Source organism: Malaclemys terrapin, chromosome 1 (assembly GCF_027887155.1).
Source record: "Malaclemys terrapin pileata isolate rMalTer1 chromosome 1, rMalTer1.hap1, whole genome shotgun sequence".
In the NCBI taxonomy this organism is placed as follows: Eukaryota; Metazoa; Chordata; order Testudines; family Emydidae; genus Malaclemys; species Malaclemys terrapin.
Genome location: NC_071505.1, coordinates 21,888,638 through 21,960,726, shown reverse-complemented (window position 1 = coordinate 21,960,726; position 72,089 = coordinate 21,888,638). Strand labels below are relative to the sequence as shown.

Sequence of the window (72,089 nt, the reverse complement as noted above, 5' to 3'; positions counted from 1 at the left end):
TTGTGGACATTGCTCCACCCATCAAGACTCAGGTTAACAATTTCACCCTCTAGATCTTTTGAACTCTGCTCAATTTCTCTTTCATACACTTTATCCAGCAATTTGCCTGCGACATCTGCTCTGTTGGGTGGACTGTATCCTGGTCTTAATGACTAAACTGTGTTAATGAAGTGTGGGTTCTCAATCATATGGAAAGGAGAGTTTGTTGCATAAATAAACCGGGTAATTTTTTCATCAATTACCTCTTTTTGTAATCTGCTGTTTCTTACCACAAACGTATCTATTGTTGTTTCTGGATGATGGAGTTTTTTTCTCTTTTTGCTACAGGTGATATATTGTGGCTATGTGACATATATGATGTGACTGAAACACTATCATTGGGAGATATCTCTGAAACTATAGAAAATGATGGTGATCTTGAAGGTGGATAGTCTTCAGAATCCTGTATATTGAGGATGGATTCTCCTAAACAAAATAAGTTAATGCAGTTATTTAATTATTATTACCATACTGCTCATTTAGTATTACTCATTGCATTCACTGACACTCAGTACTACTTTAAAGGTGAGATTGTAAAAGGAAGATCTGCCTATTTCAGTTATTTATTTTTTATCACAACTGCATCTATAGAGTACTTACCATAGAGTAACAACTATATTTTGCTCAAACATGAGAATTCAAGAATAGTCCAGAAGAAAGACAGGCAGTCCTTAAGAAAGAAGCATGAAATAAAAAAGTTTACAAACCTGAAGATCCTGCACGTTTACACATGTTCCTTTCATCATCTTCAACGCAGCTTCCCCCTGAGAAGGATCACGTCTCATGATGATGTTTCATTCAGGCAGCCAGGCCTTGCATTTCTTTGTTGCACTGTTTGCATTTTGCACACATGCCTGTCTTACCCACAGGTAGAGGAACTTCATTAAAATATTCCCAAACTAGGTCTCTTTTATGGCCTGCTGCAATTATAGGTTTTCCCTTCTAGTGAGAAAATGGTATGGTAGATCCAGGGCCGGCTCCAGGTTTTCTGCCGCTCCAAGCGGGGGGGAAAAAAAAAAAGCCAATCAGTGGCACTTCAGCGGCAGCTCAATCGCGCCGCTCCATTCTTCGGTGACAGTTTGGCAGCAGGTCCTTCACTCCCTCTCTTCCTCTTCAGCGGTGGCACTTTGGTGGCAGCTCAAAGAGGAAGAGAGGGACTGAGGGACTTCCTGCCGAAGACCCAGACGTGCCGCCCCAGTAACGGACAGAGTGTCGCCCCACTAACGTACAGAGTGCCGCCCCTTTGTATTGGCCACCCCAGGCACCTGCTTCCTTCGCTGGTGCCTGGAGCCAGCCCTGCGTAGATCTCAAATCAATGAAGGCTACATTCAGAAAGACCTCAAGACTTCTGGAATATGCTGCTCAAACAATTTCAGTTTTGTTTCTACTGCCTGTCCCTCCCTTCTCACATTTATCTCCAGACTTCTTCTCCTTGTCCAGATCTATTCCACCCCCAACAATCTTCTAATCATTGAACTTTTTGAAACTTTGCACTTTAAGAGAGAGGTAAGGGATTGATTCTGTACACAAATTTGCAGAGGGACAATAGGGCTGAGGTCTGTTATTTCTCACCTCTATATATTATTTGTTTATTTTAAAACATTTTTGCTGTTAACAAGCATGTTATCTCTGGAGACACAAATCCACAGTCTGAGAACTGCAAAGCTAAGCATCTCTGATGGTATCTTCTAAACTGAGCACTGAGTCCCATTGGGTAGATAGAAAGATTAACCTAAATAACCTATACTGAAGCCCCGGGAACCCCATAAGATTGGGTCCCTAATCCATTTACAAACCTTCTCTGAAACATGACATGAATATATTGTCTCATACTGTAGAATTACAATGTATAATCCCTATTCCATGATGAGATATATTTGAGCTATAATGTATCTTAATTAAAACTATCTTTAGATAGGATTTTTCCTCAAAAAGCATTTTATCAAAAAAATCTGATTTAAATAAAATAAATCTGATTTTTTTTATTGTTGTTTTTTTTAATCATTATATTTTAGCCACCCCGTTTTCCAGGATATGTTGTAGATCATTGATGATGCGCTGGTGAGGTTTTAGCTGGGGGCTGTACGTGATGGCTAGTGGTGTTCTGTTATTTTCCTTGTTGGGCCTATCCTGTAGTACGTGACTTCTGGGTACCTGTCTCGCTCTGTCAATCTGTTTCCTCACTTCCCCAGCTGGGTATTGTAGTTTTAAGAATGCTTGATAGAGATGTTGTAGGTGTTTGTCTCTGTCTGAGGGATTGGAGGAAATGCAGTTGTATCTTAGGGCTTGGCTGTAGACAATGGATCTCGTGATGCGTCCTGGATGGAAGCTGGAGGCATGTAGGTAAGTATAGTGGTCTGTAGGTTTCCTGTTTAGGATGGTGTTTCTGTGACCATCACTTATTTGGACTGTAGTGTCCAGGAAATGGATCTCTTGTGTGGACTGGTCCAGGCTGAGGTTGATGGTAGGGTGGAAATTGTTGAAATCCAGGTGGAATTCTTCCAGGGCCTCCTTCCCATGGGTCCATATGATGAAGATGTCATCAATGTAGTGTAAGTAGTGGAGGGACACTAGGGGACGAGAGCTGAGGAAGGATTGTTCTAAGTCAGCCATAAAAATGTTGGCATACTGTGGGGCCATGTGGGTACCCATAGCAGTGCCGCTGACTTGAAGATATAAGTTGTCCCCAAATCTGAAATGGTTGTGGGTGAGGACAAAGTCACAAAGCTCAGCCACCAGGTGTGCCATGGCCTCATCGGGGATACTGTTCCTGACAGCTTGTAGTCCATCTTCGTGTGGAATATTGGTATAAAGAGCTTCTACATCCATGGTGGCCAGGATGGTGTTTTCAGGAAGATCACCAATGCATTGTAGTTTCCTCAGGAAGTCGGTGGTGTCTTGAAGATAGCTGGGAGTGTTGGTAGCATAGGGTGTGAGGAGAGAGTCCAAATAGCCAGATAATCCTGCTGTAAGAGTGCCAATGCCTGAGATGATGGGGCATCCAGGATTTCCAGGTTTATGGATCTTGGGTAGCAGATAGAGCATCAACCAGGGGTATTCTAGGGGTGTGTCTGTGTAGATTTGTTCCCATGCTGTAGCAGGGAGTTTCTTGAGCAGATGGTGTAGTTTATTTTGGTATTCCTCAGTGGGATCAGAGGATAGTGGCCTGTGGAATGTGGTGTTGGAGAGTTGCCTGGCAGCCTCCTGTTCATAATCTGACCTGTTCATGATGACTACAGCACCTCCCTTGTCAGCCCCTTTCATTATAATGTCAGAGTTGTTTCTGAGGCTGTGGATGGCATTGAGTTCTGTACAGCTGAGGTTGTGGGGCAAGTGATGCTGTTTGTTCACAATTTCAGCCTGTTCACGTCTGCAGAAGCACTCTATGTAGAAGTCCAGTTTGTCATTTCGACCACCAGAAGGAGACCATGCAGAATTCTTCTTCTTGTAGTGTTGGTAGGAGGGTTCCTGTGGGTCAGTGCACTATCCAGTGGTGTGTTGAAAATATTCCATGAGTCGGAGATGGTGAAAGTAGGCTTCCAGATCACCACAGAACTGTATCATGTGCATGGGGGTGGTGGGGCAGAAAGAGAGTCCCCGAGATAGGACAGACTCTTCTGCCAGGCTAAGTGTGTGGTTGGATAGATCAACGATATTGTTGGGTGAGTTAAGGGTGTAACGATGCTGCCTTTGGTGGGACACAACTGAGAGTATCAATTCAGGACAAATTGCTTAAAGCAGGGCAGTCACAGCCCCAGGCTGATGGTTCTCCACCTCTAAGGCACACCAAATCAGCCAAACGGAGAGGACTTCGGTCTCACCCACTGGCTAACCATAAGTCATACAAGCAATTCTCTTAGACATGCCAGTTTCCCAGTATCACCACCAGTGCCGCTTGTTATGGGGATGAATGGTTATGAAAACCAATGCCCCAGTAAAAAATAATAATAATAAAAAAATGGAACTATACCTATCACATAGAACTGGAAGGGACCCAAAATGGTCATTGAGTCTAGCCCCCTGCCTTCACTAGGAGGGCCAAGTACTGATTTTGCCCCAGACCCTTAAGTGGCCCCCTCAAGGACTGAACTCAAAGTCCTGGGTTTAGCAGGCCAACGCTCAAACCACTGAGCTATCCCTCCCCCCAGTGAAAGAAAAAAGGTTCTTCCAATCCTAAAGCACCAAGCCCCAGACCCAAGCCAATATACAAGTCATCAAGTCATCAATGACTTAGATATTGGCATAGAAAGTACGCTTGTTATTAACGGTTCCCAATCCTGCTGGAAAGGCATAACGAGTGGAGTACCACAGGGGTCTGTTTTGGGACCGGCTCTGTTCAATATCTTCATCAACGTCTTAGATATTGGCATAGAAAGTACGCTTATTAAGATTGCGGATGATACCAAACTGGGAGGGATTGCAACTGCTTTGGAGGACAGGGTCATAATTCAAAATGATCTGGACAAATTGGAGAAATGGTCTGAGTTAAACAGGATGAAGTTTAACAAAGACAAATGCAAAGTGCTCCACTTGGGAAGGAAAAATCAATTTCACACATACAGAATGGGAAAAGACTGTCTAGGAAGGAGTACGGCAGAAAGGGATCTAGGGGTTATAGTGGACCACAAGCTAAATATGAGTCAACAGTGTGATGCTGTTGCAAAAAAAGCAAACATGATTCTGGGGTGCATTAACAGGTGTGTTGTGAGCAAGACACAAGAAGTCATTCTTCCGCTCTACTCTGCTCTGGTTAGGCCTCAGCTGGAGTATTGTGTCCAGTTCTGGGCACCGCATTTTAAAAAAGATGTGGAGAAATTGGAAAGGGTCCAAAGAAGAGCGACAAGAATGATTAAAGGTCTTGAGAACATGACCTATGAAGGAAGGCTGAAAGAACTGGGTTTGTTTAGTTTGGAAAAGAGAAGACTGAGAGGGGACATGATAGCAGTTTTCAGGTATCTAAAAGGGTGTCATAAGGAGGAGGGAGAGAACTTGTTCACCTTAGCCTCTAAGGATAGAACCAGAAACAATGGGTTTAAACTGCAGCAAGGGAGGTCTAGGTTGGACATTAGGAAAGAGTTCCTAACTGTCAGGGTGGTTAAACACTGGAACAAATTGCCTAGGGAGGTTGTGGAATCTCCGTCTCTGGAGATATTTAAGAGTAGGTTAGATAAATGTCTATTAGGGATGGTCTAGGCAGTATTTGGTCCTGCCATGCGGGCAGGGGACTGGACTCGATGACCTCTCGAGGTCCCTTCCAGTCCTATAATCTATGAATCTATGAAAGTCAGAACTTACCCACAAGTCACGCTGTTGCCAGTCCTCTAGAATCTAAAATCTTAGTCATCTTAGTTTAGTCATGAAAGAAAGAAATATAGATGAGACCTAAAATTGGTTAAATGGAATCAATTACATACAGTAATGGCAAAATTCTTGGTTCAGGTTTGTAGCAGTGATGGAATAAACTGCAGGTTCAAATCAAGTCTCTGGAGTAAATCCACAGCTGGGATGGGCCATTCAGTCCTTTGTTCAGAGCTTCTGTTTCAAACCTATTTCCTCCAGAAGACAGAAGCAGGATTGAAGACAAAATGGAGGGGTTTCCAGGGCCTTTTATATTCTTTGCCTTGTGGAAGGACACCTCGTGGTTCTTACTGTGGAAAATCCCAGCAGCAAGATGGAGTTTGGAGTCACATGGGCAAGTCACATGTCCACGCATGACTCAGTTTGCAGGCGGCAGCCATTGCTCATATGCTATCTTGAACGTTCCCAGGAAGACTTCTTATGTGGATTGGAATCTCCCAAGGTCCATTGTCAGTTAAGTGTTTCTTGATTGGGCACTCAACTTGCAAATTCCTTTCTCAAGAAGCTGACCAAATGCTTCACTATTTAGAATCAAACACATTGACATACAAGTACATAGCCCTATTCATAACTTCAACTACAAAAATGGTACACACATACAGATAGCATAATTATAACCAGCAAATCATAAGCTCTTTATAGACACCTCACACGACAACCTTTGCACAATATTTGCTGCAAATATATAACAGTGGTTGCAACAATGAACTATACGGTCACAGTTCATGTCAACAACATCACAAAGGATACCACTGTTGTAGCCCCCTGTGGCATGTAGGAGTTTAGATAGTTTACTGTCCTTTTTCCTCTGTAGAGAAGTAAAGTGTGCATTGTAAATTGCTTGTCTCATTTTTGTAAAGTCCAGCCACGTGGAAGTTTGTGTGGCAGGTTGGCTTTGTATGAGAGTCTCCAGTTTTAAGAGCTCATTCTTGATCTTCTCCTGTTTGCTGTACAGGATGCTGATCAGGTGGTTCCTCAGTTTCTTTGAGAGTGTGTGGCACAGTCTCTCACCACAGTCAGTGTAGTATGTCGACTGCAATGGATTTTTTACCTTCAGTCCATTTGGTATGATGGCCATCTGTTTGCACTTGGAGAGGAAGATGTCTGTCTGTATCTGTGTGAGTTTTTTCATGAAGTTGATGGATTTCCACTTCATACAGCTAAATTCAGTGCCTTCCATGGTACCAAGTATCAGAGGGGTAGCCATGTTAGTCTGTAGCCACAAAAAATATAAAACACTTGTTTCACCTGTGGGGAACCAGGACATGTGAGGAAGTAGTCACAACAGAACAGTATCCCAGGGAAGAGCAGAGTCCCAATGGGAGACAAGAGAAAAAAGAGACAAGCCCGGAGAAGGGGCAAGGGATCCAGAAAGGACCAAGAGGAAGTGCCAGATACACTAAGGTGGGGGTAGACTAAAGTGGTGTAGATGAAAGGGCTGAAAGGGAGAAGAGAAAAGAGAGATCGGAGAGAAGGAAGAGTCCTTCATAGGTCCAGTTGAAGGATATGGGGACTAATACAAAGATTAATTGAGGCAAGCTGGGAACTCAGACTCTGTGAGAAGAGCCTCCAGAGTACGAGCCAGGTCTATAGGAGAAACTGGAAGCCACCAAGCTGACCTTGTGAGTATTGCATGAAGACTCAGAGTTCCAGAGAGAGACATTCAGGGATCCCATAGAGGAGAATGACAAGTTGCTCCTCCTGGTGAGAGACCTGGAGCATGAGCAAGATGAGCTGTGGGCCCAGCTGTGATAGCTCCAGGGGAGAAGGTACCTGCCCACCTGAGGGTTGCAGTCTTGAGGAAGAGAGTATGTGATGGAGTGTTCACCCCACATTTGCCCTGAAAGGGTTAATGAAGATTAAGAAGGGGGCTAATTAACTCAACAGGCCACAGCTGAGAAGAATCAGGTGGCTAAGGAATCCTGGGACTCAGGGAGCCACCCAGCTGTGGAGGAATGAGGTGTGCTGCACTTATAATGACAGGAAGTTGGCAGTAGAAAGGCAGCTGCTGGGAAAGGCTGCAGTCACTCCCTGGGAGGCAGGAGGAGGAGGAGGAGTGTTTGGAGTCTGCAGAGACATGTAGCCTACAGTTGCTCCCTGGGAGGAGGGACCGGTGAAGCTGGCAGACCCAGAGAAGGAAGAGAGCCAAAAGGTTAGGAAAGGGTTCTGGGAAATGCAGCAATGTTTGGGGTAGAACCGAGCTTGACTGTTGACTAGAGGGTCCTTGAACCGGAATCTGGAGTAGGAGGTGGGCCCTGGTTACCCAACCAGCCACTGGGGAAGTGGTACTAGTGGGGCAATGAATAGGAAGACTGCCTGAACCTGTTTGTGGGAAGGGACTTTTAACGTTTGCTGAGCTGGCGAGAAGGCCAAGTCACAAAGAGGCAGCAGCAGGTTGTGGAGTGGGAGAGGGGCCACAGACCCAGAGGTGGAGGATGGCGTGCAACCATGGGAAGGGGCGCTGACCCTGTGAGCTATTTCCCAGAGTGGCCAGGAGGAGGTGCCATCCTAGTGGTGAGTGGACCTCCCTGTCACAGGTATCTATTTAAGCTCTTCTCCACAACCATGATGGCTAGAAACTTACCTTTTTTCAAAAGAAAGCTGAGATTCTCACTTGAGTGTGTAAGATGGGGCCTTTAGGAAACAAACCAAATATTTCAAGACTTGCAATAAAACCATGAGGCGGTAGTGGCAACGCTGATTATTAGAGAAATGCTTCTATTAACTTTATTTTTTAATTGGTTTTACTGTAGATTTGGCAAATTCCACATGTTTACAATGTCTACATTTTGGGCCACATTTGATCTGATGACTTTAATATCTCCCTTTCCTCCTTCTCCTTTCTTAATTTTGTTTGCCATTTTTAGTGTCTGTTTGGACTTGTGTCTTTACTTTTCTTATTTTTCTCTGTCACTTCAGTGCTTCAGAGCTTTCCCTTTGCTTACTACCCAATCCACTGATGATATTCAGATAGTGGTTTTTTATAAGGCTGATTCTTTAACATTTTCCTTTGCCCTTTCACACACTGTTTTGGAATTCAATACAAAAAAGTGCTTCCCAATTTTTCCCAATTAATATTCTTTGTACATGCTCAGAACAAGACGGTTAAAACATGATGACAAAAGCCAAATAACGTTGGCCCACTTTCTTGGCGTTCTTCTGAGGATGGCTTGTGCAACTGCAAAAAATAGCCCAGTATCTTTAATACTTCTTGCTCTGCAGAATCTGCGCAGCTGCTATTTCCTCCCACAACAATGGCCAGTTACATTAAAGAATCCTAGAGCTGTTAGTATCAGAGTTAGACATCCGCTCCAAAGGTCAGATTCAGATCTGGGTCTAGGCCTTCACAAAATTCAAGGGGTATTCTTGTGATACATGGCTCAGTGTCTGTATGATCTACAGAGGATGCGAGTCTGGTACAATTGCAAGCTAGGGGATGTAGTTTATATTCTTGAACCTAGAGTTTGTGGGTGAATTCATATTTTGAACTCAGGATTTAATTAGGATAGTCTACTTATTCCATAAAGGGGAAATTCATCCCTTTCCAGAGAGACAGCATAAGAACTGTGAACCAAATCAAGGCTTCAGGGCTGGCTCCAGGCACCAGCAAAGGAAGCTTGTGCTTGGGGCGGCCAATGGAAAGAGGTGGTACGACCAGGTCTTCAGCAGCAATTTGGCGGTGGGTCCCTCGGTCCTCTCGGAGCGAAGGTCCTGCCACTGAATTGCTGCCAAAGAATGAAGTGGTGTGGTAGGACTGGTGCCGATCGCGGCTTTCCCCCGCCCCCACTTCGCCACTTGGGACGGCAAAAAAGCTGGAGCCAGCCCTGCAAGGCTTAACTTGGATTTAAGTGTCCAGAGGACACTTTCTACAATAAATAAAATGTGTGCAATCTTGGTGTCTACCAGGTTGCCTTTATAGATGTTTCTTCCTCTATTGTGAGCACTGAGCAATACTTGGGAATATGAATATAACAAATACCTGTTATTTGGGGAAAATGCAATAACCACACCTATCTGGAAATAAAAATGAGCCAAACCATACAGTTTGAGGCCCAACTATTATTCACAAGTTAATCCCCACTCACCTAAAACCTCCTTCATTAATCCAGAGAGATTCAGTGATGGCCAGATGAGCTCTCCTGTGTCTGCTGGCTCCAGTCCAGCAAAGCCAAAACCACCAGGGCTGCTCCAATCTGTGGCTCCCCAGTCCAATTTCATTGTCTGCTCCTCTTGCTTAGCTCCTGCCCCGTGCAGTCCCTCAAAGTCAGCTCTGCTGTCTCCAGTCTGACGACACAAAGGTCCAAGACAGATCCACAAGGTCAGCTGTATACGGGGTTCTGTACTTCTAGGTAGGAAACCCAGAGCAAAACAGAGGCCCTGCTCCCTCAGACACTGCCCCTCAGACTCCTTTGTAGTTTGGTTCTTTACCCTACAGCATTGTCCTTCTGGGGCTCTTCAGAGATTAACTCTGTGTTTAATAAGAAAGTGTCTCTTCACCAACTCCCTCTACAAAACAGAGAAGTCTGGACACACTAACCTATCCCTCTCCCATTCTCTGACTTGGCATAGGACTTTGGGGCAAGCCATATAATGGTTTTTGAGTCTTACAGCTGTGGAATCCAACCAAATACCTTCTCAAATGACCCCACATTTGTTTGAACCAGCTGGGGTTTAGTGGTGCAGATGACATTGCATAGAGTCTGCACACTGGAGGGTAGAATTGTCCCCTGTGCAGAAGACTATCACATGGCCAATGCATAACTAGAGTCCCACAAAAGATATCAAAATAGTATCTAAATGGTGCAGAGGCCTAGTAGTGGCTTTTTTCACCCTGAGAAGGGCAGGGTTAAGTAGAAATACCATAGTCATCACTTATCTAGCTGTTTACATTTACCAAGTGCTATGCAAGCATAAATTAAGTCTCTCACCACACCTAGAAAAGTAGGTAAATATTAATACCTTTATTTTACAGGGAGAGAAATGAGACCTAGAGGATAAGGACCTGCCTATGACTCACTAGTTACGACTAAATTTTCAAAAGCTTGTGTGGGCACAAATCCCTGTGTGTGTATTTCAGGATGCAAAAGATGGAGGGAGGAGTTTCTAAAGGGGGTGGCTGTGCATGCTCAGGGTGTTTGTGCAATGGAAGATGAAAATGATACAAATAGCTGGGACAGGCACTGTGTGTATGACTATCCATGCATATCTGCATATTTGCTTATTTGCTTGTTTGGATTAAAGCCAGAGTGTCAGTACCTTGCAGAATACAGCCCCAAACTTTGTTTTGTTCTTGACTTGGGCACAGGAAAGTAAAATATACACAAAAACATCTGTTTATTTTACCTTAAACACAGAAATCTTTGTCATAAACAGGACCAATACATTAGCAACACATTTAGATTAAGTTCTCTTAACTGGGAATGTTTATAACATGCTCATGAATTATAAATATACTGTAGCATAGTGCCCATATGTAGACCTGTGCAAGTAATGGATTTTTTGGTTCTCTGGCAATTAAAACATTGTCGTTTGGGATCAACCTAACAATTTGTTTTATTTTAAATTTTTGGCAAATCAAAAAAGTCAAAATAACTTCATTTGGGGTTGAACTAAACATTTTGTTTCAGCCAGAACGAAATGTTTCATTTCAATTTTGACCATTTTAATATACTGGGATTTTTAAAGGAAATTTAAAAATAAAAATAATTCTGAACTGAAAAATTAAAACATTTTTATTCTGAAAATGTCAAACCAATTTGACACTTCTGGAATTTGGTTTGTTTGTTTTTAACCAAACAACTTGGTGAAATTGACACAAATTGACAATGTTTCAGTGTCCCTGAATCTACATTTTTGTTTGCTGAAAAGAGTTTTGTTGAAAATTTTTTTCTCAGTTCTACCCACATATGCAACCAGAAGGCAGGTGGTGATAAAAGTCTGGACCTCCTATCAGACATGACCTGTCACTTACTGCTATCTTAAGGAGCATTCCAGAGGCAAACAACATGCTCCTTAGTAGTAATTTCATGACCCTCCTGGAGGAGGCCTCTCTTCCAGGAGCCATTTACTAGTCTCCATCATGGGCAGGGATATCATTCAAACACTTACATCAGTTAAGTGGCAGAACTTTAAGAGAATGTGCCTAAGAATCATCTCCAGCACATTTGTACCCATCTACTTCTAAGGAGACTTTTAGGTGTATATATATCTTGAGACATGAAATACTGGCAGGCCAGAGATAGATAGATTTAGATGTTCATGCTGAGCAAATGAGACTTTAGCATCTTCAGATGGGCACATGTACCTTTGCATGTCTGTGCACATTTGTGTTTTCAAGAACTCATCCAGACAAACCATATGCACTTAAAGTAGAACCATCGAATCACAGAAGTGTAGGACTGGAAGGGACCTCAATAGATCATCTAGTCCAGTCATCTGTACTCAAGGCAGAGCTGTGTAATAACTAGACTATTCCTGACAGGTGTGGTTTAACCTTGTTCTTAAAAACCTCCAATGATGGAGATTTCAGTGTTTAACTACCCTAACAGTTAGGAAGTTTCTCCTAATGTCCAACCTAAACCTCCCTTAATGCAATTTAAGCCCATTACTTCTTGTCCTATCCTCAGAAGTTAAGGAGAACAATTTTTCATCCTCCTACTTGTAACAAATGTGTATGTAATTGAAAACTGTTATCATGTCCCTCTCTCATTCTTCTCTCCTTGAGACTAAACAAACCCAATTTCTTCAATCTTCCCTCGTATGTCATGTTTTCTAGACCTTTAATCATTTCTGTTGCTCTCTTCTGGACTTTCTCCAGTGTGTCCACATCTTTCCTAAAATGTGCCTCCCAGAACAGGACACAATACTGATAAGGCCTCAGCTGGAGTAGAGTGGAAGAATGACTTCTCGTGTCTTGCTTATAACACTGCTGATCATACATCCCAGAATTATGTTCACTTTTTTTGCAACAGCATTACTCTGACTCATATTTAGCTTGTGATCCACTACAAGCCCCACATCCCTTTCTGTATTACTCCTTCCAGGGCAGTCATTTCCCATTTTGTATGTGTGCAATTGATTGTTTCTTCCTAAGTGGAGTACTTTAAATTTGTCCTTATTGAATAGCATGCAATGTCTCTCTGTGAGGTGAAGGGCTGAGTTGACAATCTGAACCTTCAATTCCAGATATTTCAAACTTGATGCTCAGACAGAGTTGAGACTTCTCCTGTGGGAGAAGGCAGATGGTCCGGCTGCAATGCTGCAGAGAGTGGCGAGGAACTTTGTGTTAGCATGTGGCAGCTGAAGGGAACTACAGTGAAAGAAAGAAAAACTGGCATATGGCTGGCTGGCAACATCAGACTGGAATGCACAGTATAAGAAGCTGTTCCCAGAAGCTGTGGGGAACTGGCTTTTGCATAGTTGTTGCCCTGTGGTATGTGATCCTGCTGTTGTCCCTGTCCAAGGCGGCTTGGGATTGTCCTGCTGCAGCTTTTCCAATATCCTCTTGAAAGCCTAAGTGCCTATTTGTACAGAAAGGAGAGGCATGTGTTGAATGCATGGGTGTAATTACAGGGGGTGATGCAGGCAGCACCACAAGCAGGACACACCCCCTCCATGTCTGGAATGGGATGTTTATAATTCTGCAATCTCTTCCCTATACACTTTTATTATTTGTAAACACTAAACTTAAAAGAAAACCTTGTTAAGTTTTCTATTGAAAACACGGTGGGTGGGGGGGATGCTTCCAGCTATACCAAGGGAAGAGGGGACAGAAGTGTCTTGGTCATTCCAAAGGCTGCAAAACACCCCTGTGTGTCTTTCTCCGTCTCATTGCTATTCCCACATCTGGTGGAGTTTGAGCTACTTCACACTTTCTCCCCTGCTCAATCCCATAAACTACTAGAGTCTGCCCTCTCCTGGCAGCTCAGCAGGTGAGTGGTCAGGAAGTGACTGGCTCTCTACCTGGCAGATCCAGACTTCCTTGTCTGGGCAGATCTGTCTCACAGTCTTTCCGGTGAAGCTGACTGCAAGGACAGTGCTGAACTACCATCGGGGCAGAAAAAAAATCAGTGGATAGGGGAGCAGCAGCAGCCTCTCCTCTCCTTACGGGGGTTAGGGAGGGAAGACCAGGGTTGGGGAGGGATATTAGAAATGGGAAAGGGTTAGACAGCCTGATTTGAGAGACAGGGAGAAGGAGTAGGGAAGGGAGTTAAGGCTGGGTGGAGAAAGAAGGAAGCTGTGGAGGTATATTTGGGGGAAGGGCAGTGACTGGGACAGGGAGCAGAGTGAATGAGGGGAGGGCTGTGAGGCTGTGGATCTGGGGGAAGGAGAGGATAGGCTACAGGATATGGTGGTGAGGGAGGGGACCAGTGGGAAGGGGAGACACTGAATGAAGGAGTGACTAGGAAGATTTCAGGGTGGGAAGGGGAACTGGAGGGACTTGAGGCTGGGAATCTGGAGGACTCTGCTGGGTGGGAAGAGAGTGAGCTGGAGTGCTTCGGGGAAGGAAGAGGAGAAGCATGGCAAGAAGTTGAAGGAAGCTGCTGGGAGCCCAGCTGAGGCTCAGGCAGGGAGCTGGCCCCCAGGATCCCAAGGAGGCCAGACAATGAGCAACAGCATTAAAGTAAGTAGAGCTGGTTGGAGAATTTCAACACCAGTGAAAATCTCTAGGCAAATGGAAACCAAATTCTGTGAATATTTTTTGGCTCTTTCCTTGCCCCTATCTTCTGACTAGCTCTAAAAGTCAGTGATGCGGGGGAAAGGTCATAGGAAGTGGAATCGGGAGCTCATCATGCTCCTGGGAACTTCCTGGGGAAGTAGAAGTTTCCTAGAATAGCTGGGAAGCAGTTTTATGTCCCCCATTCTCTCGGTGCCCTGGGGCTATGATTATCTCTCCAAACAAGTTTTATCCTAATGCCAAAAGGCTTGGAGTTTAGGAGCTGCTCAGTCTGCTTGCCATCACTGTCCTGAGGGAGTGGAGTGAGGCAGGTGCCCTAGATCTGGAATGCCAGTTTGAGACTGGCCGAATGCTGGAGAAGCTCAGTGCTTGTGGTAGAGAGGCCTAGCCAGTGAGTTGGGCCCAAAGAGACAGAATGGATAGCACTGATATGTTGGCCTACATTTTCTTCTTCTAGCCAATAGGGTCCCCATCCAAAGCCCGCTGAAGACTTCCATTAGCCTGAGTGGGTTTTGGATCAACCCCTAAGTGTAACCCTCCTCTACGTCCACATGCATGAGCCCACATTCTCCTAGGGGACCCCTGGCCTGTCACTGTATTTTATACATAGCTATAAGAATTCTTGTGGCTCTGTAGAGATTTAATAATGATACCTCTCCCCCTAACACCAGTGGGTGTTGGGAGGATTAGTTAGGATTAGTTTTTGTTTGCAAAGAGCTTTGGAGAGGAAGCACGACATAAGTGCTAAGTATCATTACCAAGGTTCCTTTCTCAATTAAACCTGTTATCCTGGATAGTCCTGATACATTGCTTCTGAGCTCAGTTATTGTACTGGGGAAAGAGATCAGATGCAGGGGCTGGTGTGGAAAGGGTTTCTCTAGGCTGGTGCTTTATGTGAAGGGAAGTGGGAAAACGGGTTCACTTTGGCCACAAGGGTTCTTATGTTTCTATCTCTCACGAGACAGCTTCGTCACCAGAGGATTTAAAAGTTCTCTGCAACTTGCTTTTCTTTCTTTGTGGCTGATGGAAGATCAACTGACTCTTAGAGGACTGGCCAGCCTGGGTTGTTGTAGGGTTGCTACAGTAACCAGATTTCTCTGTGAATAAGGAGCTAACTTTGCAGGCTCTTTTGCAACAATCCCTTTCTGCTGACGGGGGTATTGAGAGCAGCTGTCTCACCATACAGGTATGTCTGTACCTTGATATGTTAAGTACAGTTTCAGAGCATGCCACTTGTTGGTGTGTCAGTTCTTTTGGGAATAGCTGTCAATGGACCGTGTTGCCAGAAATTGCACTTCTATATTTAATGGCGTCTTCAGCAAAAGTTATTCACCTCATGTTTCTTGTCTGTTTAGCTCTCTATGAATTGCACATTTGCTAAGCCAAAGTTTAGGAAATAATAAAACACATTTGTATGTAGTGCTACTTAAATGAGTTACTATACATGTTAATGAATAATATTTTTCTATATGTTATAATTACTAAAGTTATATATGTATTTATGTACAGTATATATAATATACTATACATACATCCCAGTGTACCTAAATTATTTTGCCACACTTCATAAGTGTGTGGGCATGTATACTGTAGTTAGGATTGTGAATAGTCCCATATTACAAGGGATGTCCCTTATTTAAATATAAAATTGCCTGTCCCATACTAAATCAGTATGGGACACCTTTATTCTGTATTTCAACAGCAAGGGGCCAGTACTCACTGGTGCATCTTTCCACTCCCCTGCTAACCCTGGCCCATGAGTGCGGTCCCATCTGCTTTCCCTGCACAGCACTGAGGGGCCAGGGTCAGAGGGGGAATGGAAAGATGCACCTGTGAGTACAGTTTCCCTGCTGGACGGGGCCCTCTGCTGACACCAGCCCTTGAGTGAAGCCCTGTCTGCTTTCCCTGCACAGGCTCTGTCTGGCAGGATGAGTGGACAAGGCTCTGTGGCCTAGGCTGTGCTGAAGGGCCAGGGTCAGAGCTCTGTCTGTCGGGGGTCTGTACTCCCAGGGTGTAGCCTTTCTGCTCACAGATTCTCTGCCAATGTCCCCAGCAGAGGAGCATAAATACTGGTTGGTGGAAGCTACAGCAATGGGAGCAAGAAGGGTAGGGAGCCTGGTCCTGGCAACTGAGACCACCTGCGCAGAGCCCTGTCCACTTCTCCTGCCACACAGACCCCCTCCTGACTCTATCCTGCAAAGATTTCTTCATCTCTGTACAACAAGATTGGGAGTTGCTGAGTGCTGCAAAAGCAGCAAGAAATACCTCTGGCAAATGTAGATGAGTATTAATTATTAAGTGCTAAGCGGAGGTGCTAAAAAAAAAATACAATGTTGGCAACCCTAACTGTAGTGTATACTATATCTACACCTATATGTATTCATATATGGGTGTACACTACATATAGTGTGTGTGTGTGTGTGTGTGCAAAACTTAAGTAATTATGATCTACTGCCAATAGTATAAATACTGGGTTGTACATTACATACATTATTATATTTTAGTTTATTCGTATATTTGATAAAGATGCTTATGTAAACAATGAGTGTTTTTTTTTTGATGTACAGGTCCCAGGTTCAACCTAGAAAACACAACTAAAAGTGTAATTAGAGTTAGCACAATAGGTACCTTAAACTGTGGACAGATAGCTAGATATTAGTTTTCTTCTTTTGTCTCCCTAATTCATTGAGATTGCTAATAGAGCATACTATCGGAAAAACATCAAATTCATAATAACTTGGGATGTTTTCATCATCTGATTCTTTTTAACAACCCAGTATTAATTAAGAGAATCATTTTTATGCCTGTAAAAATCTTATAACAGTAGTGAATTGTAGTAAACAATGTAAAATAACTATCTCCAGTTATTTTGTTACATTGTTTAAACATGACTTACAGCACCCTTTAATCATTTTTAGTGCTAGGAAAATAGTCAGTGGTGTAGGTTTTTCTCTATTCTATTATTACGTTTTGGAACAACTCAAGGCATAATTGATAGTTATGATACAGAAATATGTCAATGGTTTGATGTAAAGAGATAGGGACCGTTCCTCAGTTTATGTAAATCAGTGTAATTCCATTCACCATAAGAAAGCTACTCTGATTTATACCAGCTAAGTATCTGGCCCATGTCTTTCACAAAAATCACAGAAGTCAGAGTTATTACACACCTATTAGGTCAGCTGCTCCATCCCTTTACGGTGCAGGGCTGTCCCTGACAGTATATTTCCTTGTGATCTGTCTTGCATAGTTTGAAATGTCGCTTTATCTACAATAATTCTTCACATATTGCTCTTAACCTGTTCTATGCCCTTTGGGACTTCATCTGCTGCCAAGACAGTGTTTCACAGGGCAAGGGTTATTTTATTTATTCTAGTCTTCTTTTCCCTTGTGACTTGGGTTCTTGTACCTTGTTTTGTTTGCAAAAGCAAAGCATCTTTGCAAGGGGACAACAAAACAAACACGAAACGTTCATTTTTCAATGTATGTGTGAGGAGGAAAATGTTATTGCCTAGTGCAAGGTGGAGATGGGAAAAATCTTCCTTTGCATAATAAAAGGCATTAAGCTGTAGGGCACTATCTCCTCTTCAGAGCCAAAGTCACCATGTACTTGAAATATCCATGGGAAGAGGACATGGAAGGGGGGAATTCCATAGCAATCCTGTCAGACTTCTTTTTGGGAGTCATATGGGTAGCATTTCAGAGCGATCAGATCCCAGGAGATCTACAGGAGGCTGGAACACCTGGAACACGCTAGCCCTGGCTTCCCACAGGCTTTCTAAGAGTGTGTTTTCACTGGAGCCATGTTGTCCTGACTTCCCTCCAGCTGCTGTCTTCTCTGGAATTCCCTACAAATGAACTTAGCATGGAGGGGCCTTGGACTATATTAATTCTCCCCATGACTTTCTATAAGACTTATACCCAATTGATGTGCTTGGCTATCCTGTCTGTCACCACTTCTCTAGTCACTAGATCACTTTCACATATTTCTTTTTTCTGGGCTGGGGACTATGTAGCTTATCTAGACCACTATTTGCTTCTTACATTTTTATGAGCCAGCAAAGGCAGACTGGACTTCCCTCTCCTCACGAATAGTACAAATTAGAAGCTATGCTAGTGGGTGTGGTGGCTTGCCAGAGGAGAGGGAGGGAACCCAGCCATTAATTCTCTGCAGAGGAGTTAGCAATGCGTGGTTGCAGTGAGGAACTCAGTGCAGCGTGACTGGGGAGATGGCTGTGCCTCCAGAGGAGGAGACCTGAAGGACACATGGAGAGATGCAGCAATAGAAATAATTAATAATAATAATAGTGTGTGGAAAAGGGAATGTTGCCTTGGCGGCATCATTTATCTCACTTCTCTCAACCCTGCAAAATGTCTCCAGTTGGATTTGGCTCTATACTTGGATGGGCAGATGGAAGGGTATTTGGTGCACCCATGCAGGATGTGAAACTGAGCAGCATTCTGGGAGTCAACAGCTGGTGACAATGCACTGAAAACAAGTCTTATACAGGAACTGTATTGGAAGGTGGCTTTCAAAGGACCCCGGTCATATTCTCTCTCTCTCTCTCTCTCTCTCATTTTAAGGGAGCCCAGCTCTATCCCTCTGCCCTTTTAACCCCCAACCCAGGAAAAAAAATCCTTAGCAAATACAGATCACAAAATGGTGTTCCCTTTTCATATCTCTCAACCTTAAAACCTGCCACTATGCAACAGAAACAGCTGGGACACATGGCAAGTGGTCAAAATGTGAAACACTTGGGTTTTGTTGCATGTTGTGCTCTGATTGACAGATTATGATGATCTTGAACTACGACGCTTGTTGTTAAAGATGTTTTCTCTCTGTGCAAATAAACTTGTTTTTTAAAAAGAGAAGTGGGAAATCAGGCATTCTATCATGTGTAGTCACCAAGGTCTTTTTTAAACAAGTGGTTGGTTTGATTCACAGACAAGGTAAGTCTTCACTGCACACTGCTTTTTGCAGCATATAGAGTATATTTATATACGCTGCACGCCACCCTAGGAATGTAGACAGTACAGCACTGCTTAGGCAAGCAGAGTAAAGACAGAGTCTGCACGGCTCACTATGTGCCCGAGACACTCCTCCCTTTCTACACTGCTAGTTTTAGCAGTCTGGTGTCCCCCTGCTGGAGCCTTTCCCTGACTCAGGGAACAGCTGTGGCAAGGGGAAGACAGAGGTGAAAGGCTCCCTACTGCCAGAGCCTTTCTCTGCTGCCTCCCCCTGGCTGAACCTTTCACTGATGCGTGCTGCATTTTGTTTTTCACTGAGGCTTACAGATACGCATATCCTACACCCTACCTCAGGTGGTGTGCAGCATAGACGTTGCCACAGAAAACATCTTTAGACAGAGATTTTTATAGTGATAGTTGTCAGTTATTAACGGGAATTGCACTGGCGCGGTGCTAGAAAGAGCCAAGGAACCAGTGCAGAGGAACGGGCCTCCTCCACTCCCAATGGATGGCCTAGTCTATGCTGTTTCTCCAGCTCCACACACAACCCAAGGGTCGGCCCCACCATGTTGCATGACGGACACTTGACAAAATTACCGTACTTAGTGATGGACATTGGGGGTAGGTGGGGGGGTTGTCATTCCGTCATTCAATTTTTTTAAAAAATTACCACGGACCTCAACATTTTCCCCACAGACACGTTGCTGACACAACCTGCAGGATCTATTGTGGGGAGGGAATGGCAACTCCCTGTTATTCCTTGGGGAAAGGAGTCAAACCATGGCCCCGATGAAAGCATTCAAAGTCATGGAGTTTCCTGGCCCTGTGTAGGGTTTTTTGAGACTAACACTGATTTTTTTTAAGGGCAAGAGCTAAAGAAAGTTTGTGATACTACTCTGCTTAGGTTGCAGTGCACAAGAAAGAAGCTGCAGTCTACAGTGGAAAAGAAAGCACCCAACTTGTTGAACTCTGACACAAAACTGTCCATAGAAATAATAGCCTGCTTCCTGTCCCTATTAGCTCAATATAATGAGGGGAAAGAATGCAGATAAGGATAAGTAAAGAACACATCAAAACTCTTCTGACTAATTTGAACTCAAATCAGCGGGGCCGGATGCTGTTCACCCGAAGGTACTGAAGGAATTTGCTGAAGAAATCTCAGAGTCATTGGCAATAATATTTACAATATTTAAAAAGGGGGGGGGGGAGGAGGAGCAGCCAGGGAACTATAGACCAGTCAGCCTGACTTCGATACCTGGGAAGCTACTAAAGCAGTGTATAAAACTTGCAATTTGCAGATACCTGGAGGGTGAAGGGGTGATCACTAGCAGCAAGCATGGATTTATCAAGAAAAAAAATCATGCTAAACCACTTGGTTTCCTTCTTTGACAGGGTAACTGGTTTGGTGGGAATGAGGTGGACATAATATACCTGGACTTCAGCACGGTTTTTGATACAGTCCCACATGACATTCTGATACATAAGCTGGAGAATTGTGGGCTCGACAGAACTAACATTAAGTGGATACATAATTAGTTAAACAACTGCAAACAATGAGTAACCATTAATGGAATGATGTCAGAATGGAGGCAGGTCTCAAGTGGGGTTCCATAGGAATCTGTTCTGGGACCAGTGTTTAACATTTTTATGAATGACCCAGATGTAGGAATAGAGAGCATACTGATCAAGTTTGCAGATAGCACAAAGGTTGTCAACACTTTGGAGGGTAAAGCTAAAATTAAGAGTCATCATAATAAATTGGAGAACTGGGATAGAGATAACAAAATTAAATTCAGAAAAGACAAATATAAGGTGCTACACTTAGGGAAGAAAATGCACCAATACAGAATGGGGGGAAACTGGCTTAGCAGTATCACTGCTGAGAAGGATCTGGGATTTGTGGTAGATCACAATCTTAACATGAGTCAACAAAATGTGATGCTGTTGAAAAAAAAGCAAACACAATTTTAGGTTGTATTAAGAGAGGCATAGCATGCAAGTCACAGGAGGTGATAGTACCACTGTATTTGGTGCTGGTTAGGTCTCAGCTGAATTGCTGTGTCCAATTTGGTCACTAATGTATAGAAAGGATGTAGAGAAACTGGAAAGGATCCGGAGGTGAGCGACAAAATGATCAAAGGGATGGAATGCAAGGCATATGAGCAAAGGCCGAAGGAACTGGGTATGTTTAATATGGAAAACAGGAGATTAAGAGGGTTTATGATAGCGGTCTTCAGATACTGGAAAGGCTGCCATAAAAAAGATGGAGAAAAGTTGTTCTCTTGCCACAGAGTGCAGGACAAGAAGCAAGGGGTTCAAATTACAGCATAGCAATTTTAGATTGAATCTCAGGAAAGAAAACTTCCTAACCGTAAGAACAGTAGGACAATGGAGCAGACTGCCTAGGGAGGTTGTAGAAGCGCCTTCACTGGAGGTTTTCAAAAGGAGGCTGGAGCCATCTGTCTTGTATGGTTTAGGCACAACAAATCCTGCATCTTGGCAGGGGGTTACATTAGATGACCCTTGCGGTTCCTTCTAACCCTATGGTTCTATTATTCTAACTCTACCTGTGACAGTAACACCTGTGATTACATTTGGGTTATAACTTGTCTGGCGTTATGATAGCCCAGTGCCTGCAATGAAAACACAGTGTTTGTATAACAAAACAATGACATCCTAAGAATGTTTTTAAAAAATAATGAGTATGCTAAAGAAGCATGGAATTTATCATTACTCAGATCCATCCTTTTAATCTGGCAAAGGGGCAGGATGTAGAACAGATGACCCTGAACTAAATGAGTTTCCCTTTATCTCCCTGGCCTCTGCCTTACTTGGATCAGAAGTTGACAAAAAATGCAGTTGCTGAGTATTTTACCACCAGATATTGGTACTAGGTTTTAGACTGTAAAAATAGATCCCATACAGCAATACTACATCACTTTCCTTCTAGCAAATGATAATATTCAGGGAGGTGACATATTCTGGAATATATAAACCCTCCCACAAGTTTGGGGGTTGTGTTTTCAGTGTGGGGATTTAGATGCTCATCTCCTGGTAACACTGAAAGTCATATGCTGAATCCTGGTGTATTTAGCTGAAAATCAACTCACTCTCTTTCAAGGTAAGTCATATGATGGAAATGTAATAATGAGAGGAATCTCCACCTATACAGTCTTTGGTTTAGTGGGAGAAGAGATCCCCAGGATATTTACTTGTAACTTGGTGGGGGGTGGGAGGGAGAGCAGATTTTGAAAAGTTATACTTATTTAAATGACACTGTCAAATTAATTGTTTATTAAAACAAATATGTTTTCTTCCCTATTAATAATAACATATATTCAGGGTTGCCAACTTTCCTCATTGTATTGCAAGTGTTGTGATATTTGGTGGTTTTATTAAAGCTCTGGTTCCTTGTCATATGACTATGTGGGAATCAGAGCTTTGATTTTTTTAACTAAAAGTCAGATTGTAGCCCTCAGTTGTGGAGAGAGCTTGAAAACGTGACTTTAATGCACACCAAAGGATCAAAAAACAGAAGGCAAATGAAAATAAATCCTAATGTACATTTTTTAAATATCATGGTTTTTAAGACATGATTCATCATTTTTGAATACATGAGGTTGTCAGAACTGTTTATTATTAACACTGAGATGTTTCAGAATCCATGTAACTTTTCACTATTGATGCTATTTGTTTCCCATTTGTATTTCCCTCTGCTGGGATAATGACCATAAAGCAGTGGTCCCCACTCCTCCTTACCCTTGTCCGTACCCCCAGCCCCACCGGGACCAGGAGTGGGACCACGGTTCCAGGTGGGGGGGATGCGGACAGGGGCAAGAGTGCCAAGGCTGGGGCCACAGCTGGGGTTGGGGACAGGAGTGGAGCTTCGGCTGGCGCCAGGTGCCCAGTGAGTGCAGGGCCAGGGCCAGGAGTGGAACTTGGTGGTGCCCCCTCCCCGCCCCCTGTGGGGGGGGGGTAGCCTGGGCCCCAGCCACACCTCCTGAATGTTCCTCCATGCCCCCATAGGGGGGCATGCCTGACAGTTGGGGACCTCTGCCATAAAGGATGTCAGTTTTGCTTTCAGGAACATAGGGCTCCAATGTCTGGCTGTTGCTAAAAATTGTAAGGCAGTGCTTATTTGTTTAAAAACAACTGTCTGAGAGAATGTAAAGAACATCCTAGGAGAAGGCTGATACAGTTCTTAGGTTTTTGTAAAGGCGTTTTTTTTATACAGTCTAAATTTTGGGCTAAACTTGATTAGGCAGTGTTCCTTTAAACAGGCATTCATAACACACAAATAACCCTACTAAATGAACCCAATGAACAAAGTTTTAAGGACTTTTTTTTGTTTCCCCCACTATTCAGTTGCTTCCCAGAGGTTTGAAAAGATATTTTAAGCTGTTCTCATAAAATAAAAGGGATTTCAAAGATCAACTTCATAGACAGCAACCAGTATAAAGACTTAAATTATCTTCATGCCCAGCATTGCAGAAGGGGATTACTGTTGGATAGTGGTGCTAATGCTAAAATCAATTTGTTAATGTTAAAATGAAATTGTTTCATGGCACCATATATAATATTCTGTTTTTCATAATATATATAACATAAGGATGGAGTGGATGTGCTCTGAACTGGAACTTGTTTTATCAATTGTTATGTAATATTTTTATCTTCATATGTTATTTAGCTGTAAAATGATGATAGCTAAGGGTTACATACTTATTTCTATCTGCAATTGAATGTTGTCAGTAACCTTGTAGTTATCTGAAAGTAATTAGCTATTACACAAGATTTCTGAATTGCATAACTTGGGATGCGTCTAGACAGTTATTGCATTTTATTTGGTAGAAAAGTGGTGAATGCTTTACAGTTACAAAAGTAGGGAATTATGACAAAAGTTATTACCAACCAATTGGCAAATCGAGTTTGCTACTTTCATAAGTGCATAGATTTTTAAGGCCAGAAAGTAATTTTAGATCACCTAGTCTGACCTCCTGTATAACACAGGCCAAAGAATTTCACTAGAACTGGTCAGAAAAACTTTGATGGAACAATATTCTGTTTGGATATGCAGTTCTGTTGAAAGTGAAATACCAATTGGAAGTTCAGATAATGTTAAAACAGGATGTTTTAACAGTTTTGGAACAACACATTATAGATTATGCTATAATGCAAATAACTAAAGTCAAACTTGAAACAAGATGATATATATTTTAGAATTTTCCTTCATAATTTTATAATATTAGGATTTAATTCAGCTTGAGAACAAAGCCAAATTGACATCTTTGCAATATGGACTTTTTGTCCTCTGCAGAGCTATAAATGGCTTGTGTTTGACTAAATCATATCTTCCAGAAAGGCATTCAATCTTGATTTGAAGATATCAAGAGATGGAGAATCCTCCACTTCCCTTGGTAGTTTGTTCCAGTGGTTAATCACCCTCCCTGTTAAAACGTTGTGCCTATGACTAACTAGAGTTTAGCTCCCAGCCATCGGCTCTTATTATGACTTTCTCTGTTAAACTAAAGACCCTTTTAGTAACTTGGTATTTTCTCCCTGCATAGTGTATTTATACACTATTAGCAAGTCAACTCTCACTCTCCTTTTTGATAAACTAAACAAAGCTCCTGACATCTCTTACTGTAAGTTTTTTTTGTTTTCCATCCCACAAATCATTACTGTGATTCTTCTCTGCACCATCACCAATGTGTAAACATCCTTCTGAAAAGGACACCAGAACTGGACACAGTGCTCTCATATCAGTCTTGCCGATGCCATATACAGAGATAAAATGGCTGCCTTCCTCCTTCTTGCTCCTCTATAGTTCATACATCTAAGGATCATATTAGGCCTTTATGCCATAGTGTTGCACTGGGAGCTAATGTATGTCCACTATGGCCCCTAAAATCCTTTTGATAGTCTCTGCTTTCCAGGATATGGTCCTCCATTCTGTGGGTATGGCAAGCATTCTTTCTTCCTAGATGTTTGATCACGTATGTTTACTTAACCCTAAAAGAAAACAACTGCTTTACAATTAATGTAGCCTAAATCATTCACATCATATTAACAGAAACTGTTAAGAATACCAAGTAGTAGAGGGAGCAACATGCAAGAAAGAGCAGTTTTGCTCTTACCCTGAGATCTCAGGTGAATAAAAAGTTGGCAAGTTCTGTGACAGTGGTGAGGTCTGAAACTAGTATAAATTAAGAACTAACCCACTTTTTTCTCCTGAGTTATACTGTATCTGGCACCAACTGCAGCCTTAGGCCCCAATCCTGCATAGTGCCAATGGGAGCTGAGGGCTCACCACACCTTGTGGAGCCATATTTTTGTATACATACTTGTCAAGGTTGGCCAGACCCTAAACTGTGCTAGCACCTGCTAAAAGTAAGGATCAGGTCCCATTTGAAAACTGAGGACCTTCCTGTTTCTAGCACTGAATGGTCATGGTTTAATGCATATAATCATATATTAAACCTGCCATGGATTGAAGACTGAATAATGCACATCCTACACTGCATACCAAGGCACTATAATGAGAGGGTTGGAGGTCAGGGAGAGACGAAGGAAACATTTTTTCTAGCAGGCAGATTTTCTAAAATGGCAGCTGTATGAAGCTGCTCAGATGTTTGGAATGTTAAAATTAACAGCACAGATGGATTAGTGGGCGAATGCAGAGGAGGTGCATCACAAATTAAATATATCACATGGCTCTGCTCTTTACCTCGTTATCACAGCATTTGTGGTATCTAATCTCATCCTATTTGATCTGTGCAGGTATTTAGATCACGCCCTTCCTGATGGTATATGAGCACCCATCATATGGTATCATTCTGCAGGTAGAACTCCTGCTGACAGCTCCAAGGCCCTGGCATGCCTATTCAAAGCAGCACATACGCATTTGTTTAACTTCAAGCTCATGCTAAATGCCACTGAAGTCAGTGGTCAAATTAAGCATGTGCTTAAATTCTGTCAGAAATATGGATGGATGGAAGCATGTGCGTAAGATCTTCCCTGAATCAGCATCCGGGAGTATTCTTCAAAGGCACAGTAATAACATATGATTTAATTATTACTAATATTATCATATTGTTCCCTCGGGGTAACATAAGCTGATATCGGTGCCCCATTGTTCTAAACACTGTACAAACAGTACATAGTAACAGCCAACCCCTGCCCTGAACAGCTTACAGTCTAAATCAGGGGTCGGCAACCTTTCAGAAGTGGTGTGCCGAGTCTTCATTTATTCACTCTAATTTAAGGTTTCACGTGCCAGTAATACATTTTAATGTTTTTAGAAGGTCTCTTTCTAGAAATCTATAATATATAACTAAACTATTATTGTATGTAAAGTAAATAAGGTTTTAAAAATGTTTAAGAAGCTTCATTTAAAATTAAATTAAAATGCAGAGCTCCCCGGACCAGTGGCCAGGACCCAGGCAGTGTGAGTGCCACTGAAAATCAGCTCGCGTGCCATAGGTTCCCTACCCCTGGTCTAAATAGACAAGACAGACAATGGTTGTGGGGGACAGGACATAATATAAAAGCAGAATGAACAATGGGATGGTGATATATGTCATGTTAGTTCTATGATTCAGAAGGCTTTCAGTGGCAGGAAATTAGAGAAACAGAAAGATGTCCCCTGCCCACCCTTCATACAAGAGGGATAGATGAAAGGAGAACAGGTGGGGGAAAAGAGCCGGGAGGGCAGATTGAAGTGAAGAGACTGTGAGAGAGGGAACTGGGGTGAACAACTAATCAGCAGAATGGAAAGAATGCCCAGAGTAAAAACGGAAGTATTTACCCCTTTATTTCTAAAGTATTGCCCTGCTCCCCTGTCAGCACATGCACACGCCTAGGGACTCGGGACACTGCACAAACACTTACAAATACATTATGGTTAAGAACATTAGATGGTTTTAAACTGTAAGGACACCAGATAAACTATTTCAACAGCCACACGCTGCTTATGAGGCTTTATCGTTGCTTTTACTGAGCTCTCAAGGAATCTTCTGTTTGTGCACCTCCTAAGCCTGCCTTGCAGCAAATGCAAATCTGCATTCTTTCAGTGGAGCTATACTTACACCAGTTGAGGACCTGGCCCTCTGTGTTTTAGAAGAATCTATTCTCACTGAAGCTTTTATTTAAGTATATCAATTTTCTGACTCTTTTAATTTCAGTGATTCCTGCAAAAAGTATTAATTTTTTGTAACTCCTAATTCAGCAATTCTGACAAATTTTTGTTTTATGCTGGCATTATATCACTGACTTCAGTAGGTTTACTCCTGATTTACACCAGTGTAAGTGAAAGGAGAAATCAAGCCTAAGGAAAAAGGTTCTATTGACACACATCTGCTCTTAGATACACATGCATGTTTGCCATTTGCCCTGGTTCAAATAGCCTTATTTATACCACTGTAAATCCAGAGAACGTTGAAGTCCATTCAGCTACATAGGGAGCAAACCTATCAGGTTAAGCAGAATTAGTGCTAATTCATGTCTTCATTAATTTACCTAAGGGCAGGGCAGAGTTTGGTTTATTTAAAGTTTATTTTAGGTTGTTTTATGCATAGTAGATATTTTCTGCATGAAAAGTGAAGGATTCAGTCAAGATGTAGCTAATCAGGGCATAAACGTACAGCTTGTTGGAGTCACAAAGATGTGGTATGCACAATTTGCTAGAGGCATTATTATGTACTTTAAAACATTGCCTTTCTTTTTCACTACCTGCAACTGGCCACTGACAGAGACAGGATTTCAGAGCAGATTCCTCAGTGGTCTGATCCAGTGTGGCTAATCCTATGGTCCAAATTCTTTAGTCCCTACTCGGTCCAAACTCTCATTGCAGTCTCAACACTGTGGTAGGAGTTTTGACTGAACAATGATGGAAGGATTTGGTTGGATGAAATGAAAATAAAAATGAAAAAAAGTTCCCAGTGTTGCAAGCAGTGGAACTGTCAAGATAACTTCATGCAACAAATAGTTAAAGTGCCAAGGAGTCGAGAAATAACTTTTTTCCTACCAAGACCTCATAGATAGAGGAGGCTAGTTTTAGTATGTTAAAACCTATCTTCCTATTTGTTTCCCATCATGTACTTTGCACTTTGAGCTCTTGATAATGATTTTTTCTCTCTCCTGTTGTATGAGCAGTTTCTGTTGGTAAGATCGGTTGATGCATCGGGACCACACAGTTATACAAGGACCTGAAGCCTAGAAACAAGCTGCCAACGCGCACACTGAAAAAGAAGCAGCATGGGCTGTGGCAGAAACTGTGGGCTACTCACGGGGGCTATCATTGGTGGAGTACTGGCTGTGTTTGGAGGTGCCCTCATACCAGTTGGAGATTACCTTGTTAACAGGACAATAAGAAAGGTACAAGTTATGTTCTCCTTTAAATCTCATATCATTTGGGGTTATTCTGAGTCTCAGAACTTTGGTTGGGAATATCTTTTTTCCAGTTTTGAGAAAATTTGCACAATACTGCAATTAGACCTGAGGGCTTTTCTTTACTGTGAAAGTGAATTCAGGCTGATCCAAGGTTTTAGAAAATGGCACATGCCAAAAATAGCTTTTAGTATTTCAACATAAGTTCGTTTGTTTTTCTTCTATTCTCTCTCTATTTCATGTTTAGCACGAGGGGAAAGTGGTAAGAAATAGAATCAGAAATGTAGGGCTGGAATGGACCTTGAGAAGTCATCTAGTCCAGCCCCCTGCTCTGAGGCAGGACCAAGTATACCTAAACCATCCCTGACAGGTGTTTGTCCAACCTGTTCTTTAAAACTTCCAGTGATGGGGACTCCACAACTTCCCTTGGAAGCCTATCCAGATCTCAACTATCCATATAGTGAGAAACTTTGCCTAATAGCTAACTGAATATTCCTGGTTGGAAATTAAGCCAATTACTCCATGTCCACTGAAGGTGGGACAAGGAGAACAATTGATCACCCTCCTCTTTAGCACAGCCCTTAACATATCTGAAGACTTTTATCAGGTCCCCCCTCAGTCTTCTTTTCTTAAACTAAACATGGCCAGTTTTTAAAAAACTTTTCCGCATAGGTCAGGTTTTCCAAACCTTTTCTTATTTTTGTTGCTCTTCTCTGGATTCTTTCTAGTTTGCCTACATCTTTCTTCAAGTGTGGCACTCAAAAAATGGACACAGTACACCAGCTGGGGCCTTACCAGTGCTGAGTAGAGAGGGACAATTACCTCCCTCGTTTTACATACAACGGTACTGTTAGTACACCCAATAATATTAGCCTTTTTCACAACTGTATGATACACAATGTATCACATTGTTGGCTCAAATTCAGATGGCGATCTGCTATAATCCCCATATCCTTTTCAGCACTGATTTACCACTTATTCATCATTTTGTAGTTGTGCATTTGATTTTTCCTTCCTAAGTGTAGTACTTTGCTCTTGTCTTTATTGAATTTCATCATGATTTCAGACCAGTTCTCCATTTTGTAAAATGTTATATTAAAGCTGAATTTTCTGATCAAATAATTTACAGTTAAGCTGCTCTGTGTATAGCTAACACCGAATCTGGCAACATATATTGTAGATAGGACTGTCCAGAAAACAAAAATTCCAGTTTGCAAAAAATAGTGAGCTTTCACCATCTTTCTTTCTGAACCTTTCTCTGGCTTCATGAATATTTAGTTACTGTGGAACAGCTTCAACAGGAGAAATTGAGAGAGAGACTCTATAGCTCGAAGGTTAAAATATTTACAAGGAATGTGGGGACCTTGGTTCAAGTCCTTGTGCTCTCCCACATTTGAATCTTCATTGGAAGTGAGTGACATGCACAGTTGGTGTAAATCTGCATAGCTCAACTGACTGTAATAGAACTACACCAATTGGCCCCAATTCCACTGCAGTCAATGGGACTTTATCCCAGTGGCTAAAGTTTAGCATGTGCATAAGTCTTTGCAAGATTGAGGATCTGGCCCATGCAGTTTTGGAAGCTAGTATTTTTTTTTACTGTTACTTTATTTCCTTTGTTTATTAATGCTCAATTGCTTACTAATCTCTGAATCTTTTTTCCCCCCCACATATGGCCCAATTCGGCAACAATGTAGCCACTCACTTAGCTTTAGCTAGTAGGAGTATTCTCAGTGATGTTAGGTTCTGATCCTGCAAGGAAATGCCTTCTGCTTGACCCCTATGCCTGCAAAGAGCCCCTTCAAAGTCTACAGGAGTCCAACGGTGCCTGCCTCCTTGCATGATCAAGGCCTTATGTACTAGCAGGACAGTGTGCAGAACAAGGGAAGTGGTGCCTAATAGAGCTGGGTGGCGAAACATATTCCATTTTGTGGAGGATTTTGCTATTTTGAAACTTTGGTTTCATTCCAATTTGAAACAAAAATTTAAAATTTAGAAGTTTTCCACGGAAGGGGATGAAGCTCTAGGGTCCCTGGCTTTGGGATGGTCTGCATGGTGCACTGTCCTAGAGCCGCAGGCCCTGAAAGATCAACTTCCCCAGCAGCCCACCAAGCAGCTGCCAAGGAGCCAGGTGAGTGAGCTGGCAGGAAGCCAGACAGGTTTCCACTGGACCCCTTGTTTAGTTCCAGAGGAACTTCACCAAAATCAAACTGTCTCCACAATATGTTTTGATTTTGATGAATCGGCAAATTCCAACAAAAAAACTGCTTCACTGGAATTTTTACAACCAATTCTAGTACCTAGTTTTGTTCAGATGCAGGGAGAAGCCACACAATAGCTAAAAACAGTGGTGTGTCACTAGGTATTTAATCATACCCATGTATCAACATTTTAGGAGATAGAAATCATGCAACATACATTTTCACAAACATTTTATAATTGATTGAAACTTGGAGGAACATATAATTACATAAGAACATAAGAACGGCCATACTGGGTCAGACCAGAGGTCCATCAAGCCCAGTATCCTGTCCTCTGACAGGGGCCAATGACAGGTGCCCCAAAGGGAATGAACAGACAGTTTATCATCAAATGATCCATGCCCTGTCACCCAATCCCAACTCCTTGCAAACAGAGGCTAGGGACACCATTCCTGCCCATCCTGGTTAATAGCCATTGATGGACCTATCTTCAAAAAATTTATCTAGCTCCTTTTTGAACTCTGTTATAGTATTGGCAAGGAGTTCCAGAGGTAGACAGTGCATTGCGTGAAAAAATACTTTCTTGTGTTTGTTTTAAACCAGCTACATATTAATTTCATTTGGTGGCCCCTTGTTCTTGTATTATGAGAAGGAGTAAATAACACTTCCTTATTTACTTTCTCTAGAACACTCATGATTTTATAGACATCTATCATATCCCTACCCCCTTAGTCGTCTCTGTTCCAAGCTGAAAAGTCCCTGTCTTATTAATCTCTCCTCATACGGAAACCATTCTATACCCCTAATCATTTTTGTTGCCCTTTTCTGAACCTTTTTCAATTCCAATATATCTTTTTTGAGATGGGGCAACCACATCTGCATGCAGTATTCAAGGTGTGGCCGTACCATGGATTTATATAGCGGCAATATGATATTTTCTGTCTTATTATTATTGATGATTCCCAACATTCTGTTCACTTTTTTGACTGCCGCTGCACATTGAGTGGATGATTTCAGAGAACTATCCACAATGACTCCAAGATCTCTTTCCTGAGTGGTAACAGCTAATTTAAACCCCATAATTTTATATGTATGGTTGGGATTATGTTTTCCAATGTTCATTACTTTGCATTTATCAACATTAAATTTCATCTGCCATTTTGTTGCCCAGTCACCCAGTTTTTTGAGATCCTTTTGTAGCTCTTCACGGTCTGCCTGGGACTTAACTATCTTGAGTAGTTTTGTATCATCTGCAAATTTTGCCACCTCACTGTTTACCCCTTTTTCCAGATCATTTATGAATATGTTAAATAGGACCAGTGCAGATCATTGGTCGACACCACTATTTACCTCTCTCCATTCTGAAAACTGACCATTTATTCCTACCCTTTGTTTCCTATCTTTTAACCAGTTACCAATCCATGAGAGAACCTTCCCTCTTATCCCATGACTGCTTACTTTGCTTAAGAGCCTTTGGTGAGGGACCTTATCAAAGGCTTTCTGAAAATCTAAATACAATATATTCACTGGATCTCCTTTGTCCGCATGCTTGTTGACCCCCTCAAATAATTCTAGTAGATTGGTGAGGCATGATTTCTCTTTACAAAAACCATGTTGACTATTTCCCAACAAATTATGTTCATCTATGTGTCTGACAATTTTGTTCTTTACAATAGTTTCAACCAATTTGCCAAGTACTGAAGTGAGGCTTATTGGCCTGTAGTTGCCAGGGTCACCTCTGGAGCCCTTTTTAAAAAAATTGGCGTCACATTAGCTATCTTCCAGCCATTTGGTACAGAAGCTGATTTAAATGATAGGTTACAGATGACAGTTAGTAGTCCTGAAATTTCACATTTGAGTTCCTTCAGAACTCTTGGGTGAATACCATCAGGCCCTGGAAACTTATTACTGTTTAGTTTATCAATTTGTTCCCAAACCTCCTCTAATGACATCTCCATTTAGGACAGTTCCTCAGATCTGTCACCCAAAAAGAATGGCTCAGGTTTGCGAATCTCCCTCACATCCTCAACAGTGAAGACTGATGCAAAGAATTCATTTAGTTTCTCTACAATGACCTTATTGTCTTTGAATGCTCCTTTAGCATCTCAATCGTCCAGTGGCCCCACTGGTTATTTAGCAGGCTTTTTGCTTCTGATGTATTTTTAAAAATATTAGCTATTACTTTTGGAATCTTTGGCTAGCTTTTCTTCAAATTCTTTTTTGGTCTTTCTAATTATATTTTTACACTTCGTTTGCCAGAGTTTATGCTCTTTTCTATTTTCCTCAATAGGATTCATCTTCCACTTTTTAGAGGATGCCTCTTTGCTTTTCACTGCTTGTTTTACTTTGTTGTTTAACCACGGTGGCTCTTTTTTGGTTCTCTTACTGTGTTTTTAAATTTGGAATATACATTTAAGTTGAGCCTCTATTATGTTGTCTTTAAAAAGTCTCCACGCAGCTTGCAGGGATTTTACTTTTGATACTGTACCTTTTAATTTCTGTTTCACTAACCTCCTCATTTTTGTGTATTTCCCCTTTCTGAAATTAAATGCTACAGTTTTGGGCTGCTGTGGAGTTTTCCCTGCCACAGTGATGTTAAGTTTAATTAAATTATGGTCACTATTACCAAGCGGTCCAGCTATATTCACCTCTTGGACCTGATCCTGTGCTCCACTTTTAAGCTGTATATCACTGATATGATCTTGAGATATACTCAGATTTCTGGACATTAAGTATTTACTTTGGATTAGACCAGAACATTCTTTTAATCTCCTTCAGTTTTTTGGAGTATTTATGTTGCTATCATTATTGTACATTCATTTACTTGATACAGATATATTTTTGAGATTACTTTTGCAACAAACATATCTTTGCAAATGTCTACATGAGTTTTGTGGCAATGATGCATATGTATACATTCTTAACTTGTGATTTTTAAATGAGATCATCTTTAGCTTCTTTCTGTTTTATTTCTTTGTGATAATTTGTTTCAGATGCTTGAATTTTTCACTATTCAGCTTCTCTGATTAAGAGAGAGCACCACACTGAATTACAGGGGTTAAGTGAAAAACTACTCTGTAAAATGGTGCTGTAGGGTTCCATTTTTATTATTATTCTAAATCTAATATGCACAGTTGAACATTGAAAAGATACAGCTAGTTCTGCACACTCATACTGAGCCTGACTCAAGATGGATTCCTTCTTCCTTGTGGATCATCATCACCAGTCAAACCAGTTATGATGAAAATTTCTTCAGGAAAGTTTCTCAGGTTCAGGACAGAACATTCAGAAAATAGAGGGAATGCAGAATAACCAACACTCTGATGGTTTAGAGCACTCAGCTGGCATGTGAGAAATCTAGGGTTAAGTCCATACTCTTTATGATTCAGAGTAGGAATGTGACCCTAGGTCTTGTATTCCCCAGGCGTACCCACTGAATTACTGACTATGTGGGGGTCTCTAGCCATCTCTGCTGTTTTGGGGTATCTGTGATTTTTTTTTTAAATGAAAAATGTATGTCTCTGTTTAATGCCAGAATGGAACAAAAACAAATTTTGAAACCAATATTTTTTTCAGGAAATGGAATTGTCACTTTCTGTCCAGCTCTACTGCTGAGAGTGAAAATGTTATTTTTATAAAGTTGCTTTTGAGAATAGAATCATAGATCCATATTTCAAAGCTTTTCACACTGGGCTCAGATTCGGTGGGAGGACAATAGCTCTGAGTTAATCCCTGTGGAATGTAGAGGTTCATGGTGGCTCTGGGAGATGTACCGTAATTTGATATACATCCAGGTTCAATTAATTTGGCTTAAATTCTTATTGCTGGGATTAAAGAAGCAATGGTTTAACAAATTAACTTGCCCTTTCAGCTTCTGAGGGTCGAGATCTGACACTTCACATTTATGGTGAATAAAACAGTCACAAACTAACTTCTTATTGACTTTTATCCACATCATGCAATCACCAGGAGCCTATACAGTTCACCCCAAACAAATCCTATTAAAGCAAATGGACTTTGACATGAATAAAATGGGAAAAGTTTTGGATCCACAAATTAATACCATTAAACAGGCTTTGCCAAGAACAGCTGAATTATGTCTTGCTGGTCTAACCTGAGGTACACAGACAAAGCCATGAACAGAAGCCTGAATAATGCCAGTGCTTCACATGTTTCTGCCCTCTGGGCCAGACCCTGCAGCCTTTACTGAAGTCAGTATGAGGTTTGCCTGAATACACTGCAGGATTTAACTCCATGGCAGTTCTTCCCTTTCACTAAACATAATTATTTCCATTTCAAATGTTTTTGTTTTTACTCCAATACTTTTGAGGATAATAAATCCCAAACCTGATGCACTTAGTAGTTTGACCTCTAACTCCACCATTATCTCCTAGATAAGGGTCTATGGGCAGGTGCTTATCATAGCCTGCTCTAAAACAAAGTCCACACAGTATGTGGAATCAAAAAGTCACCATTCCTGCAGTTCAGCTTTCTTAACAAAAACATGGCAATAGTAAACATCAGCTAAAACATTCTCCCCAGATTTTGCTGCCTCTAGGGGCCCTAGCCTGTAGAAATGGCAGATAGCCAGGACACTATAATCAGGGTAAATGCAGGACTGTCTTTATTTCCTGTTTACATGGATTCTTTCCTCTTTACTATATGCCCCCTGACCTATGCCTATACTGCAGCTGGGAGAGCCTCCCAGCCTGGGTAGACAGACTCATGCTAGTTCCATTCAAGCTAGTGCACTAAAAATAGCTCTGTTGATGTTGTGGCTTGGGCGGCAGCTCAGGCTCTCAAGCCCACCTGACCCCCTGGTTCTGTGCCTGGGTCGCTAGTCCGGGTCTCTGGCAGAGCAGCGCTGTCCACACTGCTAGTTTTAGAAGGCTAGCACGAGTGATGTTAGTGCAAGTTTGTCTGCCCATCCTGGGAGGCTCACTCCCAACCACAGTGTAGACCTGCCTCTGGTGGTCACTCTGAAGAGTGGTTCTAAACCAGAGGTGAGGAACCTTTTTTATATCGGGGCCACTGACCCACGGGAGGACGTGGAGGCTCGGGGCTTCCCTAGGCTCTGTGGTGGGGTCAGAAATGAGGGGTTCAGAACACGGGAGGGGATTCCAGGCTGGGACAGGGGGTTGAGGTGTGGGTGGTGGTGCAGGGCCTGGGAGGGTCTTAGGGTGCGTGAGGGGGTTCCAACCTGTGGCAGGGGTCAGGGAACAGGAGGGAGTTTGGAGTGCCGGGTTCCAGCCAGGCAACGCTTACCTCGGGTGGCTCCCGGTTGGCAGTGCAGTGGGGCTAAGGCAGGCTCCCTGCCTCCCCTGGCTCTGTGCTGCTCCCAGAAAAAGTGGCCATGTTCAGCCCCTAGGTGGAGGGGCCAGCTGGTTCTGCGTGGTACATGCTGCCCCCGCAGCTCCCATTGGCCAAGGTTCCTGGCCAAAGGGAGCTGCAGAGCCAGAGCTGGGGGGAGGGGCAGCACACGGAGCTTCTCTGATTGCCCCTGCTCCTGGGGGTCGCAGGGACATGTCAGTCACTTCAGGGAGCTGCGCGGACCTGACCGGACTTTTAACAGCCTGGCAATCCCAGCTTCCCCCTGCAGCGGAGTGAGCCAGTGCTTGTGTCTCCAGCCCCACAGGGAGTGGGAGCATAGGCAGCACCAAGGCTCAGGGCTTCCAGCTAGCAGCCTGGACAATTGCCGCAGGCTGCATGAAATGAAGCAGCAGGCCATATCCCACACAACTAACATCACATAGCCCCGAGTGCTTAGTCTATACCCTGGATCCTCTCTTTGTATAGCGCACTCCCATCCAGGGCTGGTGTGTTTTTTTTAGGCAGAGGCCTATTGAGGGCATCTCCACCCAGGCTGCCTCGCTCCAGCCCTGCATTGTCTGAGAGCTGCATTGGTGCTATACTGTGGCCAGGGCACCCTCGAAAACAGCAGCTGCAGCCAGGAGCTTACAGCTACAATGCAGTTCTGGCCCAGTCACTCCCCAGAACAGCTCTCAGGAGATCTATGCCTTTACATGCACTCCCACAGACACACCAGCAGTAGCAGCCAGGCAGGGGCTAGGATCCAGTACCGCCCCAAGCCAGCTACAGCGAAGCTGTCAGAGGGGGGCATTTCCCCTTTTAAAGGTACCTGCCGCTGCCTCAGTAGGGCTCCAGTTAAGTTCCCCCTAATACTAGAGCTTGTGTGGTGGACAGAAGTTCCATTTGATGAAGGATTGTGAGATTTGGGAAGCTGGCTTTGTTCCAGTTAGGAATGAAACCCGAACATTTTGAAATTCTCCACAAAAGAAATTCTGATTTTTTAAAAAATAGTTTGGATCAATCAAAATGTTTTGTGTTTGCTTTTGACTTTTAAAATGTTACATTATAATATAGAATGAAAGTCAGTTCAAAACAGAAAATGTCTCATTTAGAAAATGTCTAAACAAGACTTTTTTGATGTCATTGGACCTTCTTCTCCCTCCATTGTCCCTGCCCTCTTCCCTCCCCCCCGACAGAAAAAGGTTCCATGGAAGTTTTTCTTAGCAGCTCTACAGAACACCTAAAAGCTGTTTTAAGGAGATGCTTAGGCCAACAAATTATCTAATTCCAGCCTTCTAACCAACTCACCTTATGCATCTGCGGTAATGAGCCACCTGCCTCAGTGACTTGGTAGAATCCAATGTTCCTTAACTGTCCAACTCCTGATAACAGGGATATCCCTGATAACATGTTGGTATCTTTTAGGCAAATGCTGCCAGCCTGCTACAGGCTCATAGCAACACAGTACTGAAGTGTTCCACTTTAATCTTGCTGTGCAAGACTCACATTGCCAAGTTTAATTTCCTGCATACTATCAGTGATAATGATTACTGTACTCAGCAGTTTGACTCTCTGCCTATCTATTATCCATCATAAGCCCGATCCTCCTCTCTTTTATATCAGTGGAAGGGATCATGCTTGATTAACAACAGTGTATTTGGAAGGAGAATTGGGCCCTGCTTGCCTGTCCATATCAGTGATACTAACTAAACTCCTGGCTTTGAGCCACACACAGCCCTATACATAATAAGTAGTAATACGGGGCCTAATCCTGCAGTGCGTAGTCAGGGCCTAACTGCTAAAAAACCTTCGTGGACTTTGACAGAAGTTTTTTCACATGCAGAGACTGAAAAAGCACTGCACAATTTGGCCTGATAAAGCCTGAATAAGGACTTTAATCTACATAAGACTCATCATTGTCGTCTTCACTTTAAAAGTAGTAAATAATTAAGGCAAACTAGAAAATATAACCCTGAGAATTATTCCTTCCCTGGGAATATATTTAGCTCAGTTTTACAGAATTTGGAATGCACATTTTCCGTTGCACAAGGCAGGTGATATACTCATAAAATGGCCAGGTGTGTGACAAAGCTGAGATAGGCCAATGTTAGCTTTGCTTTGCTTCAACCTGAGGTGCTCACAACGTTGGCAGCCCAGAAGTCAGCATCTTTTGGAGGCCTGTTCAGAGACATTGCCAAAGAGCAATTTTCCTTATTTTAGTTTTTTTTCATCACCAAACATGTCAATTTGATTATTGTGAGGCTTCAAAATGAAGCCAATCCCCATTACTTTTGATTCTCATCATTCCCTGTATTTTTTCTCTGCTAGCTAACATATGGAAGGTCGGGATAAAAGGGGTAGGTTCAATCCAGGAGCAAGTGAGTGAAGGTCTCATTGGTTTTTCACATTTAGGCCATGGAGAGAATTTAATCCTGTGAAAGTACATTACAGAAGCATTAAATCTTGCATTCAACACACTATAATCAATAAATGTGATATTAGAAATGGTCAAAACTTTCCATTGAAACATATTTTGGGGGGGAATAATAGCTTGTTGAATAGATGGAAATATTTGCAGAAAATTTGCTTTTGTCAAAAAAATTGGGGTTTAGTTTTTAAATAAGAATGTTCAAAGTCTGATTTTTTTTAATGCAAACCCAAAATATTTTCCAATAAAAATGTGGACAAAAACAATATATGTATTGAAAGCATTTGCAAGAAAAAATAATCATTCCCAACCTCCTCTATATGAAATTATATGGGCTCTGAGTTACTACAGAGAATTCTTTCCCGGGTGTCTGGCTGGTAGGTCTTGCCCACATGCTCGGGGTCTAACTGATCACCATATTTGGGGTTGGGAAGGGGTTGGGTCAAATTGGCAGAGACCCTGGTTTTTTTGGGCGGTGGGTTGCCTTCCTTTGCAGCCTGGGGCATAGGTCACTTGCAGGTTTAAACTAGTGTAAATGGTGGACTGTCTGTAACTTGAAGTCTTTAAATCATGATTTGAGGACTTCAGTAACTCAGCCAGAGGTTATGGGCCTATTACAGGAGTGGGTGGGTGAGGTTCTGTGGCCTGCAATGTGCAGGAGGTCAGACTAGATGATCATGATGGTCCCTTCTGAATTTATCTCAGTCTGTGGAGTCTCATCCATTTATCATGGATAGCAATCAAGCACTTGGAAAGCATATTGTGGGTTGCACTTGATTTCCCAATATCTTAATTTGAGTTGACAAATACGAGAGAGAGAAGAAACTATTGAGGCTATAGCCAAAGCATGGAGTCCCTGTCTGACATTTCATTGTAAAGGCCAGCCAAGAAAACAAGACAATGGAGCATGTGGTGAGCTGGTCTCTGTGATCTGCAAAGTCCCCAACCGTGCTCTCTAGCCCCAGTTCTGAGAGGGTATGAATGTAAAGGACAAGCCCAGCTTTCATTTAAAAAAAAAAGTCTCTAGCCCTTTTCTTGCAAAGTTCCTTTGAAAATACAAACTGATGTCCAGTCCTTAGAGATTAATGTTTTCTGCTTTGATAAGTCCCCCTTTCCCTCTAGCCACACAGGGCTGGATTTTCAGACCTACTGAAACCTGTCACCATGTGTTCATGGAGGGAGAACAGACCAATTAGTGGTTTTGGGATGCAGTGCTTCGGAGGCTCTGACTTCACTGCCAAAAGAGGTGAGGTACTATCATGGGAAAACAAATGCATGTTAGCTCTCCTGCTGTAAAATGCTAGTGGAGATTAGGCTTTTCCATAAGGTTAACTAAGCAACGACAACCACAGGTACACATATAGTGTTGTGTTCACTAAACTACATCATGGTAAAAACTACAGGTGCTTTATCTCCACTAGGATTTTACAGCAGGAGAGCTAATGTGCATTCATTATCCTGCCTTTTTTGGGGCTAGAACCTCTGCCAGCTATCTCTTAGCTGGAGGCTGCGGCGAAGCCAGTGTGGTCTCCTGGATACAGCCTAATAGCACGAGAAGTAGCTTGGCATTGTGTAGTAAACATGGGGCTGAAAGCAAGGGACTCCTGCATTCCAATCCCACCTCCGATAGTCTCTTTACACAAAAATCAGACTATTTTAATTATACTGTATAATGAGAGTGGTATGACCTTCCTAGTGGATGTAGTTATACTGGTACAGGCACCATTATATTGGTATAACTGTGGCTACATCAGGGGTTGTACTAGTATAATGATCACAGCCCTCTCTGAAATTGTTATACTAGTACAAAAACTGTGCATAAACCAGGCTTTAGTCAAGTCTCTTAACCTTTCTGCCATTGTCTCCCCTTCTGCAAAGTTGGCATGGTACCTATCTCCTGGGAGACGGGGAGGGCCAGTGTGACGATTCAGCACTAAATGTTTGTAAACCATTGCGCTATCTGTTCCACAAATGAAAAGAACGGCAGGAATATGTGGGGTCAGGACAGAATCCCCACAGGTGAATCACCTCCAGTCCGAGAGGCTGATGAATACAGGCAACAGCTCGATTCTGAGCCGAGGGAGTTGTACAGCGCTTACATAAACTCCCTTCTCCTGGTCATATGGGGAACTCGCTGTGAACAGCATAACCAGGATTCCCCACTTCCTCCCCTGTCCAAGAATATGAAGACAATTATTAACCTTAAGGTGCTCATCCTCTGAGAAACCCTTGGGAACTGGTGTTCTATTGAAATCTCAGGGCCCTCGGGTGCCTGTCCTGCAAATGGCCTCATCAGAAGGTCGATCTTTCCCCTGGATTAATATACTGCTGTGTCAGCATCCCTGGCCTTCTGGGGCTTGCACAATATTAAAGGCTCCCTTTTCTTTTTTTTTCTTTTTCTTTTCTTTCTTTTTTTTTTTGCTGACTTAGACTCTCCGTGCAAGAGTACAATCTGAAAAGTTAGATCTGTTGCTGCTGCGTTTCTGTTCCCTCTCACACAAATATCTGTGCCCATAAATTACTGCAGAGATTCAAACAGCAAGCCCAGGCTTTTAAACTATCACCAGTGTATTTATGAATCAGAGTATCAGAATACAAACTGGCTGTATTTACACAAGGAAGTTATTTTAAGCAACATCTTTATGTAGCGCTCTCTAAGGCAACTTCTAAACGAAGTGGTTCCTAATTGCTGCCATTCTTTCTTTACGCAGTTCTGGTTTGTGCTGGGCAAGCTCAAAATGGCAAAATTGTGATGCAAAGCAAATCTGGAGAATTTTAACCCCAAAGCCCCTTCTTTCTTTTACAACACTCTGAACTGATGCCAGCATTTTAGTTTTTACTGCTACTGTGGGTGCTGCAAATTAACTAATTAATATTGCACAGGACTGGTACTCAGTAGAGCTGTGTGCAATTTTTTTGACAACTAGTTCATTCAAAAATGCAGTTTTGGGTTGGCAAAAATAAAAGGAGAGGGAACAAAAATTGAAAAAGTTAAAACATTTCATTTTGGTATTTTCAAAATAAAATGTTTTGCCTTCTCATTTCTAAACAATGTTTCCTTTTGAAATTTAGCTAGACTTAATTTTAAAAAAGAAAAAGTTAAAAATTACCCCAAACCAAAATGTTTCATTTCAGGCAAATTAAATATTCCATTCAAACTGATTTTTTCCCCCCACTTTTTGTTTCAGCAAGAAAACCCAAGGAAAAAAATCCATTTTGGGTTGACCCAAATTAATTTTTTTGTTACTTATTTTTTGGCTCAGTGGCCAAACTGAAAATTCAGTCAGCTCTTTGCTAAGTAGTTTTGCCTTTGCTATATGCAAAATAATTTACTGAATATCTAAAGCTTGATTCCTCCATTGAACAATAGGCACAGGTAAAGATTTTCTTAAACAACATGCTAAGGATAGTTTAGTTTTATTTTAAACTTTCTTGTCTAGAATACTCAAAGGATGTGGTACTGGAACCTAAGCCAACTCCCATTAAAGTCAATGGTAAGGTTCCGAGTGACTTCACTGGAAGTTCTATCAGGTTCTTGATGACTTACAGCTGTGACCAGATTGTATCCTCATGTACGTCTGACTCCATAGTCTAGCCAGACCACTGTTTTTAAAGCTTCATTAGAAATGATTGCCACAAGCCTCATATGAATGATAAAATCACTTTTGCCACCCGTTTGCAGACACTTTACTATCACATGTTGCTAGATTTGTTTTTTTCCCCCATCTGGTTAACAAAAGGCTAAACTGCCTATTTTAGGCTATGTCTACACTGCAGTTAAACTCCCATGGCTGACCTGTGTCAGCTGACTCATGCTTGCAGGGCTTGGGCTAAGGGGCTGTTTATTTGCAGAGTAGACATTCAAGTACAGACTGGAGTCAGGGCTCTGGGACCCCATGAAGGGGGAGGGTCCCAGAGCTTGGGCTCCAGTCCAAGCCCCCACATCTACATTGCAATTAAAAAGCCCCTTAGCCTGAGCCCCTTAGCCCAAGTCAGTGGACATGGGCCAGCCGTCGGTGTTTAATTGCAGTGTAGACATACCCTTAGGTACCCATCACTATTGTATTTGAGTGCCTCACAATCTTGTTTTACTTCACAATGCCTCTGTGACTTAGTAATATTCTCCCTGTTTTACAGCTGGGGACCAGAAACACAGAGAGTGGTAAGTGACTTACCCAAGGTCATAAGGAAATCTGAAGCAGAGTAGGGAAGGTGGGGTTCAATACCCGTGTCCTAGGCTACTGTCCTAACATCATTCCTCTCTATCCTGGAGTGCTCAGAGCAACAATTTTGCTATGGTTAATTTCAGTTTTGCTGTGCTTGCAGGAAGATGTCATCGAAAATGGTACAATAGCTTATGAAAACTGGGTTGTGCCAGGGAGTCCTGTTTACAGGCAGTTTTGGTTCTATGATGTGCAAAATCCACAGGAAGTGATGAATGGATCACGGCCAATACTCAAACAAATTGGACCTTACACATACAGGTAGGCAAACGCTTTCAAAATATGTTGTATGTCGTATTAGGAGTATTGTAAAAGTTACTGAAAGCTCTTCTGAATGATACACTGTTCATGAGAAAGAGCTACAGACATAACAGGTATGCCTTAAAATCTCCATAGACCCACTGCACATATAACATCGACAGACCCTGGTCTTCAGCAGGCGAGAGTCACACACACACAACCACATTGCATTCATGTGCGCAAATTGGGTAAAGGCACATATAAATAAGAAGTGAAATGCAAATTAATATGATTTTCATGTGGGAAAGCTTGCTTGATGCCCCGATCTAGCCTGGCGATTAGGCATGTTGGATCAAGGCCTGAAAGCATTCGGGCATTTATAGGCACAATAGGGGCATCCACATTTTGTCGATGTACCTGTTGTAGTATTATCAACCCCAAGCATATCCAGAATAGGGACCACTAAAATCATGAGATTGGCTTAAAAATCATAAGAAATTAAAAAATATATATATTTTTATTTGTCTCCTGTGAATCTTTAGGGTCCCATTTCCATGCTTTTCTCTGCAACCATCAGGGCTAGAAACTTTCCTTAAAAAAAAAAGCCCACTGGGAGTCTCACATCTTCATAGCATCAATTATGCCGAGACTCACAATAAAATTGAGAAAGTTGGCAACGCGGTTGCATCTGTAGTTAAATGTTGGCCCTGAAGGTTCACAAGTACTGTTAATGTAGTCTGCAAAACTCAAACCACCAAAATATTCCCTTCCCCAAGTTTGTTTACCAAGGCCCAGATTCAGCCACTCATCCCTATTCAGCAAAGCATGTAAGTACATAATTAACTTAAGTAGGGTGAACAGATGTCCCGATTTTATAGGGACAGTCCCGATTTTGGGGGCTTTTTCTTATATAGGCGCCTATTCCCCCCCCACCCCCTATCCTGATTTTTCACACTTGCCCTCTGGTCACTCTAACCTTTAGTCACGTCGTTATGTCCAATTCACTACAGGCAACAGGCCTCTTCCACCTCAGTGTCTTCTGGGGACACAATCTCTCACTTTCCAACATAATGGCCTAGGAAAACAAATCATAATAGCTTCTACTGACCTCCCTGAACACATGAGAGAGGCTCATCCAATCAGAGAACCTGAACAATGTATGATATGATGAACTCCAACTAATTCAGATCAAAACTTGAAGAGCTGTGTAATAATATTGTTGCCATCCAGATAGTGTGTATGTGTGTGTGTGTGTGTGTGTGTGTGTGTGGAGGGACTATCTAATCATGCATTGAAGAAATTACTGAAGAGGCAAAAATATTTCACAAGAAACATAGTATTTTCACAGATACTCCTGGAATTCTAAGTCTGTATATACAATGCAACTGGGGTGTCTGAGTGCAGCACATGGAGGTATACCCGAGCTAGCTTAAATCTAGCTAGCACAGCTACCAATAGCAGTGAAGCTGGTACAGCATCAGCTTCAGTGAGAGCTGTACAAGCCTACCTGGGACCATGGGTGCTTACTCAGGCTGCTAGTCCACAACGAAGCCTGTGCTGCCATGTCTTCTCTACTTTTGGTACCCGAGCTACCAAGATTAAAGACAGCATTGTTATATCTACACATGCTGCCATCACACCTCTGACTGTGGTGCAGATGTTCCCAAAAAGGGACATATTTACAATCTTTCCCCTGTCACAGTTAGAGCTGGTTGGAAAATGGTGCAAATTTTTCTTGATAAAGTTTTGAAATTCCTCAGGAAAACTTTTCAGCAATGTTTCAAACAAGAGAAACCAGCTCTAGTCATGCCCAGTGAGCCATATGGCTCTAAAATCAATGTTAAACTATGTTTTTTTTTTTTTGTATTTTAAGGATGCGATATTTACCCAAAGAAAATATCACTCAACATCCTGACTACACCGTGTCCTATATGCTGCCAAATGTTGCTCGTTTCGAGCCTGATATGTCAGTTGGGTCCGAAAATGACACCTTTACCTGCATCAATCTCGCTGTTGTTGTAAGTAAAGAAAAGAAACAATAATATCCCAGCCTGGGTATTGAAGGATTAAGGGCAAGAGGAGAGAAGTTATAGCTAATAACAAAACTGCAGGGTGGGCTCCATTGACTTAAAACACAGGGGGCTCGATTCTTTGCACCACTCTGGCAGTGTCAAAGCAGCTTGAAAGTGGGAATATATTACATGTAATTTAAGGCTCCTTTATACTCTTTACACCGTGCTCTTAGAGTAAATGCAAATCAGGCCCAGGGACCAATTAGTGTCGACAAAACACAAAGGCAGCAGCAAAACCTTTCACGTGGGATTTATCTACATAGGACAAGAGGAGTTTATTGTTCAGTTTTAATGTGAAATTAAACTGATTATCTTGGAGACTGGAATTCCCTCTCTATCCAAGATACAGTGCAAGCAGTGCATTGTGGGTTTTACACACTGTTCTGGCAGTCTCCTCAACCCTGCTCTGAAGGCAGAGGCTGGAACAAATCCCATGCTTTTTCTATACCTGGCCTCCCTACTACAATGGCTAACAATGGTGCCAATTAGTGCCAATGGGATACTGTCCCCTGAGCTAATCAGTCCTGTTGAGATCACAGTCCGTTTAAGAAAAAGTACATTGTCCAAGAAGCCTGGGACCTGATCGGTAGAGTGGTACTAGACTTGTTTTTGTCTGCCTGAATTATTTGTGTATTTCCATATCATTAGAACAATTGGCTTTGCATATTTGTATTGGTGCTTGGCTTTGTTGCTGAATTATCTTGAGTTAAGACAAATACTTTGCATTATTATCTTGTATCTCCAGATTTTAAGCAGAACTGCTTTAAAACTGATGCTATGAAACGGCCCCTTATTAAAACAACTATCATTTATTAATTATTATTATTATTACAAACACTAGTATGCTTGATGCTGTGCAATACAGAGAGGAAGAATCTGGAGTTGAATGATAGTCCTGTAGTTAAGGCACTGAACTGGGACTCTCAAGGTGTGGGTTTAATTTCCAACTTTTCCACAGACTGTCTATGTGACCTGTGCTTGATTTCTCTGTGCTTCAGTTCCCCATCTGTACAATGAGAATAACAACACCCTGTTTTCCCCACCCTTTGTCTATCTTGTCTATGCAAACTATGAGGGACTCTCTCGCTAAGTCTTTATTCAGCACTTAAAAAAAGAGGCCTTCATGCTGTTTGGCACCTTGAGGAGCTACTTTAATTATAATGCTAGTAACAGCATGATTACATTTTGCATTTGAAAATGTTTGAATTTCAATGTTTATTGACCAAAAGGAGACAATTTTTGGGTGTGTGTGACAAATTTGTGTTTTTTTTAAACCATCTCTAATTCTAAATTAAATAAACGTAGCTCCTTTCAATTGAGAGCATCCAAGTGCTTTAGCAATATTAAGCAAGGCTAGTATTTTCGAACCTGTATGCACAATGTTAAGCACCTAAATTCATATCAAGGCCCTAATTCCACAAAGCACATGCTAATTTGAAAGCTCTGCCCAGTCCCAGACCCTCTGTGCACCCGTCCCACCCGCTTTCTTGCAGTGTGGGAGCAGTGACCCTAACAGCTTGCTCTTATGCCTCACGTCTTAACTTGCACTCTGGACAGGCTGCACAGAGGGTTAGGGAAGGCCCTTTCTCCCCTTACTCCATTTCATAGACATTTCACTTATTAGTCCCAGCTAAATCTGTCCCCCAGTACATATATAAATAATAATAATGAATACATCTTCTTTGGCACTGAAAGTGTCTGCCAGATCATACTAACTGTTGTTATTATTATTGCAGGCCGCACCTGCCATGTATCAAAACTCTTTTGTACAGATATTGCTAAATACATGGATCAAGTCATCTAAATCGCTCATGCTACAAACCAGAAGTGTGAAAGAAATTCTTTGGGGCTATGAAGACCCATTCTTAAAGAAAGTACTATTTCCTGTGGATCGAACAATTGGTGTCTTCTACCCTGTAAGTAAAATCTGTGAGGAGAAATACCTGTGGTGAATGTTCTGTTGGACAACTTGACAATGGCAGTTAGGGAGATAGCACCTAAAGGTAAGTCTGCATTGCCTTTTAAAACCTGCGGCTGTGAATCTCAGAGCCTGGGTCTGTAAAATTTAAGCTTGGGGGCCTTGTGCTAGATTGCAAAAATGTGTAGACGCTTGGGCTTGACCTGGAGGTCAGGGTCTGACACCCAGGAAGGGGCGTGGGTTTCAGAGCCCAGGCTGCAGCCAGAGTCACAATGTCTACGCTGCTGTTTTCATCATCATAGTGCGATCCCAATTCAGTAGACCTTTCCTCTGAGATGCGCTGCCGGGGGGTTTAAAACTCAGTATAGACATACCTTAATATGTCCCCCTATTCACAGATATCGACATTCTCTCTTGGGAAGCAAAAGGAGGAAAGAAATGGCCATAATCAATGGAAGTGACTGGAGAGCATCAACCCTGTTCCATATAATCCTGATCCTGCAAAAATACCCCCACACCTGAACCCTGCTTCTTTATAGAGTCCTACTGGAGTCATAGGGACTCTGCAAGACTCCATGTGTGTGTGGACTCTGTTTCACGAATGGAGCCGATGATGATGATGGTTTGGAAGTGGGGGAAGAGAGCTTCTCAGGGGCATTCTTGTACCTGATAAAATCAGCAGAATGTGCTCTCTTCTGTTTTGCTACAGCGTGGCACAGTCATGGGTGGGAGGAGAGGGGCAATGAGGCAGAGTGGCATAGGTCTAAGCCATCCAAACATTTCAAGGATAAGTGTGTAGGTGGCTGGAGTTGGAGAAAGTGTCCTGTCGCTAGAATCCCTTTGGGAATTACTATGTATTTGTCTGCTCCTCTACTATGAGGCAACAGAGAGAAAGATAGATACCCAGCCAGCATGTACAGCAGACAGCAAAATTTGTACTAGCTGGCTGGGTATCTATCTATCTGGCACCCACAGATATGGGTAGAGATCCACCTTCCTAGTCATTCCTCTAGCACTTAGTTGGAATCTTTCCCAGCTGCTGCTTAGATAAGAAGAAATACTTTATACTGTCTCTCCACACTAGTGCACCTATTCACTGGGGGCAGGGTCTGACCCTTTAGGCCCTGATTTAGCAAAGCACTTAATTCAGGTGCTTAAACTGAGGCAAGTTAAGTCCCGATGGAACTATTAGTGTATATCAAGTTTAGCACATGCTTAAGTGTTTTCCTGAATCAGGTGCTTAGTTTCTGTTTGCTATTAGCATTAACAAATAGGTGATTCCAATCATCAAAATCTCCATCCCAACCGTAACTCCAAAATATATGAGAACAAAAACCCACACCTGATGTTTGCGCAGTGAAGAAGAGCATAAAGTTCATAGAAGATAAGAACATAAAGGACAATTATTCATATATGACCTTGCTAAAAGTCCTGGGAGCAGTAAAACTAAACTGTTGTTCCCTGTTCTTGTGTCTTTTGCAGTATAATGGCACATCTGACGGACTGTACAGAGTCTTTAATGGGAAAGATGACATAAGCAAAACTGCAATAATTCAATCCTATAAAAACAAAAGGTACCATAAGTATTGCTGATAAGAGAAATGTGCATATTTTCTATGCGTGACTCTATACAAGACATTATGGCCTGATTCAGAGCCCGCTGTAGTCAATTGAAAGACTCATTTACTTCAACGAATGCTGGATCAGGTCTAGGATCAGCAAAACCATAGTCTCTCTTTTAGCCCACCATGGGTCCATTATGGCCTTGAATTTCAGGGAGTTATGGATAGTGTAATCTAATGAGTTGCTGCTGTTTTCCCTTGCAAGTGTTTGGATCCCTTTAATCCCCTTCCCTATGCCACTGGTTTCAGAGGATATGATTGAATACAGTTTGGCCAGATAAAAATACCAAAAGAAATTGCCACTGCTTTCTATTCTTGCACCTTTTTCAATGCATTGAATGAGTGACTACTTTATTGTGGAGCCATTAAAGTTAGAAAGTCATAGCAACACCCAGGGCGGGTCCAGGCACCAGCATTCCAAGCAGGTGCTTGGGGTGGCAATCTGCAAGGGGCGGCTGTCTGTGTGTTTTTGCCGCCATAGCAGCGCGCCGAATTGCCGCCGCGGACGGCGGGGGCAGTCCGTGTGCCGTTAGGGCGGCATGCGCATTTCCATGGGGGTGCAATTCGGTGGCAACTTCTATGTTTAGCTGCCCACGGCACATGGGCTTCTGTCTTCCGGCTGAAGACAGAAGCTGCCACCGAATTGCCGCCGCCGCGGAAATGTGCATGCCGCCTTAACGGCACACGGACTGCCCCCGCTGTCCGCGGTGGCAATTCGGCGTGCTGCTTGGGGAGGCAAAAACCGTAGAGCCGGCCCTGGCAACACCAGACCAGACAGTGATAACCATCCATTACAATATAAAACAAACCTGGGAAAGGAAATTTGGGGTGGGGGCAGATTAATCTGCTGATCCTTGTGAATTGCCTGGTCTGGAAAAGTCAATTGTAACTATACCTCTACCTCGATATAACGCTGTCCTTGGGAGCCAAAAAATCTTACCATGTTATAGGTGAAACCGCGTTATATCGAACTTGCTTTGATCCACCAGAGTGCGCAGCCCTGCCCTCCCGGAGCACTGCTTTACCGCGTTATATCCAAATTCATGTTATATCCGGTTGCGTTACATTGGGGTAGGTGTATTGTGAATTCTGCAGGGCCGTCCGGGGGGGGGAGGGGGGCAAGTGGGGCAATTTGCCCCAGGGGCCCCCATGAGAGTTTTTCGGGGGCCCCGGAGCAGGGTCCTTCACTCGCTCCGGGGGCCCCGGAAAACTCTTGCGGGGCCTGGGCACCCGGAGCTTCTTCCGCTCCAGGTCTTCGGCGGCAATTCGGCAGCGTGGGGTCCTTCCGCTCTGGGGCCTGCGGCCAAAGTGCCGGGTCTTTGGTGGCAATTCGGCAGCGGGGGCCGAAGACCCCAGGCCCCCTGAATCCTCTGGGCGGCCCTGGAATTCTGTCCACTTCCATACATCTAAATACTGCTCTAATGCACTGTCACAGGAGACATTTCTCAGAAGGTACAGGGATTTTGTATCTAACAGCAATCTTTATTATCCCTTTATCCTCAAAACAATATGATCTGTCAGGCCTTCTCACAGGGAGTTACAAGAAGAACAACCAGTGGAAGGATTGTTCAAGTTGTGTGGAAATTCAGAGATTTTCCATTCCATTTGTTTTCATAGATATTGTTTATATTTTTCATCTAGAAACTTTGTTTTTGGTAGTGAATATTTATGAAGCACATGTTTAAGTCCATATATTCCATCTCACCTGATCTCTGTTTAAGACAAGTCTCTATATGCTATCAAATACCCTGCCAGTGTTAGGAAACAGAGGGATTCAAATGTAAATGTAAATAAAATAAGCATGTAAATAAAAATACTGTTGAAACTTTTGGACCTACACTTCAAAGACTTCCATTTCATTAAATTGGGATTCTTATTTCCATAAGTGGCCATTGAGCCTTTTATGCTTTTCTTTTTAACCAGAAATCTCAGATTTCTTCATTATGTTTCCCCATTTGCAAAGATTAAAATGTGCACATTTCAGTTTAGATTATATTTATTTCAGATGAAAGGAAACAGCATGCAAAGGAAAACAAATTCAGAGCCCACTTCTCCTTGCACTTACATCATGAATAGTTACAGCAAAGTCAGTGGGGCTATAATGGTGTAACTGAGGCGTTTCAGGCCCAAAACCTCGATGAGAAGAGCAAGTGAAGTGATTCACTCTGAAACATTCTGCATCTGAACTAAAAACCAAAACCACAACCCCCGGCATCAAGGAGGGGACTTCTCTATATTGAAAGCAACCCCGTTAAGTTACATAGGCCCTGCTTCAGCAGTGAGTGATTGCAACTACATAGCAGGGCCTATGTAGCTAATTGGGTAATGAAATAGATTACATTAAACAATACATGGCATGTGGTATGACCAGGAACTGTTTTTGTTTTTCGTTAAAGCACTCTTTCCATGTGGGCTGGCCAGTGTGACATGGTCAATGGAACAGGTGAGCCTGCCTCTCTCTCTCTCTCTCTCTCTGTTCATAAGAGAATTCCCATCTTAGTGAAAGCACCATGGGCCGCAGAAAAGATTCCAGCAGTCTTTTCCCTTTTAATTGTGTGCACGGTGTAATGCAGATCAGATTTCTTTTTGTGTAATATCTGAATACAATCCGGGTCCCAAAATGCTACAAAGAGTTAAGTAATGCACTCACGGAAAAACTATACTGGAGAAAGTATTATACTGCAGATGCTGCAGTCTGGTGGCCTGGGCTTGTGGAAGCCATAGAGAAGGCTGTTGCAATAGTAAAAGTGTTATAGACATGGACAGTAGTGGCAAATGGGGGTCTGAGCAAAGAGTGGTGACAGACGATACAGTGTTACATTGGAGGATATGTCTAATGTTTCTCTCTTTGAAGCACTTAGATGAAGGAAGTTCAGATGAAGCCACAAATTCATTTGGTCAAAACAAGTAGCAAGGGTGGACATGGAGGTGTCAAAATGCATGTACAGTTGTATTACCATTGTCATTGTAAAAGCAATAGCTAAGATTAAAGATAGACCAAGATGACCAAAAGGGAGAAAATAGATAGGAAGGAGCAGAGGGCCAAGAAATTAATCCCATGGGACTACACGCTCGCAATAATACAAAGGGACACAACAAACTTTGAACAGTTTATCTTGCATGTTACGTGTACCTGAAGTCTCTTCCCAATAGTCTTAAGCCAGAGAGTGTGAAAACAAGCAAGTTTATTTGTACTGTACAGTGCTAGCTAGTATAGAGCATTCTTTTTACAGTAAAGCACACATGTGATTCAGGTATGATAACACCTTACTAGTGCTTAAGTTTCTTATGGAGGCTGAGTCAAGAAGGATTGATTTTTTATTGCAGTTGGTGCTAGTGATTATTTGTTAAGCAGTATTCTTAGCTTCTGGGACTTTTTTTCATCTCTTTCGTCTTTGACTTGAACCTTTCTCCCATTCTCTGCCTTTATTTTGCTCTTCCTTCCTTGCCATGGTGAAACCAGGCTTGCAGACTGGACACTATATGCATTCTCTGGTAAATGGATTCAGTGGCTCTGGTGTGGTATAAACTGAAGTTAATCAACCCATGCTTGATGAATAAAAAGGATTTTACATATACATTCATAATGGCTGTTCAAGAGAGATTATGACCTTGGAGAATTAAACAGGACCCTAAAATCCTGTCAGCACCTGTGAGAGCTGCTTCTTAGTCAGGTATTGTATCTGAGAGGATATGGATGGAGAATGAAGGAAAGTGTTTTGTAGCCAGAGATGGAGTTGAACCTATTGTGCCTGTTCTAATTCTTTTTCTTTGTCTCTTTTATGGTTGTTAATCCTAGAATGAAATGTAACTGTGGTAACAGGTTTAAAGAGGAAGGCTTGCTTGCATTAAACTGTCAAAGGACTCTATATTTGTCTTTTAAATTCCCAGTGCCCTAGCAAAAGAACAGAAGATTTTTAATAGTAAAATTAGCAGCCTCCAGAGATGACTATTAGTCACTGTGTGATCCCACTCAGTGTTTATTGGATATTCAGTTTGTTGTCACAACAAGCACTAGGTTCAGCTAGGCCAACTGCAAATCAGAGTTCTGTATGGCAAGAATTCCTCCTTCTCTTGTGGACTTTCATATCACGCAGTGGAGCTGTTTTCCCTTACTAGATAAAATGAAGTGTTTAGATAACTAAATTAAACATCATAGGCAACATTCGCATCCAAGGATTTGAAAGTGAGTCAGGTTTTGCTGACCCATTTCCTAGGCTGTCAGGATTTAGGAATAGCACACAGACATGTGCTGGAGGACAGGGTCATAATTCAAAATGATCTGGACAAATTGGAGAAATGATCTGAGGTAAACAGGATGAAGTTTAACAAAGACAAATGCAAAGTGCTCCACTTAGGAAGGAACAATCAGTTGCACTCTCAGCAAGTTTGCAGATGACACTAAACTAGGAGGCGTGGTAGATACACTAGAGGGTAGGGATCGGATACAGAGGGACCTAGACAAATTAGAGGATTGGGCCAAAAAAAACCTGATGAGGTTCAACAAGGACAAGTGCAGAGTCCTGCACTTAGGACGGAAGAATCCCATGCACTGCTACAGACTAGGGACCGAATGGCTAGGTAGCAGTTCTGCAGAAAAGGACCTAGGGGTCACAGTGGACAAGAAGTTGGATATAAGTCAACAGTGTGCTCTTGTTGCCAAGAAGGCTAACGGCATTTTGGGCTGTATAAGTAGGGGCATTGCCAGCAGATTGAGGAACATGATCGTTCCCCTTTATTCGACATTGGTGAGGCCTCATCTGGAGTACCGTGTCCAGTTTTGGGCCCTACACTACAAGAAGGATGTGGAAAAATTGGAAAGAGTCCAGCGGAGGGCAACAAAAATGATTAGGGGTCTGGAGCACATGACTTATGAGGAGAGGCTGAGGGAACTGGGATTGTTTAGTCTCCAGAAGAGAAGAATGAGGGGGGATTTGATAGCAGCCTTCAAGTACCTGAAGGGGGGTTCCAAAGAGGAGGGAGCTCGGCTGTTCTCAGTGGTGGCAGATGACAGAACAAGGAGCAATGGTCTCAAGTTGCAGTGGGGGAGGTCCAGGTTGGATATTAGGAAACACTATTTCACTAGGAGTGTGGTGAAGCACTGGAATGCGTTACCTAGGGAGGTGGTGGAGTCTCTTTCCTTGGAGGTTTTTAAGGCCCGACTTGACAAAGCCCTGGCTGGGATGATTTAGTTGGGAATTGGTCCTGCTTTGAACAGGGGGTTGGACTAGATGACCTCTTGAGGTCCCTTCCAACCCTGATATTCTATGATTCTATGATTCACACATACAGAATGGGAAGAGACTGTCTAGGAAAGAGTACGGTAGAACGGGATCTAGGGGTTATAGTGGACCACAAGCTAAATATGAGTCAACAGTGTGATGCTGTTACAAAAAAAGCAAACATGATTCTGGGATGTATTAACAGCTGTGTTGTGAGCAAGACACGAGAAGTCATTCTTCTGCTCTACTCTGCGCTGGTTAGGCCTCAACTGGAGTATTGTGTCCAGTTCTGGGCACCGCATTTCAAGAAAGATGTGGAGAAATTGGAGAGGGTCCAGAGAAGAACAACAAGAATGATTAAAGGTCTTGAGAACATGATCTATGAAGGAAGGCTGAAAGAATTGGGTTTGTTTAGTTTGGAAAAGAGAAGACTGAGAGGGGAAACGATAGCAGTTTTCAGGTATCTAAAAGGGTGTCATAAGGAGGAGGGAGAAAACTTTGTTCACCTTAGCCTCTAAGGATAGAACAAGAAGCAATGGGCTTAAACTGCAGCAAGGGCGGTTTAGGTTGGACATTAGGAAAAAGTTCCTAACTGTCAGGGTGGTTAAACACTGGAATAAATTGCCTAGAGAGGTTGTGGAATCTCCATCTCTGGAGATATTTAAGAGTAGGTTAGATAAATGTCTATCAGGGATGGTCTAGACAGTAATTGGTCCTGCCATGAGGGCAGGGGACTGGACTCGATGACCTCTCGAGGTCCCTTCCAGGCCTAGAATCTATGAATCTATGTGGTTGGATGGAATCTAGGCTTGTATGAGAAAAGCCCCTTCTGCTAACAGTGGTCGAGTGATGGTCTGTAAGAGAGTCTCCTTGCTCCTGTCATCTAGGCTGAGGATGCAGAGATACCAGAGAAACATTTATAACTCTGTGATGGGTGCTGTATAAAACCTAAATAGAAGCTGTTACAGGATCCAGAGAATGAACTGGTTATCGGTTTGTTACAGCATCCTGCTGGGCAGGAGCCATCTTCAGTGGCATGGTGGAGGTGATATTAAGTCAATATGTAGTTAGAAACACAAGTTCGAAAGCCTAAGGATATGATGTTTATAAGCGCCAAGCGCCATAATTCTAGTCAACAGGATGTTCATCTCTGAAAATCAGTTCTCAAACCTAGCCACAAAAATCCTGGAGCTGACTCTACTAGACAGCAGGGAGTCAGAATCAATACTTTTTTGTGCCCCGTATCTTCTATGGCACATGCCCTCATATGTGTTAAAGATATTGCCTGCTCACCACAGACTTTATATGCCAAATTTAAGATTAAAGGACTTATTAGGGACTTCAGACGGGGTTCCAAAATTAGACTTATAATAGAAAACAAGACTTGGCCAATGCCTTGCATAAATCTTTGTGTGCACAAGCACTAGATTTGTCTTTCCTTGTCAGAAATGTATGGAAAAGACCATAGCTGAATGTGGCATTATCAATGATCTCATGTCATAAAAGTGGAATTACATTTAAGCTCTTATTTTATTTCATCCATAGATGGTGCATCATTTCCTCCTTTCGTAAAGAAGGACCAGATCCTGCGCTTCTTTTCCTCCGATATTTGCAGGTAGGATACTTGGAGAGATCCATATCGTGCACATATTCCTATGTGTGCTCACCAAAAATCATGTTCTTTGAAAAACTATTTAAGACAGCTGCTGAAACTGCTCTGCTTGGTCTTGGGTCATTGAAGCAACTCAATAAACAAACCTTTGGTTTTAACCATGTGAATCTGCTGTGTTCATGATTGGCTACTTAAAGTCTGATTCTGTCACGCTTAGTTGTATGAGTAGTTGCAATGCCTCTGTGTCTCTGATCCTTTGCACTGGTGTAATTCAGGATCATAGAATTACAGTGGTAGATGTGAGAGGAGACTCAGGCCCATTGAGTTCAAAGGGACTATTCACACAAGTAGTACTCAGTATTAGGGTTGCAGAACTTGGCCTATAGGGTGCATTTACACGACAAGCAGCAGCCATGGCAGTGAGTCTCAGAGCCTGGGTCTACAGACTTGGGCTTGCGCTACAGTGCTAAAAATAGCAGTGTAGATACTTAGGCTCAGGCTGGAGCTCAGGCTCAGAAACCCACCACCCTCGGTGTCAGAGCCCAAGCTCCAGCTCAAAAGGTCTACACAGCTATTTTTAGCATCATAGCGTGAGTCCTGTGAGCCCGTCTACAGACCCAAGCTCTGAGACTCACTGCCATTGGTTGCTGCTTGCTGTTCAGTCATTCCCTAAGGGTCTGTCTTCATTACCAGCCGGATCAGTGGGCAGTGATCGATCCAGCGGGGATTGATTTATCGTGTCTAGTCTAGACATGATAAATCAACCCCCAAGCGCTCTCCCATCGACTCCTGTACTCCAGCTCGGCAAGAGGTGCAGGCAGAGTCGACGGGGGAGCAGCAGCAGTCGACTCACTGTGATGAAGACACCACGGTAAGTCGATCTATGTACGTTGACTTCAGCTACGTTATTCACATAGCTGAAGTTGCGTAACTTAGATCGATCTTCCCCCAGTGTAGACCAAGGCTAAGAATATAATTCACCCATGTGCATAGGGCTAGCACGAGGTATTTAAACATTATTTTGCGGGCTTATGTGGAGCTTAACTGATGCACAGGTCATCTGTACTGGTGTGTATTTCACCATTCATAGCTAAATACACCAAACTGCTTTCTCTCAGAATATGATATATATTACCCCAAATATATAAATAATTAATAAAAAAATAATGAATCTCCTTGCATTTTTTCTTTTCAGTCTGTCTTTTCTGTTTTGCCATACAATGTCCCTGAATACTCCAGTGGGATAATTACAAATACTGCTCAATAGATTTCAAGGAAACAGAAGTTTAATTCTTCCAGGTGACACATTTGCAGGCTCAACTTTGATTTTCAGTGCCGGGAATGAGCTTTTTCTTCTTTAAAATGCATCATTTATTTTAAAAGTTGCATTAAAAAGGATCAAGGTTTATAAATCAAATTCTTATCATGGAGCAGCTTGGACCCCAAAACTGAAATCTGCCAATCACAGCATGTACCTGGTGAAGAAGAGAGAAACTGTTTCATCATTCAGGCTGTTGGACGCAGACAGACCTTGTCTGGTTCTTTGGTTCTCAGATCAAGTAATCATAGTTGCATCTTTCTAGTAGTACCACACTGGTCTCCCTAAATTCTGACCTAGTCTCAGCAGTCAGGGAAGGCAATGCTTGCCATAATATGGGACATGGCAACACTCAAAACACTGCTTTCTTCTAATGGCTTGTCTACACTAGAATGTTTTGCCACTTTAACTACATCAGTAACACCTTCCCCCACCCCCAAGTATGGATGCAGCTATATCAGTATAAAAGGGTTTATACCAGTATATCTTATTCCAGTTTGCCAAGTGAAATAAGTTATACGAGTGTAAGGCACCTTTATACTGGTAGATCTATGTCCACACTAGGGCATATACTGGTATCACTATATCATTAAAAGAAAACCACACCTCTGACATAGTAATACCATTAAAACTTTTCTAGTATATAGCCGGGAAGAAACCACTCTGAAAGACTTAAAACATTCCATCACCACAGGCGCTGTAGATCTGTGCCTGGGAAGGAGTTGTTTACATTTACTCTTAACTGTATATTTTTGTCTATGTTTCTGTATTTTATATAATAGAATCATAGAACCACAGGGTTAGAAGAGACTGCAAAGGTCATCTAGTCTAATACCCTGCCAAGAGGCAGGATATGTTGTATCTAAACCATCCAAGGCAGCTGGCTATCCAGCCTCCTTTTGAAAACCTCCGGTGAAGGAGGTTCCGTGACTTCCCTTGGCAGTTTGTCGCATTGTCCTATTGTTCTTAGAGTTAGGAAGTTTTTCTTGAGATTTATAAAGTCACCACTGCCTGTGTCTCTTTTCTGGAAATGTCATGTACTCTTGTTCATGGTCTGGGCAGTTCCACAACTGCTAATCCAGGGCTAAGGGAGCCTGGAATCATCCGAGGAGCTGCCAAGGGCACTTTATCATTTAAAAAATGAGAAAGGTAGGACGTCTCTATAATGCATCAGACATGAATGTGTATTAGCAACCAAAACACCTGTAAATACAATATAAACTAGAGACAAATGATACATTTCTCTTTTATATTCAGATCTATCTATGGCATATTTGACAGTGAGCAGATTGTGAAGGAAATCCCCCTGTATCGTTTTTCAGTTCCTCGTGCAGCATTTGCATCTCCTCTTGAAACTCCAGAAAATAAATGCTTCTGCACAGAAACTGTTCTGTCAAAGAATTGCACAGCATCTGGAGCCCTGGACATTAGCGCCTGCAAAGAAGGTAGAGTAGTAAAATGTCACTAATCCAAACAAGCCATTTGGTCTGGGGGAAAGGATGGTTTTGTGGTTAAGGTACTAGACTGTGAGTCAAGAGACTTGGATTCAATTCCTGACTCTGCCACAGATTTCCTGTGTGACCCTGGGCACATAATTTAATGTCTCTGAAACATCGATTCCTTAAACAGAGATTTGAATACTTCTTTACCTTCATGAGATGTTGTGAAGATAAATTTATGAATGCTTCAGAAATGCTCAGAGACTGTGGTGATGGGGCTATATATCTAGCTTTGATGGTAAAAATATGAGAGAGCCATAAGGAAGAGAAAAAGAGATGGAACTTTTAATACCATTTACACATTCAGGGCTAAATTATCCCTTGTCTCTGTGGGGGGAAGAATAAAAGGAGCTTCATCCACTGCATAAAAGCTTTGGATACTCACAGTTCCTGTGTCTATGAGATCTCATATACATGGTGTGATAACTATATGTGCATATATAGGATAAGAGCAGCAGCTGTTTAACTCAGTGTAGTTCCACTGGAGTAAACTTACAACTGGGAATTTGGCCCATATGCTGTAATTTTAATAGCAATTAATTTTACTCATGCAAATTATTTACATACCAATAGGATTGTAAGCCCTATAGAATCTCTCTCTGCTTTAGGTTTAGCAAATCTTCATAATGAATGTGTATATTTGTGTGCATATCATAGATATTTATTTATATATAAATCAATAAAATGTCCTCAGGTGAGGTACTTCAATAAGAGAAACCACACTAAGACTTGACTTTCCAATTTTGCTTGTCTTTTTATAATAGGAAAACCAGTGTATATTACACTTCCCCATTTTCTGTATGCAAGTGAAGATGTGTCCGAGAATATTGAAGGATTGAGTGCAAATAAGGATGAACACGAGACCTTTTTAGATGTAGAGCCTGTAAGCCAACATTTATAGTATTTATTTCTTGATAACCATGCACAGTATTGCTTTGCAGTGTAGTTATAATACTGATTCACTTCAGATATAATCGGAGGAGCCCATATTTTGGTGTTTGGGTTTTGCAGAACCCCATCAAATCTTATTCTGACCTCCAAAGTTTGGTAGCTCACATAAAAGTGTTAATTTTGACTCATCCCTATAGTTGACAGATTGGGGTCAGTATGGGTTGGCAAAATCTCAGTCAGGTTTTGGTTTTTACAAAACTATGCAGAGAGTCCATTTTCTACGGATCATCAACATTCGGAGAGAATTGGTTCAAAGAGTCTGTTTTTGCACACTCTCATTGAAAAAGGGATACTTGAAGATGCTATAGGAATAAATTAAGTTACACAGATCATGTTTTTTAAATACTTGCTACTTGTCATTCTAAATTGCCAAATGGTCTTTCTTCCAGCACAAAATACAAACATTTCTCCACAATACTGTTCAACTTCTCAGTCTATATGAAACCAACTCAATTGTAAATCATAAACACATATGCAGAGCAGCCTAAGATCAGATGACCTTTTTAGGCAAACATATGCCATATGTAACACCACATCGTATGACAGTTTGGTGACCACAATCTTTGCTACAAATTATTGTGTCAAATACGATCATTGTCTTGTTCTGTGATCACTATTCTACGTATGTATAATGTACAGTGATGAAAGTGGCATCCATGTGGTCTTATAGTTATATGCCATACATTTGAGAATTTCATCCATGGTGGGTGAAAAACCTGTTGGGGCCACATTTTCAACTGATGTAAATCAGTGTAACTCCATTGAAGTCAATGAGATTATTCTACTTTACACCAGCTAAGGATCTGGCCCAAGATTGTGTTTAAGCCAAAGTTGTTCTATTCCTCTCTAAGTTATCCCCTACAGAGCTCATCTATTTTTGCTGTGTTTTAAACATGTTTTGATTTTGTTGGTTTCATTAAGTAGTAAGTCTCATCTAAATTACAGTCACAGTTTAATTAAGTTGACCAAGTAATTGCAGTACAGCCTGTTCTGACCATAACAATGAAGCCTCCCGTTTATCTGATTCCAGAGTGCATTTGATTGCCACACTTTGCAACTGTGATAAATTCCTAAATAAACATTTTTGTTGAACCTCTGATTTTAATCAGCTTCAATTTTCCCTCCACTTAGGTCCTAGTCCCGCAAAGCATGTGCTTAACTTTAAGCATGTGGAGCAGTCCCATTGAATTATTTCAATCCAGCTATTCACATGCTTCAAATTAAACACTTTTTATACTGGATTGGAGCCTGGCTGAATCATTCAAAAAACAAGTTAAAGTGGGGGAAAACTGAACAGGCGACACCAACATGTTTAACCTTTAAAATGAAGATTAAGATTAACCTATGTGTCCGAGAAAGTAGTTGTGAGTCTCAGTCATCTTCCTAAGGTACAGATGTCCACAAAAACGATCTCTGCAATTGGTATTAATTAGAGGTGGTCCAAAAATGGAAATTCCACCCCATGGAAAATCTGAGACTTCAAAATTTGGTTTGTTCTGAATCAGGATGGAAAGTTGAAATCTTGGAATTTTTCACAAAACAAAATATCTAGAAATATTTGGTTTTGACCTTATAAATTATAACATAATGTAATATAACAAACATTAAAATGCTGAAGTCTAAATGAAATATTTAGACTAGAGCTGGTTGGGAATTTTCTGACAAAATGTTTTTTTTTTTTTGGTTGGGACTGAAACTTTTCATGGCAATGTATCCATTTCTCAGGGTCAGGATGGGATTTCTGGGGAGCAAGTGTGAGACAAGAGTAGTCAATAGCATGATGGTCTGTGCACTCCCCTAGGGTGTGGGAGACCCAGCTTTAAGTCCTTTTTACAAATCAGAGACGTGAACTTGGGTCTCCCACATCCATGGTGAGTGACCTGACTACAGGTCTATGGACTACCCTGTGGGCAAAGAGCCTCTCTCTCTCTCTCGTTTGTTTGTTTTTTGTTTTTGGTGACAAAATTTGAGTGGTCTCATTTTCGTTTTGATGCGGAATGAGAGAAATTTAGAAAACTTCAATTTTCATGAAATGGAATTCTTGTTTTCTGGCCAGCCCTAGTTTTCACCTTATCGGAATGAAACATTTTGTCTTTATCGAAACAAAACATTTCAATTATTTCCTGCCAAAAATTTTGATGAAATTCCTGCAAAGTATTTTGAATTAATCAAATCAGCATTTTCTGATGGAAAATGGCTCTAATATTAATTTGCAACCTTGATAGTCGTCTCAATAAAGACACAAGAACAGATTGGGCATGAAGAATGAAATGACCCTTTGACCCCTCAAAGTAATCCCAATGGTAAACAAGTTAATGAACAGTGTTAATTCAAATTTCTCTGATGTACCTATTCCAGACTTAAGCTTGTAGTGGCCACTATCACAAGCATTAATATCATTGTGGTTGCTTTATTTGTTTTGTTTTATTTTGTGTTTTCTCCTTTTCTACCTTTCTGGCTTTAGACCACTGGGTTTACATTACGATTTGCCAAAAAGCTGCAAATAAACTTACTGGTGAAGCCTGCACCAAAGATCGAGTAAGTGTTTTCTCTGTCTTTTGTTTCTAAAATACAGGTACAATATTTTGTTTGTTAGCCCTTTTGCAATTAGGGTGACTGGCTCTACAAAAATGCTTGGTAGAGTTTCAATAAATATAACCTAAATATTAAGTATACATTTCATAATGACAGTATTATGATAGTGTGTCTCAGTTCTGCAGTATGGCAGCTATGTGTTTATATTCCTAAACCAACCCATTGAAGATTCCCAGCATTGGGGAAATCCTCGGGTAGTAAAGGAATGAAGTAGTTCTATACAGTTCACATCTCAGCAGTTGGCACAGGATACATGGCGAGGGTATCCTTACACCCTAGTGATCTCTGAGTGCTAGAATGTCCCTTGGGAATTGGTGGGGGTAGGGGGAGACAAGGAGTAGTTGAGGACCTGGGCCCACAATATTACTATTAATGAAAGCAGCAGTTAATACGTAATCTCAGTGGTCCCTGAGACTTCCGAAGAAGATTCACTTGGTGATTTCCCCTCCCTCCCGGGCTCTGAACTTAATCATTGATCAAGCCCAACAGTGAATACGATTTACTTTTATAATGATCATTTAATTATGTTACTGGAGACTTAGGGGTCTGTTCTGCAGGATGATACATACTTTGGCCCTGATCCTGCAAAAGCACTTAAACATGTATGTGCAAATCTTTCAGCATGTGAATAGTCCCATTGATTTCAGTGAGGTTACTCAGGTACTTAAAGTTAATCACATGCTTAAGTGTTTTGCTGGATTAAGGCCTGAGTGCTCTGCAACTTGTAAGATCAAGTCCCTAATTCTTTTCCTACATTTCAGTATTTGCTATCACCCAAAAGGGAGCTTTTTGAAATAAAATATTAGAACACTTTCTAACAAGCTTGTAAGTCCATTGCAATCAGAAATAAATGTAAATATAAAGGTGTGAAATTTTGTAAATAAAATCTTAAATATTTTCCAATTTGTGAAATTTAAAAATGCCAAACATTTCAACCTGCTCTGTAGCTCATAAAAAGCCCAAATATTTGTGAATGTCATGAAATGTTCCATTTTTAATTGAAACAATTTGCTGATATTTATTTATTTTTAAATGTCCTTCAGCTCCAACATTTGCAAGGAGAAGTCAAATTTCAGATTTCTTGGGAATGTCTGGCATGCACTAGGGGCCTGATCCAATGCCCATTGAGGTCAATGGAAAGACTCTCATTGGCTACAGTGGGCATTGTATCAGGACTTAGAGTCATGTTATGAATCTACAAACAATAAATGGGATGAGACGCAAAAGCAGAATTATATAGTATATGGAGATTGTAAATAATATGATCATTCCAAAACTAGTGCCAATGAAAAAGATAACCGATACCGTACTGTGAGACGGTTGATGCAGCACGTTACACAGGAGGCACACAGTGTGTTTTCTTCATTGTTTTATTTAACTTTAAAACAAAAGTCATTCTGACTGAAAACTGTATTGAAAAAAATATATGAATGCACTAGTCTTGGAATGATCCCATTATTGTGCGTGCATATATATAAATATTTGGGTGAGGTGATAGTGATGGCTTTCCCGTCAGACAAAAATGTTTGATGCTTCAAAATGTTTTCTTATCTCAAAATATGATGAAAAACTGAAATCTCAAACATTTTTGCAAAACAAAAATCCAAAACATTTTTTCATTTGGGTCAACCAAAATGGTTTGCTTCAATAATTTTGAAAAATTTCATTTCAGTGTCAACCTTTTTTCCTTTTTCTTTGCCTTTATTTTAAATTTAATAAAATTTAGAAATAAGAAGTTATTTGAAATCCCCAAATGGAAACTTTCTGGTTCCATATGATCAAAATAGGATGTTTTGATAATCTCAGTATTTTTTTACCAATTTTTTTTTGAGTCAGTGGTTTTGTTGAATTTGTCACTGTTTAACAAATAGTTTCACTTTCAACAAATATGTATTTTTTGACAAAAATGATTTGTTGAAACGTTCCCAATCAGTGCTAATAAATACACACACACCTACATATGTGTACTTAATATTTTGAAAGAGATTATTGGTTCCATTCATGGTCCCTATTTTAAGTATAAAGTATATTTTTCAAGCTAGTAGACTCTTTCAAAATGGAAGAAACCTTTTAAATCTATCCACTGTATGTACACATGCATATTATCGTCATTATTATTTATATGTAGTAGCACCTACAGGCTTCAATCAGGGATCAAAATCTTATTGCACCTTAGGTACTATACATGCATCTAATTTAGAATACAAACAAAGAGCCACCTCCGACTCCACAAGAGATTTTAATCTAACTATATGATGAAAGGCAACAGACAGATTTGAAAAACGGGTTTGGGAAGGGCAAGGTAGAAGAGAAACAATTATGTAATAAACATATAGATGATCATACATAAATTATCTATCTATCTATCATCTATCTATCTATCTATCTATCTATCTATCTATCTACTTTCTCATACCCAGAGTACTAGATGAAGGATGGTATGCATAACGGCTGTAGTCATAGGTGCCCACTCCGTGGGTGCTCCAGGGCTGGAGCACCCACAGAAAAAAAATAGTGGGAGTTCAGCGTCCACTAGCCGCAGCTGTTTAGTGGCTTGGGGAGAGGATTGGGGAAGGGCAGAGACCAGCAAGTGGCAGGTGGGTGGGGCTTCAGGGAGCGGGAGGAGTGGGGCAGGAGGGAGTGGAGCGAAGGCAGAGTCTTGGGGGAAGAGTTGGAGTAGGGGTGGGCCTTGGGGCGGAGTGGGGGTGAAGCACCCCCAGGGGAAAAGTAGAAGTTGGTGCCTACGGCTGAAGTAACTTATATACTTTCTACAGAGCAATGTGCTAGTTTGAATTTACTGGAGGTTTGCCACCTGAACACATACAAATCATACTTCCTGTCAATTTCAGCAAAGAGGTACAGGGGTATGAGAAATTGATAGATGGAAATTGTGACTATGCAATGTGCAGATAGTGTGTTGTGGTTGTTTCAATATTTTATTTCACTATTTGTTGCAGTGCTTTATCAAAACTTACAAAATCCTATATCTTTCCTGTTCTTTGGCTGAACGAGGTTAGTATGTTTTCAGTCTATTAAATCATTCTAATTATTTCATCTTTATTGGAAATAATCTGGGAGATTTACCAAAAAATAGTCCAGAGCCAAAATTTTCAGTCTTGTTTGTTTGAAATCAGGCACCTATAGCTAGAGCCACAAAAGCAGTTAGACACCTAATGTCCACCTTAGGTGCGTAAATCCAACAGGAGGGGTCACTGAGATCCTGAAAACCCCCACTCAGCTGCTTCCGAACACTGTAAACACCTAAAGTCATTAGCTGCCTAAGTTTCTTCCAGTGAGCATGAGCACAGCGACCTCAGTCTAGGGCCTCAGGCTCTTACCTCAGACCTGAGTCTCAGCAGCTTCATCAAACTAGATGTTAACCAACCTGTCTCGCCAGTGGGGCCCAATCCAGCAGGCATTTTGAGCGCAAGCCTCCAGCCTCACAAAACAGCTGGAGGAGGTGATGGAGGTTGTGGTTAAGGCATTCTCCTGAGATGGGGAGACCATTCTCCCCAAATCCCTTCTCCACATCAGGCAGAGAGAAGACCTGAACTCAAGTTTCCCACATCCTTGATGAGCGCTCTGATCCCTGGGCTAAAACTTGTTTGCAAGTCAAAAGTTAGGCTTATGCACTTTACTCCAGGAGAGGGCACACAGCTGAGAATCCCAGTCGGTGACAGGCTCCTCCCTCTCCCCTAGACTTAGGTGCCTAAGACCCATAGGGGGAGGGGCTTAAGAGCCACTCCTCTCCTTGGTATTTCCCTGCTCAGCAAGCTGACTTTTGCAGATCCCATTCTTAGGTGTGTATCCCTCCATAGGCACTGTGTAGGGAGCCTGGGCACCTAACTCAGGGCTGTGGATTCCACTGGGTGGCAGGGCAACAGTTAGGCATTGCAATGCTGAACATTGCAAAGCCCAAGTCCCTTTGTGGATATAGCCCTTAGATCCATGTATATGATAACATTATATGCAATCACATTGTCTATAACATGTATATGTTCCATGAGAAAGGACTGTAAATGCTCTTGCACTCTTTCAGACAGCGATCATTGATGATGAGAAAGCAGCAATGTTCAGATCAAAAGTGATCTCTCCAATCAAGCTGTTGCACTTGCTGCAGGTGGTGCTGATCATAGTCGGCATCATGATGATCCTTGTGTTCATAGTCTCATATTTGATATGCAGATCGAATAAATTAAGTAAGTAGATCTCTGGTGCTGCTTGCGCAGCCTGCCATAGGAGCTTCACTAGAGTAATGACTTCAGCCTAGGATTGCCAATTTTGTTTGGATGAAGGTTTCATCACATGACATAATCTTTAATGAAAGTTAATTTTTAATTCCTGGAGACTCCAGGACAACCCTACAGGATTGGCAGCCCTACAGTTCCAGCCCCAAGAATTATTCTAAATTCCAATCAACCTCAACACTTATCCTTTCAGTTTCGAGTTCTGGTTTCTCCTTTTGTAAAGGTCCAGCATTTTTCAGTTGACATTTACAAATTCTGTTCCTAGCCCTATTCAACCAAGGTGCTATTGACAGATTGAAATTCATGCAAGATAAGACTTTGGGAATTGGGTGACTCCAAGAGTGATGTCTTGTTTTCAAAGAGTTAATGGGGCTTCTGTGATCTGAAAAAAAAAAAAAAAACATGTGTGTTGTCCAGAGCTATTCCACAGATCAGAATGGCCTCCTTGGCTGCTCCACTGTCCATCTATCTGGTAGAATGTCAGGTGAAGCCACATAGTTACAGATGCACATGATCTCCTAGTAGCAAGTCCCTGCTGGAACCCCCAAACCTCCAGTGCACTGCAGTGCAGGCCCCCTCTGTAAGCAGAGTGCTCAGGATGTATGGATCTCTTCCATAGGGTTCCCAATTCTCCCTGATCACCATTCTGCATCAGAACCACACCAATTTCTCTGGGTCTTGGCCCTCTGTAGCCATGGAGAATAGGACTGGACATGGTCCTATAATGCAGAAAGAGGTACAGCAGAGTAGTCCAAATAATCGCAGTGGATTTGTTATAAGAGTTTAGATGGGGATTTTTGGGTGATTTGAAGGAAACGAGGGAGTGTATAACATCAACTTCTATCAATAATATCAGAGTACAAATATCATATCACAGAGCAGTGGATCCCATAATATAAAACAAGAGGTTTTCAGTTCCCACAATACACTTTTCTCTCAGGTCAAATGGGCTAGCCATTTTGTAGGAAGAGTGTATACCACATGATTAATTAACTTTTGACTTTTTCCATTATAGGTAACAAAAGAGATTACATGTAGGCAATAGTTACTTCGAATTTCAAACAAGGAGTTTGTCAAATTCAGTGGCAAAAGAATCTGGTCTTACGATATCGTATATACACATAAACAGGCTATGGAATGAATGTGCCTTTCCTTTCTGTGAAGAACGTACAGAATCCAGCTTCTCAACCAGCAACGCCTGATCTTTCAAAAAGCGCATTTTTACAACCTCATTGAAGAGGCCACAACAATATCATATTCTGAAACCACTATCATGGTACAAACCTCTAATACAAATAGCATATTAGCAGGTGAAAACTGAAATCCAATTTGGAATCCAATCCACTTTCTGCCATTTATAGAACTTGCTTGTTCGCGTCTCTTGGGACTGTGAGAATAGGAGTAAAAGCCAGTTGCTGATGTTCTGGTTCTAAGTATGTGGGATGGTGACCTCATCAAGCTCATGCAGTGCCCTAGAAGTTATTTTTCCCCATTCCTTCAAGCAATGGAAGTTGCTGCAGTAGAACTGCTCTCCTGTCTTCAGAGATGTGAATTTTAATGACTATAAAGTTTATTATGTAAAGTGTTAACCATAATATCTGAATGTCAATAAAGGGTTTCTGAAAAGCTTTATTTTAAACTATGCATGTACAGACATGAACAAAATACATGCATGAATGCTAACAGTGGCTGATCCATAGCCACAAACTGCTTCCTTTCTAAACATTTGTGCAGCAGTCTCATCCCTGTCCTTGGTCCGCTGTGCTCTCCTTCACTCTTTTCACCTTAACTGCTGCTTCTCTTTCTGGCACTTCCTTGGCCAATAGCTTGGCCCCTACCAAATTCATGGCTGTGAAAAATCACCCTATACTATACAGATTTCACGGGGGAGATCAGCATTTCTCAAACAGGGGGTCCCAACCCAAAAGGGGGTTGCGGGGTGGGCAGGGGTCTCAAGGTTATTGTAGGAAGTTTGTGGTATTGCCACCCTTACTTCTGTGCTGCCTTCAGAGTTGGGTGGCCGGAGAGTGGTGGCTGCTAGCTGGGCACCCAGCTCTGAAGGCAGTGCCGCCGTCAGCAGCAGCGCAGAAGTAAGGGTGGCAGTACCACGACACTCCTACAATAACCTTGCAACCCCACTGCAGCCCCTTTTTGGGACAAGACTCCTACAGTTTCAACAAGGTGAAATTTCAGATTTAAATATCTAAAATCAAGAAATTTATTATTTTTTAAATCCTATGACTGGGAAATTGACCAAAATGGACCATGAATTTGGTAGGGCCCTACCGATAGCATTTCCCCCTACAAAATAAATTCTACTTCTCTCAGTCTCTTCTGTCAAGTTCTGCTTTCATGTCCTCTACCACCAGCTTAATACTTAGGGGATAAAGGGACTCTTGCTTCTTCTCAAATTTCCCCCAAAAAAGAGCAGCAGATTCCAGGCCTGCTTCATCTCCCCCACAGGCAGGAGCGGATTCTAGAGAAGACTGGCAGACCCGCTAGCATTACCATGATCCATTGGCTTTGGTAGAGTATCAGGCAGTCCCACTCTCCAGATGTAGAAAGGAAGGAGGTGTCCACAAGCACATTCCCTTTCAGCTTGTATATGCACAAACTGCTGTTTAACAGGAAAATTCAACCTAGGTGCTGATCCTGTAGTCACTGAAGTCAAGGCAGGCTGTTGGATTGTCTTCAGTGGATGTGGATCAGGTGTCTGGCGAGCTCCCTACAACTCACTGTGACATCAACAGGTCAAATCCTGAGAGGCACTGAGCACTTGGAATTTTCATTCCCTCACTGGATTCAATGAGAGCTGCGTGAGTGCTCAGCATTTCTCAGGACTTGGCTGATTTGTCCTCCAAGGTGAACTGCAAAGGAAAAATAAATCCTGAGGACATATTCACAGAAATACAGCCTAAAATGTTTAACAGCGTGGCCTGGCATGCTGAAACATTGCTCACAACTGGTGGTGGGAAGGGAAAGAAATTGATTGAAATGCTATTCTATGTTTGCAGAACATTGTGCTTGGATTAAAACATTTAGCTCCCACTGAAGTCAGCAAAAACTGACCAGGTACATTGAAGGGTACAAGCTGACCCTTTGTACCATGACCCTTTGTAACAGGTGTGCAATAAGCTGTCAATTCTAACTTTACTTTAGCATTTGTCCAAAACTGCAGTAAGAGCTGTATACATACAATACTATTCTTCTTTCCTTTGAGTTTAGCATATGTTGATATTGATATATAATATATTAAACACTTGGAGGTCTTTTTTTGTCAGTATCCCAGAGTCAGAGCCATGTGGCTAGATAAAAACAAGCCCACTAATGAAATACCGAGAAAAGCACTCCGTGTGCATTGGTAACTACAGTAAACATTATAACCACAAGGAATTAGAGCTGGTGGAATTATTAACTTCTAATGGTGGACTAGATCCTCAGATGGTGTAAACTGACATAGGTCCATTGAAGTCAATAGGGGCAAATGGCTTTACAGCAAAGGAGGCTCTGTCCCAGTGATTCTTGAACAAGTTAGCTCTGTTCCTCTTTGCTAAACATTTGCATCCTGATCCTGATTGCTGGTAACATATTGCTATGTGTAAGTTCTTCCTGAATAGGTTTTGTAAGCAAACTGCAGCCCATGTGTTTCTCATAAGCTGTTTACGCTGAGTCTGTTCTCCACTGCTTTGTACCTTGTGTACTCGTTTAACTCTGGGCGAAATTATTGGAAAGAGGCTGCCCTGACAGATCTTGAGCTATGGCCAGGGAGCGTTTCCAGATGCTCAGGATGGGGAAGCAGGGAACAAAGATGCCTTTAAGCTACTTTCACATCTCCTGATCCTGGAGCAGTCTGTGTATTGGTTGGGTCCTACACACAAAGTTAACTTGCACTAGTTGCTAACAACCCTAAGGAGCTGTTCTGACAGCAAAGGATTGCTGAGGTCCAGGGACTCCATTATCATACTTCCTTTCCCCCCACATTGAATGCTACACTACTTTCTTTGGGTTATTCATTGTGACAGAATGGCCCTATGGACAGTTGGATGTCCTAAACTGCTCTAATTTACAGTAGAGACTGGCCAAGCACCAGGACAGGATCATGGGGGCATAAAGGTTGCTTGAAGCCAATAAGATACTTTTACCCCTTCTCCTCTTGAGCTGAACCAAGCACAGCTCTACCATAGCTCATGCTATGACCCCAAGTCCCACACAAATAGTCTTTTTGTGCCAGAGTCTAAGGGTGAAATTCCAGCCCCTTTGAAGTCATTGGCAAAACTCCCGTTGACTTCAATAGGGTAAGGATTTCGCCCTAAAATTTTGGCTTGATGTCTATTGCCAGCAAGTCAAATTTTCCTGGCTTAGTGTCTGTTGCAGCTGTGGTCCAGAATGCCATCCCATGATTTAAAATCTTAGGGCCCAATCCTACATAGACATAAGTAGCTTTAGTCCCATTGGTCTCAATGCAAGATTGAGATGTTAGGCAATATTCACCATCTAGCCTGCACTTGGAGTATGATCAGCAGTTATTTTGCTCAGGGCACTGTTTACAGAGATTCTAAATTGATGTACTGAAAACAGTAAGTTAATTATATGTTTGTACTTGAGTTACCGATAAGCTCTCCATTTCTCCTTGTTAAGCCACATACTGAATATGCATTTATGACAAATGTTTCCAAGCCTTACAAGTGGAAAATAAAGCTCACCATGTAATGAACACCCTCTTTCTGAAATTCATGCCTGGAGTTATAAATTAATACAGAAAGGAGATATGGTTGAGGCTTATTTCAAGATGGATAGAATTTATTTAGTGTGTACAAGTCAGTGTCTTAGAAGTGCATTTCACTCTCATATGACTACAGTACTTACGATGCCATACTGCTTGCATTCAGTTTTTATAATATACATTATAGCATGGGTGGAGTGTAAGATGCATTACCTCAGAAGCAGCCCCAGGAGCCATTGTACCTCAGAGACACCCCTTCCTGCTTCCCTCTGGACCGGCAGGAGTAATAATTTGTAGCTAGCCTATACCAGCAACAAATTACAACATCCCTCTTCTGGCCCAACTGCACAGACTGGCTGTGTTGGAAAGTGGAGCCTTGGATTCACCCATTTCACCATGTTTCTTGCTCACCTGCTTAACTCCTTAATTACTCCTGGCTTGGGTATCCCAGACATGCTTATTCCCAGCACAGGTGTGTCATCTGAGTCACAGTCTAGCTCATGAGTTCAAACTACATTTATTCTTTCAAATCCTTCCTTAAAGCTTTTCCAAACAACCCTACTGATGTCAGTTCACCTAAATTAGATGTGCTGTTACACCCTACTAAAAACAAACGGCAAGCTCTTAGACATCCAGGGCGATTTGAATGATTTTATCTGGCCATTTAGACTGGAGTGCGGAGAGGGACTGTACTTTATACGTGGCTGAGAACACTGTCAGCATTTAATAAACAATAAATAATAGTACATGTATTTTTGTATTGCTTTGATGGAGTAACCAAGAGACACATAAACATATTACCCATTTAACCTAATTCAAGCCACATTTCTGATTAGGTATAATGTTTGTTCTCCCCTCTCTTCTCTCATGTAATCTAAATGAGCACCAGATTTCTCTGCTACTTCTGTGTAGAATTTTCAGTAGCCCTGGATATAACTGGGGTGTAGCTTTCCCCTAGACCTACAAAGAAAAAATCATCAAGCTGCTATAAGACTGTAGCCATCCTGATCACCACTCAATTGAGAAAGGACTGGAAAGCTTTGAACTATGCGCCACCCAATGGACACACATTTGTCCACAAATATTTAAGACTGAAACTTTAGCGAGGAAAGGTGGGTGAGGAAATATCCTTTATGGGGCCAACTTCTGTTGGTGAGAGTGGCAAGCTTTCGATACCCAGAGCTCTTCTTCATGGCTGGGAAACAGAAGTTGGTCCCATAAAAGATATTACCTCACCCACCTTTTCTCTCTGATATCCTGGGCCCAGCACAGCTACAACAACACTGCATACGATATATGAGTGAAGCTGGCCAGCTGAAAATAACTCAGGATACACACACAGGCTCGATCCACAAAGGACTTAGGCTAAACATTACATGCCTAACATTAGCCATACTGCCACCCAGTGAAATCCCCAGCCCAGAGTTAGGCACTCTCACTCCCTGTACAACACAGAGGGAGAGTTAGGAGCCTAAAAAGGGA

The 72,089-nt window shown here is 42.0% G+C and overlaps 1 protein-coding gene across 3 annotated transcripts; it reads left to right on the top strand.

Annotated features, from left to right (window-relative positions):
- Positions 1–13,891: 13,891 nt before the first annotated feature.
- On the top strand, positions 13,892–70,598 carry CD36 (CD36 molecule). 3 transcript variants are annotated; one of them, XM_054017388.1, is made up of 14 exons: positions 13,892–14,020; positions 28,193–28,414; positions 42,692–42,849; positions 44,702–44,846; positions 46,637–46,816; positions 48,301–48,392; positions 50,837–50,883; positions 55,208–55,277; positions 57,850–58,037; positions 58,856–58,974; positions 61,507–61,580; positions 64,595–64,649; positions 65,677–65,836; positions 66,900–70,598. In XM_054017388.1, exons 2-14 carry the CDS (start codon positions 28,295–28,297, stop codon positions 66,920–66,922), a joined length of 1,431 nt encoding a protein of 476 aa, XP_053873363.1. In that variant the 5' UTR covers positions 13,892–14,020; positions 28,193–28,294; the 3' UTR covers positions 66,923–70,598. The 3 variants fall into 3 exon arrangements, with proteins under 3 accessions (XP_053873363.1, XP_053873348.1, XP_053873354.1); XM_054017373.1 differs by lacking the exon at positions 13,892–14,020 and adding an exon at positions 15,094–15,260; XM_054017379.1 differs by lacking the exon at positions 13,892–14,020 and adding an exon at positions 22,078–22,163.
- The last annotated feature ends 1,491 nt before the right edge of the window (positions 70,599–72,089 follow it).

Coding starts and splice junctions, on each gene's coding strand:
- CD36 (XM_054017388.1), top strand. CDS start 28,295: ATGGGCTGTGGCAGAAACTGTGGGCTACTCACGGGGGCTATCATTGGT. Junction 44,847..46,636: donor GCATCAATCTCGCTGTTGTT/GTAAGTAAAGAA, acceptor TTATTATTGCAG/GCCGCACCTGCCATGTATCA. Junction 64,650..65,676: donor CTGTTCTTTGGCTGAACGAG/GTTAGTATGTTT, acceptor GCACTCTTTCAG/ACAGCGATCATTGATGATGA.